The sequence below is a fragment of the Mesoplodon mirus genome (genome assembly GCF_964341445.2).
Source record: "Mesoplodon mirus genome assembly, chromosome: 1".
Taxonomy (NCBI): domain Eukaryota; kingdom Metazoa; phylum Chordata; class Mammalia; order Artiodactyla; family Ziphiidae; genus Mesoplodon; species Mesoplodon mirus.
The window spans coordinates 196,724,708-196,796,796 of record NC_138976.1 but is presented as its reverse complement, the minus strand read 5'-3'; the positions used below and the strand labels follow the sequence as shown (position 1 = coordinate 196,796,796).

At 37.6% G+C, this 72,089-nt stretch overlaps 1 long non-coding RNA gene across 1 annotated transcript; it reads right to left on the bottom strand.

The window, feature by feature from the left end:
- Window positions 1-27,261: 27,261 nt before the first annotated feature.
- On the bottom strand, window positions 27,262-49,694 carry LOC309802911. Its single transcript, XR_014293872.1, has 4 exons — window positions 49,573-49,694; window positions 32,896-33,117; window positions 31,291-31,379; window positions 27,262-27,696 (listed from the first exon to the last, which is right to left on the bottom strand). It is a non-coding gene; the product is annotated as an uncharacterized lncRNA (long non-coding RNA).
- Window positions 49,695-72,089: the final 22,395 nt, after the last annotated feature.

Genomic DNA, 72,089 nt, shown 5'->3' with positions numbered 1-72,089 from the left:
GAATCTGAAAAAATGATACAAATGAACTTAATTACAAAAGAGAATCAGACTCACAGACTTAAAAAACAAACTTCTGGTTACTAAAGGGAAAAGGTATGGGGAGGGATAAATTAGGAGTTTGGATTCACATATACACACTACTATATATAAAATAGATAATCAACAAGACCCTACTGTATAGCAAAGGGAACTCTACTCACTATTCTGTAATAACCTATATGGCAAAAGAATCTGAAAAAGACTGGATATATGTATATGTATAACTGAATCATTTTGCTGTACACCTGAAACTAATTCAACATTGTAAATCAACTATACTTCAATATAAAATAAAAATTAAATTAAAAAAAGAGATTAACAAAAGAAGTGTCTTCCAATGCAAGGATCAGATCAAAGAACATGAATGGAATATTCCTACTGGGACGATTAGGAGGATAACACATCCTTGGTAGGTGCAGAGCCTGTTCACTTATCCTCTGACTTTCCTTGTTCCCTTTCTCCACTACATCCTATTAAGCAGATAAAAACTTTGAGAAAGCTGCCTCTTCCTTCACCAATGCCAAGAAGGACAAACTCAAAGAGCCATTTTCTGTCTCTCTTCCTCTGATGTTGCTTCTTCATGTTTGAGCTATTGGGAGGAGAGAGAGGCAATAAATTCTCTTAATAAAAGCAAAAAATAAAAATAAAAAATAAGCCTATATGGTCAGTCACAATCCTTGCTATACTTATATAAATAAGACCAAGTTTATTGAATCTAGACTTATTTTGCAAACAAATTTGTCTTAATTTGGCTATCTTTGATAGAAATGAGGGTGATTTTAGAGAGAAAAATTATCTTTTGTTAGAAACCAAAATATGTAATGTGGATATTAGATTCTAGTGCTATTAATTTTCCTTGAAGTTTTGTTAATTACCTGAAAACTGGACTGTGTCCTGAATTTTTCTAGTTTCCTCCACTACCTGACTACAACTCTCCAAACTAGTGTTTCCAAATTTTCTCCCACCCTTTTAACTTGGAATCATTGAAACTAAAACTGCCTTTTTTTTCTGAAGTCCTGCATACTGAAGGTAGATATCTTAATATAAACTTCAGAGAAATCTCCACAGCAGCTCATGTTTAGACAGTCTTCTTCGTTCCTGTTGCTCTATGGACCACTCAGAAAGTTTACCTGAACATCTGATGGACATTCAAACTACAAAAGATGCTTTAACCCTGACATTTAGAGATCTTCTCAACTGTCTACCCTCAGAACTCAAAAACTGGTATGAAATTTGCCTCCATTATTAACCATTGTTTTTTTGTCTCCATAGCAATGCCTCTTATTCAATACCTGATTGCTTGTACAGTAAGCTTAACTTCTACTTGGAAATACTGCTTTAGAAGAGAAAATTAAGGTAAAATGATCATATGGATGGACTCTAATCCAATATGACTTGTATCTTTATAAGGGGGGAGTACTAGAACACAGACATGCACAGACTGAGGGGCAACCATGTGAGGACACAGCGAGAAGGTAGCCATCAAAGGAGAGAGACCTCAAAGAAACTAAACTTGATACTTTGATCTTGGACTTCTAGCCTCTAGAGCTGTGAGAAAATATATTTTTGTTGTTTAAGCCACCTAGTAGCCAGTATGGTATTTTGTTATGGCAGCCCTAGCAAACAAATACAATCACTATTAGGGAAAAAAAAGTCATGTGCTTTGTTATTCCAGTAGAATGATTTTAACACTGATTACTTCTTACCTTGAGATTATAAAAGACAGTGATAAACATTACTGTAGAGTATATATGAGTTGTGTCCTATGAAACAAAGGTAGTTAACAAACACCTCTCAGCTGTAGATGATGCCATGTGTTCATCTGATCAGCAAGAGGACATGAGTGGAAGGGAGAACCTTTTCTGCTTCAGACAAGCAACTTCCTGGGTTACCCTGAGTATGACAAAGAGGGCCATTGCTTGGGGACCAGGTCTCCAAGCAGTCACAACAGGCCTCAGGAACCCACAAGAAAATTGTGAAGGAAGAATATTACTAGCCAGGCCCATATGAATCTTTTCCTCCCATCACTGCTCTTTTGTGAAAAATTCTTCCAAATACACATTTTTGTCCCAAAATATCATGTTGGATGCTCGCTACTAGGAGCAAATTTTTCTAGCATCTCTGTTGGATGAATTTTCACACTTGCAAAATCACTCAGAAAAGAGTTCATCCTCCCAACACCTCCCCTGCACCAGTGTCCCCCTAAACAGCATCTGACCACAATATGAAGGAACTTACCTCCCAGGTAAACAGGTGCTTGAATGTGATTTAATTCTCTCTGCATCCTCTCCCTGGTCTCCCTGTGAAATCTAGTCACCTCTTTGCATTAAAGCATTTCTGTGGGAAGCCCTGTAAGGTGCTGGCTATTCTCAATTCTGTCCTGCTGGTTTCTCTGAAGTGCCTAGAAGCTGTCCTCTCCACACACAAACTGTTCTGACAAACTTCATTGGAATGATTTGGATTTTAATTCTCAAATTGCTTCTGTTCCTAAGCCTTAAGGCTTTTTTTTTTTTTTTTTTTACCAATTCAGAAAAAAGCATCATTAAAAAAAGACAAGGTTGGGCTTCCCTGGTGGCGCAGTGGTTGAGAGTCCGCCTGCCGATGCAGGGGACACGGGTTCGTGCCCCAGTCCGGGAAGATCCCACATGCCGCGGAGCGGCTGGGCCCGTGAGCCATGACCGCTGAGCCGGCGTGTCCGGAGCCTGTGCTCTGCAACAGGAGAGGCCACAACAGTGAGAGGCCTGCATACCAAAAAAAAATAAAAATAAAAAAAATAAAAAGACAAGGCTACTCGCAGATCTAACATGCTAAGCTTTAACTTAGTACGTTCTTAGGACTGATGTTTTCCAAGGAACAAACTTTCCTGTTTCCTGTGCAATAATAAAGGTTTGTTATAAAAGTTAAGTACAAAAAGTGAGAAAAAATAAAAATAGTGGTATCTTCACAGTTGAGTTCTTAACATATTTTCTGATATATGTAAAAAGAGAAAAATTGGCAAAATGAGTACCAACATTTTAAAAAATAATAATTAAGCCTAAATCCCTGGATTTACCAATTTTATAAAATAAGAAAGTAACATTTTATATAATACAATTTTATGAAATATGATTTTATAAAATTTGTTTAGCTAAGTAACAAATGATTTGCCCACAAAACAGATTTAGCAGGTGGAGTCCAGGGGGCACATCCTACAAAATAAATTTATCGACACTGTAAATGGTTACTAGCATAAAATTGTGGTGGGAATAAAAAGGGCAGTGACCTTCGTCCTGAAGTTTAGGAGTGATCCCTGAATTGAGAGATATCTGAGTTGAAGTGGTCACTGGAAACAAATGGTAGAGACAAATCACAGAGAGCAGACTGTATCAATTCCAGCTTCTGGACTCAGAGAAGGAAGGAAGAGCTTCAGATTTCATTGCAGAGAATGAGGCTGAGAAACTTTAAAATCAGATGCTTTTTCCCAGATCCAGGGGGCCAGCTAATGCACAAAAATGCTTAAAGCCACATAGGTATGTCACCTTTATTTCCTAGAGAAGATGTTAGCATTTTCTAAATCCTCATCTACCGTGCCTGGCATGCATTATTTTATAGCTTTCTGGAAGTTTCATCAGCACCACTTGTATATCTGTAGTACGATGTGTCTGTGGAGAGTAGAGAATGCAGGTCCGGGCTGGGGGCAACGGACTCTTCTAGCTACCACAGTGAGTGGTGCCCCTGCAAACCTGAGTAAGGAAGACAACTTGCCTTTGGGTGGGTAGTGTTACAATCTGCATGTCTAGGGGCACGAATGTAAAGACCGACCCTGTTCTGGGAATGATTATGATTCTGACTGACCTCAAAGGGGTAATTATGAAACCCCTGGATCATCAGGATCTGGATGTTCCCTACTTTTTCCATGGTGTGATCATGACAGAAAGTGTGGCTGTAGATATCTGGGAACATTTCCAGAAATGTCCTCCCGTAGGAGTTAATTATAAAGTAAATGTGTATAAAAGAGAAAATAATATTGACACTTATCAAGGGGAGTAGATCATAAGGGTTAATATTGTAGATGGACTACTTTGGAAAAAATATTTTTCCCTTAGAGTATTAAGAAGTCATCGCATAATTGCCATCTCTCCACATTTTGTTCTAGAGTGCCTGGTTTCTTGATATCAGTGTGAGACCTGTTTTAAATAAAAATCTATTTGTAAAAATCCAGATCTGTAATATGTTCTAAATATCATTATAGTGTCTTTTAACTATAGATTAAAAATCACTTCATTTTCAACAAAATATTTCGATGTAAACATCAAATGTTTTGAAAACAAAGGGGATCTGTTTTTGTTGTCTTCTCTTTTATCTAATTTTTGTATCCATTTTGTCTGGGCATATTAAATGGTAAAAATATTTATAAGATTTGCACTAGGTGAATCTTCTTAAAAAGAAAATACGGAAGGCCACAGAGTTTGGGAATATTAATATCTTTTTAATAGATTGATCCCCCTTGATTTCTTATTCTGGAGTAAAGGTACAAGTTTTCCCATGAAAATTAGACACACAAATCATCTGACACAATGTATGACAGATGGAAAATGGTTGATGGGAATTTTGCTTTAATGCACATTGTTCATTGTAATTTTGCCCAGCTTAATGAACTGTGAATTAATAATGAGGAGCAACACATTCAACGTATTATAGTAATAAAGTGCTTTTATGGACATTTTTCATGTTTCCAGACTTTCTTGGCCACCCTGAACAATTTTAACTCAAAGGATTAAAAAATAATCACTTATTTAACTGTGTTAAAATAGTCAACTTTGAAAAGGATATTTTCCTGTATGAACTTTTTCCTAATTGATTCCATTTTGTTCTGATCAGTAAACTTACCTGAGTAAGCTGCACTATTTATTTATTTTTATTTTTATTTTTTTATTTTTTATTTTTTTGCGGTACGCGGGCCTCTCACTGCTGTGGCCTCTCCCGTTGCAGAGCGCAGGCTCAGCGGCCATGGCTCACGGGCCCAGCCACTCTGCGGCATGTGGGATCTTCCTGGATCGGGGCACGAACCCGTGTCCCCTGCATCGGCAGGTGGACTCTCAAACACTGCACCACCAGGGAAGCCCAAGCTGCACTATTTAAAAAAAAAAGTGATCTGATAGAGTATTAGATGACATACATGACCATGGTCCATTGTTTTCTGATTCAATGACATAAAGGAGTAAAGGGAAAAATTAATAATTATACATTTTTTAATTAGGAGAATAGAAAAACTAAATTTCTTGTAGAAATAAGCCCAAAGAGTCCTTGTGTCAGCCCTGTTCCTCTTAAAAGACCGTGATGCTGTAATACCAATGGATAATCTGGGAGACAACCAGCTGTCATTAAGATAGATTTTACCAAGGCAAGGACAATAGGTTGCTTATTAGCAGTGAGAAATCAGTAGTCTTTTAGAAGTGTACCCTTTGGAAAGTGTGAGATATATAATAAATGAAAGCCTTTCATTATTCATTGTTATAAGCCAAATGTAGATTAAATGTACACTACCTTCAATTCAGATATTAAGATATCCTTCCCTCAGTAATTTTATGAGGTAACATGTAGAATGTCAAGCATAGGCTAAGTCATATATTTTATAATCTTTCAAAAATTTTTTAAGCAATGTGTTAACCCTATAATGAATATAAAGTGGATCCTAACTGCATGTCTTAGAAAATGTGCATTTCATAGAATTATTTAAGAATGAATCCTTAATAGCCCATCTTTTTAAGTATGTTAGCTGAACGTTATGATTGTGTAATATCATTTTAGGGCATTACCACATTTTAAGAAATAAAATAATATTCAGAAGCATAATTTTGCCAGAATGTAAAATTTAAAACCAGAAATTTGACTTGTGAAAAATCCTCACATGATTATTGGCCTGTTAAAAAGTAAAGCAAACCCCACAAACCTGATGCAAGCTGTTATGTGCAAAATAATGTGCTAGTTATACAGCCCTCTGGGAAGTGAATGTGAGTCCGGATGCTTCTTTCTTGGTTTATTTCATTCCTAGAGTACCTTTGTTGCAGGTTTTTCTTATGTTCCCAAAGGAAACAAGTAAGCCATCTCAAGTTTAAGTTCTGTCCTCAATAAAGTAAAAAATGTGCCAGATACCATTTGACTGGATGATAACTAAAACTGGACAAATATTTTCTCTCACTGGAGACTGACAGTGTTTTAGTTGTGCTTAAAATTTGTGATTCTCCTAAAAAAAGGGTACAAATGAAAACTTATGGTTACCAGGAGATAAGGGGGGAAGGATAAATTGGGAGATTGGGATTGACATATACACACGACTATATAAAAAATAGATAATAATAACCTACTGTATAGCATGGGGAGCTCTACTCAATACTCTGTAATGGCCTCTATGGGAAAAGAATCTTTAAAAAAAGTGGACATATGTATATGTATAACTGGCTCCCTTTGCTGTACACCTGAAACTAACACAAATTTGTAACTCAACTATACTCCACTAAAAATCTTTTAAAATAAAAATATAGAGTACTACATGCATTTCTAAGAAATAAACATTATTTTCTTTATTCTTCTAAAATAAATAAAAATAAAATATTGTAATATGTGATTTTCAAGCTAATGAACACCTAAGAAAGAAATTTGAAAATCTACATTTGGAATGTATAATTCTTTTGTTCAGAGGCAGTGACATTACAAAAGAACAAAACTTCTCAAACATGTCCCCATTTAGAGTAATGCTGACAGTGAGTGTCTGGTGGATCTCAGAGGGGCACAACTGATAATATATTTATCATGCTGCCAGTTTGCTAAGTGGTTTCATATTCACTAAGAAAGGCTTGTCAATGGATACTGAAGAATAGATGTGAGGTCTCTGTGAGGTCTTTGTGCCAAGTCTCTGTGTGTTGTCTCTGGGTGAGATCTCTGTGTGAAGTCTCTGTATGAGGTCCCTTTGGAAGGTATCTCTGGGAAATCTGTTAAATCTGTGCTAGGTTGCTGTCTGAGGGTCTGTGAAGCAACATGAGGTCCCTGTGTGAGGTCTCAGTATGTGATCTCTGAGAAAGGTGTTTGTGTGAGAAGTGTCTCTTGAGAGGTGTGTCTGTGAAGTCTTTGTGTATTGTCTCTGGGTCTCTCCATTTCTTTTTTTCTTTTGGTCTCTCAATTTCTTGTCTTACTGTACCTTATGGAAGACGGAGCAGCAAGAGAAAGGCAAAGGGACTTGATTCTTTCTGTTTTCTTGCTGTTCCATCAGCATCACCTGTCTGTGGCACTCTCCCAGCAGGAGCCAGGGGGGTCCAAGTCCAGCTTCCCCATATTCCCAGAACTCACTTCTGGGTGCCCCTGAGAGGACCCAGCAGCAGCCAGGCTCAGGTCCCAGCCCTGTCAACTCTTTCCTCTGGGTACCGACCCCTCCCACAAGTCCTGGCTCCACTCTCACTGCTCTGTCCATTCTGGAGGCTGCCTTGGGAATTGGGGCCCAGAGGTAGGGCCTGGCTCCAGGGAGAAACCAGGGGTGTGAGCAGTCCTGTGCTCACTCTGCCCCCTCCACCCCAGGTCACAGCATTTCCACGTGTTGAGGGGCCTGACAGGGATGGGGGATGGGGTCCATTTCTGTTGTCATCTGGATCAGGGGCATCAGCTGGAACAGAAATCTCCACAATGAGAAACATACCACCTGGAGCTGTGTCCACCATGCGCCCTGCACATGGCAGAAAGCACCAAATCACTCTAGAGAAATTCTTCCTCATCTCCCTGCTTTTCCATATGGATGGGGGTCAGGAGACAAGAAAAGCTGTGCTAGAAGCAGATCAGTGGAACACCCCTGGATTGCACCCTGCCCCATCCACTTTGCACAGGTCACCTCCACACCACCACAAATCCTGTCTGATTGCTTCTTCACCTGCCAGGCTCTGGGGTGATCAAGGACTGAGAGACAGGCAAGGCTTACTACACAATCACAGGCCAGTCCCCACCTCTCCCATGGAGCAGTCCTTGGGCCATGTGTTTATGTGAAGGTCACCAGACTAGGAGTCACATCCCAAGTTCCCTAGTCCTGGCTTTTACACCTATTGTTAAGTTATCCTTCCTAAAAGTCAAGAGGTGACGATGTGTAAGCTTATTAAATATAGTATTAAGAGATTAACCTTCCCTGATTTGCTTTACTTCTATAAGTTTGACCTTCTGTTTTGACCTAAAGGTGGTTTCTCTAGGTCTGTGATCTTAGAGTTGGAATAGGGTAGAGACCCTGGGGTGGGGTCATGATGAGCTACTGGACCCTTAAGTTTTCCTCCCCTTTAGGCCTTTAGATGGTGGTTGTATGTCAGGCGGCTGCTCTTTCACAACTGCGCATTTATGGGAATCTGGTACCACTTTGCCTCCTTCCTTGGATCCAGGGATTTTTCTACACCTACGTCCCACCCTAAGGTTCACAGTGTTTGACCATCAGATAGTTACTACCCACAGTCACACCCCTATTCCATTCATCCAAAACTCCTTCTCTGGGGTTAACATAGAGTGGAAGGTAGGTGACCCATGAACATAGCCATTCATTTATATGGGACTGGACTCAACACAGCCCTCAGCAGCCTCCCTGATACTCCCCCTACCTACACACACAGAGCTGGAAATGCCATCCTTGCTGCTGCTCTAAAGTCTAGGAGAAACAGAGGTGGGGGAGGGTGATGCTGTACATTTTATTATGCTTAAGCTAAAAGGGGTTCATAGGGCATATCTCAATCCCAGCCTTCATCAGAGAGAGAAGGGACTCTTAAGAGCAGATGTTGGATATTCCCTACCAAGAGATCCAGGGGCAAGATTTCTCCCGTTTCTGAACTCAGAGCCCATACTCTATTCCCCCAAAACTTCCATCAACTTGGCTCTGGCACTTCCTGGAGCCTGAATTGGAATGTCCGGCCCTATCGTGTAAACCTATCCACTACAGTTGCATAAAGTTCAAAGTAGCATAGAAGAAGGAGAAAGACTGGTTGAACCAGATCCTTGGGTGTGGGCTTCATAGGTTTTTCCCATCTCATTGTTAGAGTAATTTTGGTTTGTGTAATGACAGTATCATAAGGTGCAATGAAGGGACACGAGACAAGGAGCAAGCTTGTGATGCTACTGTCCACCTCCCTCCATGCCCCTCCCTTCTAGAAGACAAAGTGCACAGCACAGACAGCAGCCATTACACTATGCTTTTATTAGAAAAAAATATATATGTATATATATATATGTATTGGGGAACATTAAATATCTTGGATGTGCTAATGAGAAAATCATTTTCTCTACATGGACTGAATTTTTACTTGGAGACATGTTTTCCTACTAAAGGGAAGACTAAAGAAGGATTTTACTGTCGAGCAGGCAAGACACCTCCCCAAAGATGACAATGCCTTGGACAGTGTTGATGGCGGGCTGGGGCACCTGGAATCCTTGGCCCATACTGGCAGGTACTAACTGGAAACAAACTCTTCTTGGGGGGCAAGGATGGGAGGCACCTTAGGCCCAGCTGCTCATCGTCGAACCTTACACTTTTCAAACTATGTTGGTGTCTGACTTCCCTTTCCCTGATAGAACAACTCTGGCCCTTGGAGGTGGCTTTATGACTGCAGGCTGTAGAACCCATCATTCTCCCTTGCTCTGGGTAGGAGGTAAGCCTATGGTAGCCGAAACACCCACATACTGGGACTTGGAATTCCAGTTTGTGTTCATTTAACTTTGTGGCATGAAGTCCATGGTGAATTGCTCTTTTTTCTTCTGGGATCTGTCCAACAGCTGTCATGCGTGCCCGACCCTCAGCAGTCTCACTCTTCAAGGTTGATCTGCTTTTGACTGATCCGTGACTCTGGGCAGTGGCTGATATGGGCTTTTTTTTTTGCAGAGCATCTCGACCATTGACTTTTTTCTTGGGGGAAATCCACTTTAAAAATAGCCTCATCCTTTTTCTGAAGAGGCTTTCTGGAGGGCTATGTTTCTTCTCTGGCATGAGCTGGAGACATCTGCTCCCAATAGAGTCTGTTATTCCCCTGACCTGGGCAGGGCGGCTCATACTTCCAGCTTGAGAGGTCCCTAATTCTTTAAACCTTTCTTCATGCTCTCCTGGTTTATGCCTCCTACAGTCCTCTCTTTTGTAAGTAGGGGCAATCATCTTGCTCTGGCTCTTGCATGAGTCTGGGAGTTTTGAAGTTTTGGGCTCCTGCTGCCCTAGGTGGCTCCTTTGGCCTTCCATAAGGCCACTTGGCTCCTGGGAAGCTAACCTGTCTCTGGTGGGGACTCTCTGGGGATGGCACTGAGGCACCTGAGAAGCCAAGTTGTCTGCAGCAAGGAACCTGTGTTTGGGAAAGTCCTGAAGCTGGTTGTCTGACTGTACCTTTACTTTGGAGTTAAACTCACTAGCAACCTCCATGTTAAGGCATGGCTCACCTGGATGTTGGAAAACAGACAGTCTAGGTAGTAGAAAACTTCTACTGGCCCCTGGCACCTCTAAATTCCTCATATGTACATTTGTGGTTTGGGATTTTGTCAACACTTTGGTTTCCAAGGTAACACTAGACTGTGGTTGAAGAGCAGGAGACTCCTTGGCCTCCACAGCCTCCCTGGCCTCTTCACCTCTCAAAGATTGGGATCCTAAGTTCACCTCCATCACTGTTACCCTATGGCAGGGGTCTCGTGAGGCCTGACCACCACTCTCCTCTCTTGGCTCATTCCTGACCATTGCTGAACTTGGACCTGGCTCTAGGCTGTCCCTCTTGAACCATTCCACACTCTCACTCTTCCAGGTTCTGCCCACAAGGCTGAGTGTGAGGGACTGAGAAGGTGGCCTGCCCTCCTGTCTAGTCAGAGAAGCCTTTCAGGGCCCATGGTAGTCAACAGATGGAACCGCTCCCAGGGTACTCTGGATTTCCTTACACACAGTTGAGGGGACAAGGAGAGGCCTCTTCAGGGTAGGAACTGACTCTTCTGTTATCACCTTCTCTCCTGAATGAGCCCAAGGAGGTTTCTCCAGGAACTCAGCAAACTTGACGGTTGAGTGGGACCCAGACACACAGGTGGCTGAAGGGGAAGTGGCAAACTGCAGAACGGTGGAGGGTTGGAACTTTTTCGACTTAAAGAGATTTATGGGCTTGAGGACCTTGAGGGGTAGGGTCCACCTGTGCTTTACCCAAAACCTTTTAATATGTGCTTCCAGCACCTCTCGAGTGTCTGGATCAAGGAAGGAAACGCTACAGGAGGTGTTCATGCAGGGTTCCGAACCCTTCAAGCAGTATCTTCCACAGGCTCCAGCAGGCACTGCTTTGCACGTCTCACCAGGAGGGTCTTGACATGAGAGCTGATGAACGTTGCCCTTGCCAGGAAGCCTCCCCAGGCAGCTGTAGGAGAGCAGATGGGGCCAGGATGGCCGGACAGGACAGGCAGGGGTGGGCACCTGCAGCCCAAGAACCCTCCTCTGCCCCCACACTGACTTCATAATGCTCCTGCTCTCCCTCACCCTAGGGCCTTAGCCATGCCCTCCCATGGCTCCCCCTCCCAGGGCTTGGGCCACATTAGAGGCTCTGGGGAGAAGGACGACCCAGGAGAGAAGGGGAAAGGTTCTTTACCTTTGCAGAAGTGAAACCAGGTCGTGAGTCCCCTCCAGTTCTTCCAGGCAATCCCTGCAAGCTGGAAATCAGGAGACTGGGTCATGGTGGTGAAGGCAGAGGCCTAAGAGTCTTTCAGGAGGCTGAGTGCAATGGCCCTTTAAGGGAAATCTTTGGAGGATTAGACTCTGGAGCCCAAGTATCAGTGTCCAAGGCCACATGTCCCTGACAGTGATGGTAAGTCTCACTTGAAAAGGGTTTGTCCTTTGCAAAGTGCTTCCACGTTCATTAGGCTCTGTTAATTAGGCTCAGGCTCTGTTTCCTGAGGAATAAGCTCTGCCACTGGCATCCTCAGAGACCGTGAAGCTGGGCCCTCAGGACTAGGAGAGATGGAAGCTAACTCTCGGGTCACGCAGGGCTGAATGGCAAAGGCTTACCTTTCAAAGATCCACTTTTCTTCCTACTCCTGCTCCTCCCCTTCAGCTTTACTTGATGCTGAGAGATAAGAAAAAGTGAGGGGCTAACACCCAACTCTCACTGTCCTCTATCTAGGCAAGCTGTGTTCATGAACAACATGACTTTCTACATTTAACTAAAACTCTGTGGGTTTTTTTCCCCTTTTACTTATTTTTAAAGTGGATAAAAATATTTTCAGTTTTTCTTCTTTGAAGAGTGCAAATAATTTTTTTTGGGGGGGGTATGCGGGCCTCTCACTGTTGTGGCCTCTCCCGTTGCGGAGCACAGGCTCCGGACGCACAGGCCCAGCGGCCATGGCTCACAGGCCCTGCCACTCTGTGGCACATGGGATCATCCCGGACCGGGGCACGAACCTGCGTCCCCTGCATTGGCAGGGGGACTCTCAACCACTGCACCACCAGGGAAGCCCAAGTAGGATTTTTTAAGTTTTAATCACCATAGATTTCTTCTGTCACTCTTCCTCTGATCAAGAAACACACACATTCTCAGACCTAGATGCCCACGTGAGCTTTGTCAGATAGGATTCTGCTTCCCAAGGCCAGACCTCCACTCCAGCCTCTTCTCTCAGGCTCTCAGGGGCTCAGCCCCAACACAGAGGAAGGTCTCACTTGAGACACCCGCTGTGGGAAGGTGGCTGGTGAACCAGGGCTCAGGGGTCAGCCTTCCTGCAGAGATTGAACTCTTAGTAATCCAGTCCTTAACCATTAGTCACTGCATTTGGGACTTGCCCTGGAGCCCTCTACCATACCTGAACTCCTGGTCTAAGATCTTAGGCTAGAAATCCTCATGCCCACTCTAACCCCTCTCTGGCCTGGCTTTTCCCTAGAAGGATGATGTTCTATATTTTTCTGAGAGTTCCCATCTCAGGAGTCTCTCTACGTGGTTTAGAAAAGTGGAAATAAGAATAAGAAAAAAAGAGAGAATCTCTGCTGGGATTAAGCCAAAGGTTTCTTACCTTCCTGATGTTTCTATGTTTCCTAGGTGGTGCTAAGAATAGATTACTCTGGAAGCAGTGGAGTAACATTAGGAAGAGCCCCAGTCCACACAGGAACCCAAGGATGATATCAATCACCCAGGAAGTTGGGCTGCATCTCAGCCAGATAGCAACAATGTCTTTCAAAGAAAAGAGATTCTCCATCTTCTGAACTGCATTGCTGCCCTCAGGCAACAGAGCACTGGGAGTTCACTTGATGGCAGAACCCCAGGCCTGCATCACAGAGCTGTGGCCTTGTCACAAAGGGCTCCTGAGTGTGGGGGAGGGGCAATAAGAGAAATAGGCTGAATCACTGCCCCTCCTTCCCTTCCCATCCACACCCATAGACACCTGCACCCTCCTGAGGCTTCCAGATCCCTCCTTCCAACTACTCTCATCCTGTCAGAGAGACCTTAGCCAATTTTCTCTTCATTCCATCTGGAGCCTGGTTCCTTCATCCATTAGAGACCTTTACTTGAGGCCCACCAACTTGATAACTCTTGAACATCTTAAGCTGACCCTGGAAGACTGGCTGTTTCACAGACATTTTTACTCAGGATTTCCTTTGTCCTCAGCTCCAACTTTCCCACATCATGTTTGTGTCTTGTGTAAACCCAGGGATAGAACTTGAATTTCTTTTACACTTATTTAGTTTTGTGAATTTTGAATAGTGTATGTTTTGCCTCATTTTCTATCAGAGGGAACTACACACAAAAATTAAAATAATTTATTTTTCAAAATTCATAAGTATGAAAGAATTATAAAGAGTTATGTAATAGGGAAGAACAAATCTGCCTCCACATGAGATCTTTTTTACTTTAATCTTTATGCTTTGTTGCCTGAGCTAACTCTGTCCATCCCTGTGATCCAGGCTGGCTCTGCACTTTTTGTAAAACAATGTTGCCTAGAGCCTGAAATATACAGGATAGACTATTTCTAAGGCTCTGACTTTTAAGAGCCCATTCATGGAGATAAAAAGTTGCAGAACAGAGAATAATAATTGTTTTCTTGGAGGTTTACAGGAACACATGACCTGACCAGGATCTGACCCATCTGGCCAGCCTCTAGAACAAAGGATCCAACACCAAGATATTTGCAACAATTAGTCATGCCCCTCCCTCACCTTGCCTTTAAAAAGGCTTTGCTGAAAGCCTTCAGGGAGTTTGGGGTTTTTCCTGGGCATGAGCCACATGTCTTCTTGCATGGCACTGTGTAAACCTTTCTCTGCTTCAAACTCTGATGTTTCAGTATTTAGCCTCACTGTGCATCAGGCACACAGACTTGCATCTGGTAACAGTTAAACCTTCAAATGATGTTTTTGTAAGTTTGTAGTGTTTATAATTCTGGAGTTAGTAAATCTTTAAACTGCACAAAAACTTTTGGGACACACTGCAAACACGCACACACACACGTACTCATGTTCCTTAACCAATCTAGTACTTTCAACTCCAATAATCCATAATTTTCTACTTAAAAAAAATCTTTCATATGTTGTCTCAACCCAACTTCTTAATTTGCACTGATAAGACAGTCCCCACTCTCCAGATAAATTTTGAAATATGTGGTCTTAATCCATTAGGGCTGCTATAACAATATACCATAGACTGGGTAGATTAAAAACAACAGACATTTATTATCACAGTTCTGGAGGCTGGGAAGATCAAGATCAAGTCACCAGTATGGCCACCTCATAGTGAGAGCTCTCTTCCTGGTTCACAGCTGGAGCCTTCTCTCTGTATCCTCATATGATGGGAGGAGGCTAGAGATATCTCTGGAGTCTCTTTCATAAGGCACTAATCCCATTCATGAAAGCTCATAAGCACTTTTGCACGGCCCCGCCTCCTATCTTTAAGAGGTAGGATTTCAACATGTAAATTTTGAGAGAACATTAACATTCAGACATGTGCACTCATTCTATACCCGGAAGCTAGGAATGGGTTAGGGTGAGCCAAGGTCCTGACCCTAAAGGGCTGTAGGGTGAAGAGTAGGACTAGGGGTCAAACCCTTGGGGCTGAGCCAGGTCTTGAGCAGCCTCTTCAGATATTCCTAGTGTGTTATGGATGTATTCTCTTTTCTGAGTGTGCCTTGCCTTTCCTGCCCCATCCTCCCAGGCCCCTGAAGCTTCAAGTCCAGCCTGAACCATATAGAAAGGGAGCTTTGAGTCTTACACAAAATTCCCTTATGACATCCCTTAGCAGTAACACAAGATTCACTGAAGGATTCACATGGTAAATATGTCTTAATGCCCCATGAGGGCTTTAAAATAATGTGTATTCTCTGCTTGTTGGTCATAATTTTATACAGTTTTAGTGGGAACGTGAGCATGTGAGTTTATTTGGCTATATTGCCATGAATGTGCACTTTCACAAACATATCCCCTACATCTAGTATTTTTCCTAGTCTTTTCCTCCCATATGATATTCTCACCTTAATTCAACCTTTTATCAAAATTTAGACTTAGGTCTGTCACCATGTGGACATGCTTTGTAACAAAATAGCTTCAACCGAGGAGGTCAGTGGAAGGCCTGGACCAGCTATCTTGGTTCCATGATAGTAAGCAAAGGATCGCAAACTACCAGGTTAAGCTTAAGCACAAAGCAAAGTTGATTTAAGCATAGGTACACTCTCAGAGAGGGAGAGAGAGAAGGAGAGAGAAAGAGCAGGCTGTTTCTGAGAACAGGCTATTTCAGCGAAGTGAAGCAAGCCCAAAGCAAAGTATATCGAAGCAAAGGTACACTCTCGGGATGGGGGGGGATGGGTGTACTGTTTCTGCAAATTGAAAGCAGCATTCCTATAAAGGCTTACGAGCACTTTTTTTTTTTAAAGAAGATGTTGGGGGTAGGAGTTTTTATTAATTACTTTATTTATTTTTGCTGTGTTGCGTCTTCATTTCTGTGCGAGGGCTTTCTCTAGTTGTGGCAAGCAGGGGCCACTCTTCATCGCGGTGCGCGGGCCTCTCACTATCGCGGCCTCTTGTTGCGGAGCACAGGCTCCAGATGCGCAGGCTCAGTAGTCGTGGCTCACGGGCCTAGTTACTCCGCAGCATGTGGGATCCTCCCAGACCAGGGCTCGAACCCGTGTCCCCTGCATTAGCAGGCAGATTCTCAACCACTGCGCCACCAGGGAAGCCCCTTACGAGCGCTTTTAAGGAGCATTTGGCAGAGAGGCGGGGGTGAGTGACAAGGATCATTATTTGATTGACAGTCCTGAGCTATGGAACAAGTTTTCTGCTGCGCATGCTCTCATCCTTGAATCCCCAAGAAATGCCTACTGGGTGGGGGGAGGGGCAAAACCACATGTAATTTATTGTAATTATGGTATAATGAGTTTGGATTTACTATAGGTTATACGCCTGTCTGGTCTGGGCATGCACAGCCTGGAGAAGTCCCCTTGTGTTACTGTGCCTCTCTTTATCAGGATAAGCTGCCCACCACCAGACCATAGTTTCTCCCGTTCTGGGTGGAGTCAAGGGAGAGTCCCCAGATGGCTGCGTGTGACTCAATTTCTTCTTCTTGTCTTTCTCACCACTGTCACCTCCTTGCTGCTAATGTCTGACTAACTACATAACAGGTCTTCTTTGCATTCATATTTGCTCTCTAAATTTTCTCTATTACTTTATTTTCAATATGTTTTGTTTGATGGGGTTTTTTTTTGGGAATTTAAAAATCTTATGATAACATTTACCTTGATTTATTTAATTATTGTTCTACTGTTATTGATTTCTGCCATCTTATTTTATGCTTTATTTTCTACATTTTCTTTATTGTTTCTTTTTTTCCCTTCTTTGGCATCTTCCATTTTACAGGTCAAGGGTACTTATGTTTGTTTGACATTTGGGAATTTTTAATATTGTAATGGTTTTATATCTTGAATTATGTTAATTTTCTCCTCAATTTCTTACCCGTGGATGAAAAATGTTCCCTGCCCTATCAGTAGACAAAGGATGTTGCAGTCATCAAGTCAGATGTCAAAGCAGGAACCCTCAACTGTGCACCTTGAGGGGATTCGGGATGGAGAAAAACAGGGTACTGATTCTAGAGTTAAGGTGCACATCAAAGGAATGATTTCACGGAGCCCAGATTCTTTCATCTTCTCATACATAGAAAAGTGCTAAAGTCCTTAACTTGAGATGTCTAGTTTTCTTTAATTAATAGTAACCTTTTGATGTTCTGACTACCTGGTTTTGGTTGACTCCTCCCTTAGGTCTTCTGAGCAGTTCCTCAGAGTGATCTGACAGGCTGTGTTCTGGGCTTAAGTCCTCAGAAAATCTGCCAAATAAAACATAATTCTCCTTTTGGGTTGTGCATAGTTTTCAGTCAGCAGTCTTGGCAACCAATGAAGGGGCCCAGAGCAGACTTTTCTTCTTTGCCTGAACTCTATGAGGATCCAGAGTCCTGGCACCAGCAGAGGCTTCTTGGGCCTGTCCGCTTTCTCAGAGAGTCCAGACGAATTTGGGTGAGTATCTCCTGGTTCTTGGATCTCCAGTTTTGGTTGATGATCCTAAGTTTTATGCAGTGGTGTTCAACTCTTCTCCTGAGTAGTGGGTTATCCTTGAAACTTGGTTTCAAGAAGAAGTACTTGGGTCATCCTCAGTGAAAGACACTGGGAAGATTTTTACTCAGTTTAAACACTGAGGGCTTATCCTCAGTAGAAAAACACTGGGAAGACTTCTGCTCAAGTGGGTTAGCCTCACTTAAAAGACACTGGGAAGATCTTGCTCAGTGTAGACACTGTGTGGTTTATCCTCAGCTGAAAGACTGGGGAGACTTTGCTCAGGTGAAAGACACTAAGTAAAAGTTGGACTGGGTAATTAGGTGGAAGACTAACCTGTCTTCCTTGAATTGGCTACTTTAATAGAGTTTGTCAAAATAAAAGTGATCTTCACAAATTGAACTCAGAATGGGGAACTTAGCTTTCGATACAAAAGAAAAAGGAACAACAGATTTCCAGCCTCCAACGGATATCCTGGCCAGGTTTATGTCCATACAAAATTTACATTTACAAGTGCTTACTTACATGGGACTTAAAGAAAATCTTGCCCTAAATATGACTAAGATAGGACTCTTTTATTGCATATGCAGTTAAGTTAGAAAAAGCTGGCTCGATAAAAACATCTTTTCAGAAATCTGACTTCAAAAAAACAAAAGGCTTTCTAGGGGAAACTTGCATTTCTCTTCCCGGGTCTTTCAAATGTAAGTGTTCTGATATTCTTCTGTGTGTGTGTGTGTGTGTGTGTTTTGAGAAATTGGTCACTACCATCCAAAAGTACTTATATGGTGTACATTTGGCAGCCAGTCAAATAGACTGGGATTCTGAGCAGTCTTTTGTCTGACTGTACAACTCTCAGGGGCTTTTTGCCATCTTAACCTTCATTGTGTCAGCCTGTACAACAAAGACCATTACTTTCTTAAACTACTTTTGGGAGTAAACTTTCTGGATCTTATTTAGACAGCATCCTTTACACTCTTTTGTGGGGAAGCCACTTGCGTCTTACTGGTTTGAGTCACTATTAAGGTATACCTCATTTATGGCCAGATGATGGATCCTTCAAATTGGAGAAACTTCTAAATTGGTAAATTTTTAGAGAGCTCTCATTATAAACAGCTGTTTCATTGGCTCCTATGGGGGGGCGGAAATGCTGGAAATTAGTCATATAATGGTTAACCTAAAAACTCCTTTAGTTTCAAACAAACCCAAAAAATTGGTTTGGGAAACCTTATTTGTGGTCTCTGCTTCCCCTAAATGGGTCTTACAGATGCTAATAAAAACATTAGAATAATTATTGTTAATTAGGTTAAGTAACAGGGAAAAAAACTGAAGGAAAAGCCTAAAAACTTTTTCCCAACAAGGTGGAAATTTTAAAGGGACTTCTCCTAAATGAATAAGAAATCTTTAGATGGTTATTTTAAAGTGGGATAAATAAAACAGACATTAATGAGATAAATCAAAGATTGGATACAATACTGCCTAAGATTGGATGGGCCAAAGGGATCTCCTACTTGTCATCAACATTAAAGGGCCAGACCCAAACAAGTCTGCCCTATTTCCCCAGTTTAAAGTACGTATATTTTATTTCATGTAAATTTTATACACGTAAAATTACACCGAGATACCTGACCAACAATTACTTGGGGCAAAAGTTTGACCAATTAATCAAGTTAAAAGATTGACAAAAGTGCCTGAGTCCCTTGGTTCAACCACTCTCTGGGGACCCCAGAGTCTTTATAAAAATTGTTATGTTTAAATGGGCATTGTGCAAGATAATTACCTCTCTTTTGCCTAATTATATTGTGTGGGATAGACATGTTTCACTGGGGAATTCTTCCCCTGCCTGATATTATAAAACGGCATATGAAGGAAATATTAATTAAACATACTAAAGGAAACCAGTGGGATTACCTGAGCCTATACAATATAAAGTAAGAACTGACAGCTAATATTTAAGGGATAATAAAAATAAATAATGGAGACTTTACTCTGGGTCTAACCTGTGCACTCAGAAAGAGGGTCTTTGTTGAATGCCTTATGCAAGTTTAGAAGGTATGATCAATTAAACCATAAAGTTCTAGACTATAGAATTCTGAAATTTCAGTCTAGTTGGAAATCTTCTCACTGATACAGAAAAGCAAGTTAAAGAAAACGTAGTTGGGCAAATCAATCTTTTAATATTATTTAGGTGACAGGCCAGTTCTTTGGGGAATTAAAAGCAACTGTCTTTGTCTTGCAAATCGGTACAAATCAGAAATGTAAATACAGACCACAATGACCTGAGCCTAATTAGCTAAATTAGGTAGAACTTGAAACCAATGTTAAAAAAGGGGAAAAAGTGGCCTTTTAAAACTCAAACTGCTGATTAGTCAGTCAAGAAGACGGAGGAGTAGGAAGATGTGGAGTTCATATCTCCCCACAAATGCATCAAGAATACATCTACAAATGGAACAATTCTCCCAGAGCACCTGATAAACACTAGCAGAGGACCTCAGGCACCTAAAAGGACAAGAAAGATCCCCACATAAGCAGGTAGGACGAAAGAAAGAAGAAGGGAAAAGGAAGAGCAGATGAAGTGGGACGTGACCTGTGTCCCTGGGCGGGGGAGCGGAGCTGAAGGTGAGAAGAGGTTCCCCCATCTGGGGAAGCAGCGGGGAGAGAAGCTGGGGCAGAAGGAGAAATTTGGTGGCTCAGAGAACAGTGCAGCAACCAGTCTGTGGCAGGCAGGAGAGAGTGAGGCCTACACAAGTGGTCTGGCCACAGCTCTGCATGCCCCAGCCACTGAGGACCACTGGTGCACACGGGGGCTGAGTGTTGGAATGTGGGGTTTGAAGAGCAGACCCAGGAAGGGGAATGATGTTGGCCGTGAGGGGACAGCTCAAGGGGATAGGAGTGAGGAGCTCCACAACAAGGAATGCTCCTGGAGGAAGCCCAGACCAGCAGAGAAGCAAAGTGCCACTGCTGCATGATGCACAAAGGGCGGGGCCCCCATTGCAGCCTCTCTCCTCACGCACTGGCCCCTGCCTCCACAGGCACTAGGAAGGGCTCCTGCCAGAGTGGCTCACGGGCCCCCAGCCATCATCACCTCAGCACTCTCCTGCTTGGGTGGCCCATTTGCCCAGCTTGCCACCTTGACTCCCTCCTGCCTGACAGGCTCGTACATCCCATAGCCACCGAGCACCCTCTCACCTGGGCAGCCTGCCTGCCCTGATTGCCGCTTCTACATCCTCCTGCCTGACAAGCTCATGTGCTCCAGCAGCCTTGGGAGCAGACGCCAGTGGGTGGCCCACATGCAGAGATGGGGCTGAAACCACAGCTGAGTTCCAGGGGACATGCAACTAAGGAAGAAGAGCTGAAATCTCTCCTCATGGCTGTGCAAATCATGGCATTACACTTCCTCTGATGGCTTCCTAAATTCAGCACCTGGGAACATCCCAATGGACAAGTGCTCCTGCAGCTGAGACAGGTCTGGCTTTAGCAGCTGTAGGTTTTGTGGGCACATATACGCCGGGGTTTGGCCAGGCCAGAGTCTGAGCTGCCTCCGTATCTCACATAGTGGGTCCAGGTAAATAATTACTGCAGTCCTGGGACCTGACCTCAGTGGATCTGGGCCAGTGGCCTGGTGAAAATGATGCCTGAGTCACCAGGGCCAGTTGCCGCCATAACCATGGTTAAGGTGGGACTGAGAGCAGTACCAACAGCACTGTACTTTGTAAGCTACACAATGGGCGGAAAGGAGACAAAACAGAGCACACCCACAGGTGGACACCTCCAGAGGAGGAATACTCAACGGCTTCTATCCCAGTGGGGGTGCGCCAGTCCTCCCGACCTCACACCGCAGATCAGAAACACAGCTAAGAAACAGACCTGAGGGCCTCTGCTCCAACGACTAGGGATCAGAACCCAACCCTGACAAGGCAGTGACAGCCACAGAGGAAAGGGAACTTTCTGCTGAATAAAAATCAAAATTAAGAAAATCAACAGGAAAGATCAAACTTGGAAAATGTTTGCAATATCAATATCTGGCAAAGAACTTAGATACAGATGAAAGAATTTTTACACTTCAAAAATAAAAAGACAATCCAATGGGAGAAAATGGCAAAAATATATTTATGGATATGTTATATATATAAATGTAAAGTATATGTATCCATGAATATATGCCTATTGGCTATTTGCATGTCGTCCTTTTATTTTTAAGTGCCTAATTACATTATATATATATATATATATATATATATATATATATATATATATATATATACACACTATTACATATAAAATAGATAACTAATAAGAACCTACTGTATAGCACAGGGAACTGTATTCAGTACTCTGTAATGACCTATATGGGAATAGAAACTAAAAAAGAGTGGATATATGTATATGTATAACAGACTCACTTTGCTGTACAGCAGAAACTAACACAACATTGTAAATCAACTATACTCCAAAAAAATTAATTAAAATATTTACATATATTGTATACAACATATATATTAAGTATATATAATTTATATATATTTAGAGATTGCTCCATCAAAGACGTACAAATTATAATTATGATGAGATACCACTACATAACACTATAATGTCTAAAATTTAAAAAACTGTTAATATCAAGTTTTGGTGTGGACCTAGAGAATCATGAATACATTGTTAATGGGCTTGTAGCATGAAAGCTTTAAAGTTAAATATACATTTACATATGACCAAGCAATTACCTAATAGTTCATACTTATCCAAGAGATATGAAGTCTTAGGTCACACAAATTTGTTCACAAAAATGTGTAACACCATTATTCATAATAGGTAAAGCTGGATATGACCAAAATATCCAAGATTTTTTTTTAAACATCTTTATTGGAGTATAATTGCTTTACAGTGGTGTGTTAGTTTCTGCTTTATAACAAAGTGAATCAGTTATACATATACATATGTGCCCATATCTCATCCCTCTTGCGTCTCCCTCCCTCCCACCCTCCCTATCCCACCCCTCTAGGTGGTCACAAAGCACCGAGCTGATTTTCCTGTGCTATGCGGCTGCTTCCCACTAGCTATCTATTTAACGTTTGGTAGTGTATATATGTCCATGTCACTCTCTCACTTTGTCACAGCTTACCCTTCCCTCTCCCCATATCCTCAAGTCCATTCTCTAGTAGGTCTGTGTCTTTATTCCCGTGTTACCCCTAGGTTGTTCATGACCTTTTTTTCCCTTAGATTCCATATATATGTGTTAGCATACGGTATTTGTTTTTCTCTTTCTGACTTACTTCACTCTGTATGACAGACTCTAGGTCCATCCACCTCATTACAAATACATCAATTTTGTTTCTTTTTATGGCCGAGTAATATTCCATTGTATATATGTGCCACATCTTCTTTATCCATTCATCCGATGATGGACACTTAGGTTGCTTCCATGTCCTGGCTATTGTAAATAGAGCTGCAGTGAACATTTTGGTACATGACTCTTTTTGAATTATGGTTTTCTCAGGGTATAGGCCCAGTACTGGGATTGCGGGGTCGTATGGTAGTTCTATTTTTAGTTTTTCAAGGAACCTCCATACAGTTCTCCATGGTGGCTGTATCAATTTACATCCCCTCCAACAGTGCAATAGGGTTCCCTTTTCTCCACACCCTCTCCAGCATTTATATGATACTGGCACAAAAACAGAAATATAGATCAATGGAACAGGATAGAAAGCCCAGAGATAACCCCACACACATATGGTCACCTTATCTTTGATAAAGGAGGCAAGAATATACAGTGGAGAAAAGACAGCCTCTTCAATAAGTGGTGCTGGGAAAACTGGACAGGTACATGTAAAAGTATGCAATTAGAACACTCCCTGACACCATACACAAAAATAAACTCAAAATGGATTAAAGTCCTACATGTAAAGCCAGACACTATCAAACTCCTAGAGGAAAACATATGCAGAACACTCTATGACATAAATCACAGCAAGATCCTTTTGGGCCCACCTCCTAGAGAAATAAAAACAAAAATAAACAAATGGGACCTAATGAAACTTAAAAGCTTTTGCACAGCAAAGGAAACCATAAACAAGACGAAAAGACAATCCTCAGAATGGGAGAAAATATTTGCAAATGAAGCAACTGACAAAGGATTTATCTCCTAAATTTAGAAGCAGCTCATGCAGCTCCATATCAAAGAAACAAACAACCCAATCTAAAAATGGGCAAAAGACCTAAATAGACATTTCCCCAGAGAAGATATACAGATTGCCAGCAAACACATGAAAGGATGCTCAACATCACTAATCATTAGAGAAATGCAAATCAAAACTACGTTGAGGTATCACCTCACACCGGTCAGAATGGCCATCATCAGAAAATCTCCAACAAGATTTATATGGGTGAACCAGTTGTGGTATATCCATACAATGTCATATCATACAGCAGTAGAAGGATAGAATTATGAGGAATGCAACAAGGATGAATCTCAGAAACACTATGCTGAGAAAAAAGCTAGACACACAAGAGTATGTACTTTATGTTTCTGTTTATATGACTTTCTAGAAAAGGAAAAATGAATCTATGGCGACAGAAAACATATCAGCAGTTGCCTGTATCAAATATGGAGTAGAGAGTGACTGCAAAGAGGAAAGGGAAAACTGCAAAGGGGGGTAATAGGAAAATTGTCTACCTTGATGGAAACAGAGTTACAAAATATTTACATTTGTCAAAATTCATTAAAGTGGACATTCAAGTTAGTATATTTTTTATATTATACCACAATATATTTCTTTTAATAAAATAATTATGAAGAGTAGGTAAGTGGGCAAAGGACCTGAACGCCAGCTTTAGCTATGTTAGAGCTGTAAAATCAAAAAAAGATCAAGTTGCCCCTAATTTAAAAACCAAGAAAATGCATAGAAGTTGAGGAATAGAGATTTTAACTTATTTTAAGAGTGACTTTTCTAACAATTAGAGCTTCCTAAAAATGAAATAAACTTATTTTGAGTTGGCAATTTCTTTCTCAGTGAGGACATTCAAGTACAAGAGGACGATCATTTTTCAGGTATGTTGTAGAAGTGCCTTAGAGATTGAAATTTGCATTAACCAATATTTAAGATGATTCAATAACATCAGAAAATATGCTATATTTATATATGCTCTTTTATGGTAGAGTTCTGTCTATAATGTTTTCTAAAATATCCTTTGAATTAATATTTCAATAGTAGTCTCCAGTGCTGCAAATGTAGGCCAGAAAGTTAGATCTGTGCACAGTCTATTTTTTAAGAAGCTTGTAATCTGGAAGAGAAGATAGACAAAAATGTTGTAGCAAAATGCAGTAAGTTTCATAATAGAGATATCCTCATGCTCTTATATGACATGGAAGCAGTGTCACATTCTTAATATGTCATCTTTTTCTGAAATACTTCAGTATTAATTTCTAACAATGATAATAATTAATTAAGGCATGAATTATTTACGGAGAGATACTAGTTATTCCTAAAATATCTGGAGACTGTTTTAACATGAAGGTATTTCTTAGAATTCCTCCAGTAAAGTTCCAAAACGTGTCTTTCAAAGCCTAAATGTGTTTGTACAATCCTGAAAACCTCAAGGAAAAATGTGAATGTTGCTGATTATCCACCATTTAAAGTTTTCTAGGCTTTGGCATTTTTCTGTAAGTATAAATAATTGACTATGAACTATGCAGAGAGTTGTTTTACCTGAATTTCTTTGAGATCCATCAGATGTGGCCATTAAAATGAGCCAATCTCCTCCATTACAACTACTCACTGTGCAGGCTTCTAGTCAAGCATTGGTGGAGATAGCGCAGCTCAATTTAAATGTAAAATTCAAGGTAATGTAACTAAACAAGTTAGTCCTATCCTTTTCCCCTTACTTTCCCTTAGAGAGTTTTTGAAGTTAGGGATTTGTAAAATGAAAATATTAAACCAAATTTAATAGCAAAATGTCATTGATATCATTAGTGAAACCAAGCCCAGTTTCCATTTACCCCAAAGTATAAATTGCCATCTGAGAAGCAGTTCAAATTTAAGTCATGTCAGATTGGTGGTCTTTCTGAGTTTCAGTTTGGAACTCTTATTTGAAGTCATTGTTTCATTCAAGAGCATCTCAATATCAATAGCAGGTTTTCTACTTCAGCAAAAGCCTTGATGTACATCAGTGTCATTGGGTCCAGAGGGTAGCCTCTTTGTACGTTTTTTTCTCCCAGTCTCACTGCAATGTTAAAGTCACTGATATCACAGAGCACATTTCTAATCCTAACTATATGCCCTAATTTTGGCAGAAATCCACTCCTCCACTTTTATGCAATGTATTAACAACCAGAAATTTAATTGTATTTGTTGAGACTGTAATATCAACGTGAAGCATTCCTTTTTTGAAGCTCAAATTCTTAACACTTGCTTTCCCCTTTGCAAGAAATACTTACTCCTTTACTCCCTTGTCCCCTTAGGCTACCTACGTCATACTTCAGTTAAGAAGACATTTCACAAGGGATGCCTTTCCTCATCCTTCCAGGTGAGAAAGGCTCCCTGTCCCATGGCCCATAGTACCCTGTCTATATTTACTACAATTAGTAATTATTCTTTAGACTGCAGGCTCTAAGAAATATGGACAATGCTTGCTTTTCCACACCTTGTATTACCAGCACCTAATGCAGTGCCTGGGACATAGTAGAAGTTCTATAAATATGTAATGATTGCTGAATGAATGAATGAATGAATGTGTTAGTAACAAGATAAATGCATAAATCGTATTTGTAAAGCACAATACAAAGTAATTTCATTAATATTCACCCACTTATTTGTACCTTTATACCCTTCTCTTCATTTATATATCTTAGAATTACTTTTAATTTTATCAGCAGGGATACAGGATTTAATGATGAAATGTTGATGAAATGTATTAGAAATATTTGTGAGTGAGTAAGCACTATGCCATGGTGAGAGAGAGAAAAAAAATAAAAGCTATTGCTATATTCTTGACTCAAGTCATACTCAATATTATTTGTTACATAGTATATTACACACACAAATGCATTCTCACTGGCATGGTATCACCTACATTATTATAATTTCCATTTCCTTCTCAATCCCTTTAAAGCCCATATCTGACCCTTACACTTATTACATTGCATTGTTTTTTGTTTTTTTGTTTTTTTTTTTTTTTTTTGCATTACACGGGCCTCTCACTGTTGTGGCCTCTCCCGTTGCGGAGCACAGGCTCTGGACGCGCAGGCCCAGCGGCCATGGCTCACGGGCACAGCCGCTCCGCGGCATGTGGGATCCCCCCGGTCAGGGGCACGAACCCACGTCCCCTGCATCAGCAGGCGGACTCTCAACCACTGCGCCACCAGGGAAGCCCCAAATTGCATTGTTTTAAACCACTTCTCCAATTTGTCAAGGTCATATTACGGTCATTTTGAATTTTGATCTTGACAAAGTATTAATCAGTCTTATCAACTAAAGAGAACTGTAAATGACTAAATCCACATGCTTTTCTATCATCCTAGACTTGATGAAAATATTAAATAGCCTCTGGCCCAGGATTGACCTCTACATATATAACTTCTGTCCACTTTGGTTGAGGAGGAACTATAAATGAGTTTCATTGTTCTACCTACTTTGTTTCCAATAAATAGGTCTCTGGTGCTGATCTATTTTTATAAATTTGTGAATAAATTCGATTTGTAACGTTTTTATAATATTAATATTTAATGTCTGATTTCAAGTCGTGGATGAAAAAATGCTAACATCAATGAAAACTACTACTTGCCCAAATAGATTAATAATAGTAAGAACAGTTAAAGTAGATTTTAAATCTACTGTCATGTTTATTTACTTTCCTGAATTGTTCCCACTGTGCCACTTCCTTACTTTCTGAATATGACAGGCTCATGCATGACGTCCTCCTCTAGATGCTGTGCCATTAAGAAATCTCACTGATTATAATAGGTGATCATCTATGATGGATAATAAATATGCTTGTGCATTTTCAATCACAAATCCATGTCTTGCACACTGAAATGATTTTACTTGTTGCTTGATCACGGGGACTTCTTCCTCTGAATAAATAAGACTTGACTTTGCCTCTTTATGCAGTCATCTGCTCACAGTTCTGCCTCTCTCCAGTAGACTGTGTCTCCTTAAAGACAAATGAATATTCATTCATCTTTGATCCCCTTTGCTTAGCATGCATAGTAAGTGTTCAACAAATATTTGTTTAATAAGTTAAACACCAGTATGCCGTGAAGTAGGAAAATCTGGAGATGTGAGTGGTCAAGATGGGGGGTGTGATTAAAAGACCCCTCTGAATTCTAAGAACAACATACTTAGGAGGGAATGCATGAATAATCAACGGGGCTGACTACTTGACAACTAGTATGTATTCAACTTTCAAATTCTATATTATAAGCATCCCTGAGTGTAAGTTGAAATGGATAGACAGGAATTTTTATCTTATTTTTTCTAATGAGGAAGCAGTGTAGGTCTCTATTCTCATGGCCTCTGTTGCTTCCTATGAATATTTCTCCAATATCTTGACATAATCATTTTCAGGAAGCCAAGAGAGTCCAAAAGAAAATGACAAACAACAGAAATTGCTTTCATTTTCTAGTGTTTGGAAAAACATAAAAATAGGTTTAAGTTTTTCAAACATACTTAGATTTCATGAGATTTTACTTGGTTTATAATCAATATGATAAGATGCATATATATGTATATAGAATCATCATTCATTTTAAATTGGAAATAATGTGTATCCCCAGTTTGCTGATTTGCAAACTGTCAACAATAAGAACCAAGCTTATGTCCTCCTAAGTCTTTTGTAGCCTCATTTTAACACATTTTCTGAAAGTTATTTCACTTCAACCACTCTAGATACTTTCTAAAAAAAACAATAGATGACTTTTTAAAATTTTCCTTTCAAAATGAAAATATTAAAATATGCTACAAATTGGTGCAATAATGGAAGCTACAACTTACCACGTAAGTTTGTTTGTAATTGAGCAAAATATGTTCCAATAATTTTTGCATTGTATTTGCCTTTCTCTCTGTAATTACTAACCCTTTTTCTTTCACTATGGAATGTGAATTTTGATTTCTCATCTTCATATTTGCCTTTAAATACATTTCTACCCTTATTTTTCTTCCATCTGGAAGCTAAGTTTTCAAGAGAAAATTTGTTGCCACAAATAATGAATGACTTCATATTAGGAATAATTCTAATGCAACTACTTTGTATTTGGAAATGTGCCACTGTGTTTAGGAAGTCTAAACACATACTTTTGGGTAAGTTCAAAAAAGATTACTCCAATGATTCAACCAAATATATTTCAAGCATATTGATAAGAAATTTCAAACTAATTGTGTGTGATAGCCATCAATTAAAGACATAAAATGAATGCCTGCTATTTTAAAACATAGTTAAGCCAAGGAAAAGCTGTGCATAACTAGCATGTTCTGTAAAGATAATTGGCTCACTAACTAAATTCTAACAGCCCATTCACATTTCTAGATTTTAATTGAAGAATGGATGGAAATAGTAAGGTGAGCTCATTGTCCAATACACATAAGCATGTGACAATTTTAATTTCTGCAGAGATGCCCATATTGTATGAAATCTTATTAATATCGTGATGGAATAGAGTGAATCATGCTGTGAAAGAAGCACATATTTGTTGTACATGTGTTCACACACACACACACAAACACACAGATACACACACATTTCTTTTCTCTCCTCTCTATTCTCATTTCAGTCCCATTTTTCCTCTTCTTAGATAACTGGTATCATGAATTGAATATAAATACTTTGAATCCATGCTTGAACTTTTTACTATATGCAAATGAATCCATGAAAAACACATGACTGCTTTGAGTTTTAAAAATTTATATACATGTCATCATGCCAAATATGTAATCTTAAAAATCATTTATCATGTATATAATTAATTACTTCGAGTGAAGTATTGCATTGCATCTTAAAAATAGTTTATATATGTCTTTTGTAAGCAGCATAAAATGGAATTTTAAAATTTATTTTTATTATCTCTGTGATCAAATGTATTGTGATTATTGATCTATTTCTCCTTTATTTTTCCATGTTTTATCCCTCCCGGTACTAACTTCGTTTAAACACATTTTTCATTCTCTTTTTATGGTCTACCTTTTTATGAATCATATATGAAGTCTTCATTTTTAGTGTTTTCTGAAAAATTTGACATATATGTCTAACTTGAAAAAGTCTAAAACTAATTATCTCATCTTCCTCCTAAGCGGTTCATGGACCCCTCAAATTTTAAATCTGATCTCCAGTATTTCAGTATATTATCTAGTGTTTTAGTTTTACTTTGTACACACCCCCATTGGCTATTATTTTTTACACTCAACCGTTATTCAGATTCATTCCAACATTACAAATTTCTTTGCTGGTCACTGTTCAGTGCACCTTCCTACTTCTTTATATGCTTATTTTCTTTCTTACTGAAGAACATTCTTTGTACAATGGTCTCCAATCTTGCCTAAAACACATGAGAATTATGTGAGAACTTTTTAAAGCTCCCATTATTGAAACACCGCCTAGATCACTTTGGTTAAAAAAAAAAAAATCTCCAAGTATTGGCTTCAGGCATCAGAATATTTTTTAATGCCTTCAGACAATTCCAATAGCTGCTGCTACTGCTTTAGTCATTTGTTGTTGTTGTTGTTACAGTTTGTGGGTGGTAATTCCTCTTTGTCTATGAATCAAAATTTCTTTACGTCTTGTTCTTGAGTAGTTTTTTAAAATGAGGTGTAGAATTTTAATTTGGACAGCTATATGTGCTCAGTACTTTGAAGATATTATTCTATTGTTTTCCAGCATCTACCTGTTTTCTGATAAGACAACAGCATCTACCTGTTTTCTGATAAGACAACAGATATTTAAAGCCAGCCCTCAAAAACAAGGCTTATTATTTCCAGGGCCCCCTTGAATTTCTTGGTTTCAACTCCTCCTCACTATTCTAATGTTGAATTTGTTTTTTCTCCTTAAATCCTGAGACTGGGGATACCCCATTTTTTGTAAGCTTGTTCATTTTCTTTTTATGTGTTGCTACATGTAAAAGCAACATATAAAAGAAAACAAAAGTATAACAAACTGTGTGTTCAGGTTGGAAGAAAGGATTCTCAATATCAGTTCAGCCTATCCTATTGACTGAAAGCATTTACCTTGTTTCTTTTACAACTAACTTGAATATTATGAGTCTTACATCTAATATACAGTACTCTTCACCCTTCTTGGAACGTCTATGCTCAATAAGGACATTAGTTGATTTGTCACTAATATTGCTTTCCCTACATGTGAGTGCATTCAGAGTTCTATCCTGTCCCATATACATAGCATAATCTTATATTTAGTATCTAACTGGCATCAGTTTTCCTTTTTTTTTTCGATTTACTTTTAAGGTTTACTTTTAGCAGGACTGTACTGAAACACTCTTACACCTTAATAGATCTAATTGTCTGAACTTAAAATAATAGATTTCTCTATCACAGGGGCATTTGTCTGTACAGATACTGATTTCTGTTCTCTGCACATGTTTTCATGTTATATGCCCAGTGTAATATGAAGCGAGTTAATTTATTGTGTTGCATATAGTAAAGAATCCAGCAGAATAATGTTATTTAGGGTTTTTTTTCCATTATTTCTATGAATAACAACAACATCAACAATAATAGTAATAGAAAAGATAATTTCTACCTATAGCAAGTCTCAGTTTTTTCTTAAATGCAGTAGAAGGCCCTTCACACTCTATTTGTCAGCTTGGCTTCAGGTTTTCATATTGTTGGCTAGAAGACAGACAAAGGGGATTATGGACAGAACTGAGCCTGGTTTCTGCTAATCTCCAACTTGAATTCTTTCAAGGGTTGCAAAATATGATTCAAGTATTTCACAGGCCTTTATAACCTTTGTCATCTGTCTGGTATATGTGCCATCACGGGTGGATTTGGAACTGACATTTTATATCTCTGATCTCAACTGTATAAATATTTGTTTAGACTGACTATCAACATAGAACACAGACATTCTCTTCTGATGTATGGATGATAGAATAGTCCTTAACTGGGCCCCTAAGGATGGGGCAGGCACAAACTAACAGAGGGCAATGAGGCAAATTTTCAATGAACTCAGATTTTATATTTTCCTTTAGGTAAAAGAGTGGTTGCTTCTATACCAAAAAACTATTTCTTATAATTTGGGTTACATTAAAAATATCTCATATATACAACCATTTATCGGAATCTATAATAGTGACTTGGTTTTCTCAAATACATTATATATGGAGTCCTTTAGACTGGAATTAAATTAATCATGGTTGTATTTTTTTTTCTATAGACTTCCCAGCTATTTTCCCCTAGGAAAACTCTCTTAAATAATCAAGAGAAATAGTTTAGGCAACATTAGGTAAATCATCACCCTTATTAGATGAATTAATATTCTTGAAGTTATAGCTCATTTCATGGAAATCAGATTAACCTGATGTTATGGGCATTGTCATTTATCAGTAAGTTATTTGTTAATATGCTCAGTATGTGACATAAAATATGTAACTTTAATAAGAGAATGGATCACCTCAAATAATTTAGCAAATCTTGAAAATGATAAGGATTAAAATTGTGGATGTATAAAGGACACAGAAGCTTGGAGAACTTTAAAACCATCTATTTCTCTCCTGTTTCCCTCACACAAGGAAATGAAGGCTGACACTTTAGCATGGTTTGGAAATCCTTCTAAAAAGTATCTGACTTTCTCTTAGAATTAACAAGTAATTTAAAGTTTTAAGAACTGCAGAACTGATCACATGAATTACCGTAATTTAGTCAAGAATTTTTTTGAATATCCACTTTTGACAAACATTGTACATATATATACCAGGTTGTAGAGATGAATAAAATCTTCCTTAGTCTCAAATAACTGAAAGAAAAATCCCCCAATATTAGTGAATACTGAGGAATTAAGGATGATGCTATGAGAAAATTTTTATAATGTGAAATTTATTAAGTTAAATAAAATATTGTGCTTTTGAGATTAGAATGACTTGGTTTTGTTCTAATGATACTGATGATAGAGAGTGGTTGTATTTTGCAGAAGTTTTATGGGAGCAAAATAAAAACTTGATAATGTGATATAAATTTGGTCCCCCAAGGCGATTTTTATTGTTATTTCTATTGGTGTTGTTAATGAGAGAAATTTCTGTGAGCTATTAGAAAAAAAAATGTGGATATCAATATCTAATCAAAAAGAAGGACAAAATAATGGATAATTAGAGAATATATATAACCAGTAAATTAAAAATATACTCACATGCTAAGGAAGCACAGTGGTGGAAGTTTTACTCATCATAAAGCTTTAACAGTGAGTAGAAGGTATCTTGGTGTCTTGGGTGTGGGAAGATATGCTAACAACCAGTGATAGATCCGTTGTAAAATTTGGAACTGTTTCTTTGGTATTAAATTTCACTTAAGAACTGTGCTTCTGGACAGGATGGAGTAATAGGAACTGGATTTACTCTCCTGGCTTAAACTGCTAAAAGTAAATATATATATATATATATATATATATATATATATATATATATATATATATATATATATATATATATATATATATATATTAAACAATACTTTTAGACATTGAACAACAAACAGCACAAGACAACGGTTGTATAAAGCTTTAATTATAATGATAACCCATAAAAAACAGTGGCATAATGTTTTGTGTAATACAGTTAAATGTTGGTGTTTGAACAAGTCCCTGGTCACCTGTGAAAAATAAAGGTGGATTCTCTTTTCATATTTATTAACAAAATGAATTTCATAGGGATGCAGTATTTAAATATGTTAAAATACTACAATTAATAGAAGAAAACATTTTTGTTTTATTTAATAAAAGTTAATTTTTATTTTTTTATATTTTTATGTGTTGCATTTATTGCTTTAAGATTATACAAATATGTTTTGATATAATTGAATACATGCAGCATCAACTAGAGTATTCAATACACAGAGTATTCAATGGGTATAGGCTTAGTAGTGGGACCAAATTAGCCCTAGACTAAATTGTTTCACTTGCAGCCTAATAAGGCTTACAAGGAAGCCTCAAAATGATCAAACTATTTCTTAACTACCTCTTTGAGCAAAGTTACAAATATTTTTAAAAAATACAAATACGCTCTGCAACCAGTAAAGTAAAATTCACAATATCTGACATGCAATCTAGAATTACTAGGGATGCAAAGATGAAGGAAAATATAACCCATAACAAGGAGAAAAATTAATTAATGAAAACAGACTGAAAAATGGTACAATCAGTAAACAAAGACATTCAAACAGTTATTATAACTAATTTTCATAGGTTCAAAAAGTTTAAAGGAAAGCATCAACATCTTAAATAGACATATAGAGGATATAAAAATAACCCAAATTGAGTTCCTAGAGATGAAAAATATAGTTTCTGAGATGAAAAATAAACTAGATGGGATTAAAAGAGATGAGGCAATGCAGAAGCAAAGATTGACCTCCCTGCAAAAGCAAAATTTTGTTATTATAATCTGTCCCACTGAGTAGTCCAAATATAAAGTCTGAAATGCAAAATGTCAGCTTGGTCATCTTTTTCCATTTCAAGTTTGCTTTACCCTTTCTGGTTTGTGCTTCCAAAAATAATTAAAGTATAAAATTATGAAAATTGTATTCAATGGTATTAAAATGAAGCATCTATCCATTTTATGGATTGCCCTGCATAATGCAAATATCTAAAATCTAAATATTATGTGTATATATACATATATGTATACATACATATATGTATATATATCTCACTAGCAGAATGAAAAGAAAATATGAAAGTACAACACAAGTTGTGGAGGAATAGAGTAAAGGAAAGTAAAATGATAGTATTTTTGTTTTTAGATATAGTTGCCCTACGCAGTGGAAAAATGATATATGGATTAGCATATTTTATTTTCTGAGAAGCATGAATCAATTTAAAAGATGAAAGGGCAGATGAATTTAAAGAATCATTAATTTAAATACATAATCAGTCTTCAATTTTTTTGTTACTGACAACATCCCCTTTAAGATTTTCAAAATGCTGAAAGGTGGGATTCCAAGATTTTTAGTTGCTATAGAAGCAATTATTAGCAAATCCTTTCTTCTAATCTCATTACAGAAAATAGTGCCCTTTGTGCCCAGAGAACTCCCATTAGAACAGATAGCTAGTGGGAAGCAGCCACATAGCACAGGGAGATCAGCTGGGTGCTTTGTGACCACCTAGAGGGGTGGGATAGGGAGGGTGGGAGGGAGGGAGACGCAAGAGGGAAGTGATATGGGAACATGTGTATATGTATAACTGATTCACTTTGTTATAAAGCAGAAACTAACACACCATTGTAAAGCAAGTATACTCCAATAAAGATGTTAAAAAAAAAAAAAGCAACTGCATTTTGGAGCAGCTCAGAACATAGGGTGTACCACTCTGGAGCTATCCTACATTTCCTGTGTCTGATTAAATATTGTGTATATATGCTATGTATTTATATCTCCATCTAAATATACATCTATATCTCCTAAAATACTCTCTCACATATAATGAAGTCACAGTTTCCAGATAGTTGTTCTGGTAGTCATTAGACAAAATATAGTCTCATTTATTTAAAAAATGTGAAATGAGAGAAATGTATGAAAAACTTGATCCATCTTCTGACTGAATTTGTGGTATTGGTACCTTCAGAAGAGGAAATAATTAATTTATTGTAAATTATTTTATTCCTCATTTATTAGAGAGGAAATTTATAAACTGAAACTGTTAGGGCTTAAAGGGTTTTTTTCCAGAAGATAATATCTGAGGTTCTCACCTTACACTGAGCAGTATATCACTAGTAAACAATCAGACAAATATGTACATTATTAAGTTATTTTCTTTTCACCTGGCTTTTTAATACTATCATCTGATATACATCATATTAATTGACACTGCAATTTCTTCCTTGATTTGTATATTTTTTTCTATAAACACTTTGCATTCCAACTTCCACGTATCTGATTTACTCATCCCTGTGATGGTCTTCATCTTCAGACATCTTGCTGTCTGGGCTGTTCAACCCTGTGACAGTAAAAGCACACTCACTAGGGACTAGGAGTTTGAGAAGGACTTAGAAAATTGTTTGGAACCTGAAAAAAATGGCTCCAGAATATGAAAACAAATCTGCAAAATTGAGATGAAAACTTGTGTAATTAATATTTTCAACAAATATTACTACAACAGCAATGTTACTCAGCTTTCATATAGTTATCTATAAATTATATTGGATATGTGACTTGGGCACATTTTAATGCATTTGATAACATTTAGGGTAAAGCTTCTAAAAGGGCAATTGCCTAGGACTGAGGAAGGTTTAAAAATGGCCCTGCACAGAATGAAATAGAAGTGACTTCAATGGGAGGCTGAGGCAGAGATGCTGGACCCGGAGAGTGACAGAGCAGGCGTACATTGGAGAGAGCTTTCCTATATAGGAGAGCCAAGAATTTGTTACTTATTCAGGGGGGAGCATGAAGGTAGTGGACCCTATAAGAGAATCCTAGGATTGCTCCTAGATTTCTAACTTGGATAAATGACAGGACGGTACTCTTTGGTGAATACTAAAGGAACAGCAACAGCAGCAAAAGTCTAAGAATGGAACTTTAACATATCACAATGCCACCTTTAAAGTAAATTTGGTATTCTTGTCCTTTTTGAGTGAATGAAAATAAATTAATTAAAGACACACACGGGCTTCCCTGGTGGCACAGTGGTTGAGAGTCCGCCTGCCAATGCAGGGGACACGGGTTCGTGCCCCGGTTTGGGAAGATCCCACATGCCGCGGAGCAGCTGGGTCCGTGCGCCATGGCCGCTGAGCCTGCGCATCCGGAGCCTGTGCTCCGCAAAGGGAGAGGCCACAGCAGTGAGAAGCCCGTGTACCACACACACACACACACACACACAAAAAAAGACACACACATTCACACACCTGCTAATATCTGCTCTTCTGCAATCATGTGTTTTCTGTATAGTGTCTAAATATCTATTCCAGTTGAAGTAGTGCTTAAACACTTCAATATGCCTCTTTTCAGCCAAAAAGAAAAACTGTCTATGACTGTTTCAACATATTTTAAATATATGTATAATCATTGCCAACTTGTCTGCTTTGCAGATTCTAGTTTCCTGTACAATATTTAATATCTCCCTTTATTGAAAATGTCATTGCTCAGTATTATGATTGTTTTTCATTTTTATTATATGTCTGAATATTAGAATTATTGATTAATCTCTTTATTAATGGAATAATCTCAGCACAATATTAAATACACTTCTTCTCTCTCATTATTATATGTTATTTTAAAGATTTTCCATACAGTTACTTTAAATGGGATTTTCAGATTTTTCAGGCTTTTTGAAGTCAGTAGGATAGGCTCCAGTGAGTAAAAGAAATGCTGAAGAACAACAATGTGAATTAAACAAATTTAGGTAGTTAAGAAAGCACTAATCTAGTCATTGAGAAATGTATACTAATATTTACATAGTATGTATATATAAATCAATAGTTTCTAAATGAGATAATCTACTGAACAAAATATCTTAAAATATGAATGAAAAGATGTTGTAAAATCTCTATATGATTAAAGTACAAACATTTTTATAAGCTTGGAATATAAATAATAAGCGCATTTTTGCCTGGGAGACAAGTTGTTATCTGGGAAACCTCAAGACATTTTGTAGATTATCGAAATCACTTTACTATCAATCTTGAGCATTTCTCCTATCAACTCTATAATTAGTATTGGAAATTACCATGATGACTCTATTTCACTATCAGGAACATTGAAGAAACTATTTAAAGTGCTAAACATTGGTTTTAACAAATAAAAAACAATTCATCTGAAGAAGATGTTACAATGAGCTGAGGAATTAAAAGATCTCAAAGTAGAGAAATTTCACTGACTGCAGTATAAACAACTTGAGTGTAGAGAGTGTCTGTTTTTCCTGTTTGCCCTCCAAATTTGGGAACAATTTTATATGCACGGTGCAGGGTAATAAGCAAATGTTTAACAAATGAAAAGTACTGAATTCATTACCTTGTGGTACAAATGAGGATTTCTTTTGTACTGTAACTAGAAGATTTTAACTTCAGCATTATGAATTATTAATGTCTTTATCTGATTCCCAGTTCTGTGTCAACCAAACTTATTTGAGTGATAATTAGAGGACTTCATGTTTATCCTATCTTCTAGGATTTCACTTTTGCATATCTGTTAATTCATAATTTTGACATTTTTATAGCACAACCAAAGACTATAAAAACACATAGAGCAAGCACTTGCCAAAGAACTCTAAATAAAACACATCTCAGATATGAAATTAGATCCATGCTTGGTTATACTTCTAAGTGCTTCATCTAAAGAGAGACGTGCAACACTGCTGCATGAATTAATCACCTAGGATGACTTTTAAACCTACCAACAGCTGGCCCCTCTATCATATCTGATTTTATTCAATAGTCTAAGTGATAATAATTTTTGGATCAAGAACTTTATTTTACTGGTTGTAAAGGTGGGCACATGCACACGCACACAATCCCCAGTGCTTTTAAAAATTGTGGGACAGAATTAATCATAACTATTGAGTTTAAATGTCATTTATCAAGTTATTAAAGTGCAAGCATGCAGGGAAAATAAGCTAAAGACAAGACTTTCGTTTTTCAATTTATTTTTTAAAAGTCTTGTAGAAATCTTTATGAAATTAACACAAAATGGTGGTACCAAAAATCTTTTTGCTTTGTTTATTCCCTAGTCTGTGGCAATGTAGAGTGGAAGTTAACCCGGAATTTAAGTTAAGGAAAGCTATATTGTATAAAGTTTAGCCAAAATTCTCTAACTTGCCATATTTTTTCAAATAAATAAACTTTCTATTCTCTTCCCTCTCTCCTCATCTCCCTTAAGGTATGTCAACTCTAACCCCGCCCCCCATACACACACCTTGTTGCCTCTGATATTATCTCCTCTACTAGAGGCGCTTTTGTACTTATTGCTACACAATAGTTCAACAATAAAATGTGATAAATACAGGCAAAGGTGTTTCAAGAAAGAAGGTAAATGTCCTTACACATTTTCAACATAGAAACAAAAAGTTTACAAAACAGCAAAATTAAAAAAAATAGTTATAGATAATGTTTGCAGATAATGTCATCCCTTAAAGAAGAGGGATAAGGCACAGAAGAAATGTAGTGTTGAGGACAATGAAAATCAGCCGTTATTGCAATCTATTTATGCTGCATTCAATGGATTTAGAAGACAGAGGCTTGAGTGCTGTCGTTATTACTTGTTTGCCTTTTGATGGTGGGCAAAATATTTAATTTCATTGGGTTTCTCTTTCTATGCCTCTAAACTGTGATTCCCAGGCTAAGAAAATATTTCAAATCTTTTCTAGGTCTAAAAGTCACAGACCTTAGTGTACCCTTTATAAAGGCCACATTTTCACAAAAGATAGCATTCTTGTAGAACACCTTTATAGAAAGAAAAATCTATATTTAGAAAGCCCACTCAGTGTCCAGGGTTTTCTGAAGTCGTACTGCTGTTTGTAACCAGGTGTAGGCCAGTAGGACAACACATTTGCTTTAATAACTGTCCAGATTTCTTGGAGTTAAAGATAAGTTTTTCATTATTCTAAGTGTTGACCTAAGAAATAATTGAAAATAAGAATTGTTCTAATTTACTTCTTGAATTGCCCAGTTCTTACATGGCCTGACATGAAAGGCGATTTAAAAGATTGCATTTAAGTTTGGACATATAGCCTTCATCCTGCTGTTTCATCACAGACCTCTTACAAGATAAACACGTGCAACCATTTTGAGTTTCTGAATGGGAGTGCTCCTTAGAGTATTTTCCCCTTATAAATTTCTTGCCAACTTACTCCAATTTGAATGCAGGTAGAAATTTATAAATTTCTCCAAGAACTTATTTTTATTTTTATGAATCTTACTGATTTTGTTTTAATACCGAGGACTTTGTCAAATTCATAGACATTTGATAGAATAAAAAGCAAAAGCATAATTCAGAAAAATCCAAAAACCTCAAATAGAAAATAAGATGCTATGTTGTTAGTAACAGAAATTAGCACAAATAGACTGAAAAACTGACCACCATTGTAAACTGAGCTTTTAACTATGGCAGTCGCCAGGAAAAGGAGGGTTACTCCTCTTTTTTTGCCTTCTTTTAACAATCTCGAAAATTAAAGAAAGATTGAAATGACAATAAAAATAATTTATTTCCCAAACCATTTGAGAGTAGTTGCTAACACAATGCAATGTCTCCCCCAAATCCTCTAGTATTTCCTACAAACATATATCCAAATATAATCATGAAAATAAGGAAATTAACACTGACACATGACCACAGAGCTACTAATCCTCAGACCCCTTCTTTCAAGTTTTGTCAATTATCCCCATCATGTCCTTCATAATAAAAGGATCAGCCCAGTGTCACATGTTGCATCTAGCTGTCCTGTCTCTTTAGTTTTTTAATCTGGTAAATTTTCTCAGGCTTCCCTTGAATCTCATGAACTAGAAAGTTTTAAAGAATATGGATCAGTTATTTTGTAGGATTTAGCTGTTTGTATTTGTCTCATGATTATTCAGGATATGTGTAATTGGCAGGAATAACACAGTGGTGAAGCTCTGTTCTTCTCACTGCTTCCTATCAAACAATCTTGGCAAACTTTTAACTTGTAACCTTACTGGAATATCATGTTACTCATTTGATTAAGGTGTATCACCCAGTCTTCTCCATTGTAAAGTTATTTTTTTCTCCTTCATTATTAATAAATTTTGTGGTAAGGCACTTTGTAATTATGTAAATATCCTGTTCCTCATCAAACATAATTTACTCAGTTTAATTATTTAAATCAGTATGAACCCATAGACTCCTATTTTATTCAATTGACTATAATACATTTCTGCCATTATTTATTTTGAGGCTGAGATTGTTCAAGATTTGTCCAGTGGAAACCCCTTCAGTTTGGCTTCTATATCCTTTGATGTTTCCCATTTATTGTGTGATATCTCCCTTCTTTTTTTTAACATCTTTATTGGAGTATACTTGTTTTACAATGGTGTGTTAGTTTCTGCTTTATAACAAAGTGAATCAGTTATACACGTATCCTCATATCTCTTCCCTCTTGCATCGTTCTCCTTCCCACCCTCCCAATCCCACCCCTCTAGGTCACAAAGCACCGAACTGATCTCCCTGTGCTATGCGGCTGCTTCCCACTAGCTATTTATTTTACGTTTGCTAGTGTATATATGTCCATGCCACTCTCTCACTTTGTCACAGCTTATCCTTCCCCCTCCCCATATCCTTAAGTCCATTCTCTAGTAGGTCTGTGTCTTTATTCCCATCTTACCCCTAGGTTCTTCATGACATTTTTTTTTTTTTAGATTCCATATATATGTGTTAGCATACGGTATTTGTCTTTCTCTTTCTGACTTACTTCACTCTGTATGACAGACTCTAGGTCCATCCACCTCACTACAAATAACTCAATTTCGCTTCTTTTTATGGCTGATCCCTTACTTCTTGAAACAATAATATGTTCTAGGGTCATCTTATATTTTCCCTGTAGTGGTTCTAGAATCAGCCATTTCTCCAAAGAGCTTTAGTTCCTTCAGTTGGAGAGCTGTATTTAGAAACCAAGATCTGGACACTAGGTGTATTCATTGCTCTTGGGAAGCAGTGGTCCCAGGTACTCTCAATAGGCAGAGCTAGGGGATTTATGTACATATATACATACACACATATGAAAACACATATTCATAACCATTTACACATATTCACAAACACATTCATTAACATATGCATACATATATTCTATGTTTTTTTCTATAATGTCTCTATATTGAAAATCATGTGCTCACATTAACATCCTCCATTCCCTTTCAACACCCTTTCATTCTAGTTTTTGCCCTTTTCATATTTTAACTCCCTCCACAGATATTAAAATAACACTGATTACCATATTCTTAATATCCTTAATTATTTGATCAATCTTCCTGTATTTAAGTAAATTCTTGTAGCTGCCACTTTCCCATCCACACATTTTCTCCACCTGGCACGGGTTAGGACAATCTGTACAGAGTGGTTGCCAAGGCCACTTCCTCATGTGGATGCCCTTTCACACGAATCAGACTTCAGCAGTCAACTCCAGGCTCCCTTATGCAGACATCCTCTCCCTTTTCTCAGACTCTGAGACCCAATGCCAAGTCATGTGGTTCCTTGAATGCCCACCTCCCCCATGCTGACAAAGTGTTATTTTACCTCACTTAATGGACTAATTTGTTCAAGAAGGGAAGGGATCACAACACTATAAAGCAGTTATACTCCAATAAAGATATAAAAAAAAAGAAGGGAAGGGACAAGAGCGGGGATGAAGAAAGGGAGGTGGACAGGGATGAACAGGTATCTTTCCTTTCTAAACTATATTTGAAGAGGTCCTTCATTTAGAAGTTGCAAAGACATTATGAAGTATCAGCTGAAGAACTGAAACAACGACATATATTTACACATCTGTATCCCTACATCTATGACACACAATGTACACCTAATTTTATAGCAACCAAAATATAATTTAACAAAACTTATGATGCTTAGCCATACACTTTAATACTCAGCAACTTAAAAAAATGTGCAGTGCCATTTGGCTGTTAACTATCATCCATTTATATGAATGGATTTGTAAAACTCCTAGCCAAGAGTGCTTGGGATAGCATCTCTACTGCTCCTTACTGGATCCTCTTCTTCTTTTGTCAGTCTTTTCAGTCATTTGTTGATTCTCGATTGTATCTCATTGGTGACTTGCATAACCATTGGTAATCATATCTGGGCAAATACCCCAGCTTGGTGTCTCTCAAAGGGCTGACTGAAAACCACCTGCAACAGAATCAACTGTGGTACTAGATAAAATTCAGGTCCACAGGCCCTGTTCTTATTTCCTGCTCAGAAGCTCTTTAGAGAGTAATGAGTATTTGGAAAATACCTTAGCTAATTCTCACACATTAACACTGAAACCATGGTGGAGTTTGCATGTCTACAATTCCTCAAAGTTCACGGTTTAAAACACATAGGTCTCACCAACTACAGTTCTTTTATTTTAGTTTCATCAATTCACATTTGTTATTTAACCAACTTGGAAATTGCCAGATGTGTGAATAGCTGCCAAAGTAAAATGTATCTATCGTTTGCAAAAATGTCTTCTACCAAATGTCTCTACAAAATGAAATGTAAATACTTTCTAAGATCTTGCTTGGAGGAATCTTACAGATTTTTTAAATCTTCCAGGTTTTAGGGAATAGCAAGTGCAAAGGCCCTGACGTTGGGAAAGCCACTGCAGAAAGAAAATCTGGATGTGTGTGTGAGAGAATAGTAGTAGTAAACGAGCTTGGAGAGTAGGGCAGAAGAAATACTGAATAAAGCATGTGGGACAGGTAAAAAGTTTAATTTTTATTCTAAAGTGATGGGAACAGGTTTTGGAAAATAATGTGATATGATTCATGTTTTTTGTGATTATTCTGGTTATTGTATTGGTTATAGACTCTAAGGATTGTGGCAAGAGGGGAGGAAGCAAGGAGGTTGTGGAAGAGGCTGCCTATTGCATTAGATGAGGCAAGCAATGATGGCTTGGAGTAAGTAAAGACGGCAAGAGTAAGGTGAGAGGTAGGTGCATTCAGGATGTATTTTCAAGTTAGACTGGCAAGAATTTCTGATGGACTGGACACAGGAATTGTGGGAAAGTGAGAGTTTAAGGATGAATCTAACATTTTTGGCCTGAGCAACTGGATGAGTTATGGAGCCAGGAAAAACGGGAGTGCAATGGATGGATCAAAGCAAAATATTTAGTTTTATTTGCTAAGTTTGAAATGTCTATTATGCATAGATTGGAGATATTTAGTGGGAAAGTGGAATTAGGAGTCTGGAGGTTAGGTGAGTGCTTAGGGCTAGAAGTACGAATTGGGGAATCATAAGTCATCTTCCCATTAAAGTAATGGGACTAGATTAAAACTCATGAGTAGTTAAGGTAGATGGAGAGTGAAGGGGGCCAGGAATGAGCCTTAGGGCATTCTAAAAGACGTTGAGGGATGGGAGGCATCACCAAGGGAGACTGCCAAGGAATGGTGGGTGAGGAGGGGAGAAATCTAGGAGAGGATGGTGTCCTGGTAGCCAGTGAAACAAAATATTCATTCTGGAAATTATGAGGTTCATTTCCCAAAGTTTCTTGAATTGATGATCATTTGAAACTTGGTATTTTAAAAAGAGCTTTAGCAAACAGAAAAGAGAATAATTTTCTATCATGAGTGATTGATTGCAGTAGCATGGGGAATGGAAACGTTGTGAAAAGGGCATCAAGAATCTATGTAAAAGACAATTTTAAACAAAAGTATTCATTTAAAACACAAGTACACAATATTTAGACATTATATTTTGTCTTTGTGTCAACAGAAGCTACAGCATGCTGTAAGTGAAAGATGAAGGATTACAGTTTAATATCAAATCAGGGAAAAAGGTGAAATAGTTGAATTCTTTGTAGATTTTTAATAGATTTCAAAGCTCTATTGGTTTTGAATAATGTCATATTTCAAACATAATTTTCTAAATAATCAGAACAATTTTAGAATCAGGATAAACCTTATATAACCTTACATAAAACTTATTTAAATGCACATATAGTTCATTTTTACAGGTAAAACTAGGACTCTGGTCTTCTGATTACCAGTACTATTTTTTATTGCAACCCACTGTTTAAATGTATAGATGATTGAAAAAAAGAGCATACCAGTGATCTCTTAAATGTTTTACAAAATATTAAGTAATTAAAATTAGGGGAAATAAAGCTCATGAGGATTAAATTACAGGAAGAGTTTATAAGAGGGCAAACAAGTAAGAGATGTTTTTCCACACAGATAAGTAAGAGGTTTTAGTAGAAAATGACCAAAACTGCATTTATAAGGGCATGATTCTAGCTAAATGATATAAAGACAACCATCATGTGAATAACATATAATTTTGAAGGTGAATTTTGAATATGGAGACTGATACAGATTAACATCTGATTATAATAAAAATCAGATCGGCAGGGTAACAAGGTCTTCTTCATCCCATCACAGCTTATCAGGAATAAGGGAACCTCTTGATACTTTGGTATGTGCCATTTTAGGACAATGAACTTGCTACAAAGTGAACACTTGATATAAGAAATAGTTTAGAAACATAAATATGATTCAAGAAATCCATGGATGGTGAAAGCTATGTTGGATTATTTCAAAAAGTTAGGGATGACTAGGTTAAGTAACTTCTCTTTTTAATAACAGAATAACTGTCACATGAAAGATCTCACTATGCCATTGACAAAGATAAAATCCCGGGACGCCATGGCTTCACAGTCTAATAGTCTAGAGATACAATGTCCAGTATAGTGTCCATTAGTCACAAGTGGCTATTAAATACTTGAAATGTGGGCAAGTTTGACTTAGGAACTGAAATTTTAATTTTATTGAACTTACATTTAAAAATTTAAAAACACATGTGACTAATGGCTGTAGTTTTTGACAGCACTAAGAACATTTCCATTATCATGGAAAGTTCTATTGACCAGAGCTGACCCATAACCTTTTTACTTGATTTTACATTTATTCCTCTTTGCTAAGAAAATCCTCTCTCTTCCTAAAAAACAATATTAGCAAGATGGCTAAATATAAGCTCAAGATGCAAAAATCTATTGGATTTCTATAATCCAGGAACAAAGAGAGAGCTTAAAAATTATTTAAAATGGAAAAAAAAACTACCTAGGAATAAATCTACATAAAAATGTGTAAGACATTTATGGAGAAAATGAAACCTTATTGAAAGATATTAAAGAAGTCTTAAATAAATGGAGAGGTACATCTTGTTTATGGATTGAAAAGACTCATCATATTGGTGTAAGTTTTCCCCAACTTAATTTATATAGTCAATACAATTACAATAAAAATACTTAATAGAGGTTTTACAGGATTGCCAATTCTGAAAATTATATGAATGGTCAAGAACAGCTCAGACACACCTTAAAAATCCATTCATTCCAAAATGGTCCTGGAAAACTTAATTATTCATAAGAAAACAAAGAAATTGGATAATACAGACAACTCGATTGTAAGTGCATTAATGGCTTGAATATAAAACAAAGATACACTAGAACTTTCAGAAGAAAATATACTATATCTGGGTAGCATTAAACTAGGGAAGGACATTTTAAGTAGAACAAAAAGACACTAAGCTAAAAGATAAATTTGATTTCATTAAAAGTGAGAGCCACTATTTATCAAAAGACAACATTAAAAAAGTTAGAAGGTATGAAATAACTTATTTGTGTCATATATAGCTGACCAAAGATTATTTGCTTGTATTTAAAAAACAATACAAATAAGTAAGAAAAAGATAAACAGTAGAAAAATGGACAAAAGATATTCTCTGGACTTCACAGAATAGGAAACATAGGCAACTGTTAAACAAATGAAAGGATTCTCAGCCTATCAGTAATTAGAGAAATACAAATTAAAATTGTTATGGACTGAATTGTGTTCCCTAAAATTCGTATGTTGATGCCCCATCTCCCAATGTGGCTGTTTGGAGACAGGGACTTTAAAAACATAATTATGGTTAAATGAGGTCATAATGGTGGGGCCCTAACTGATATGACTGGTGTCCTTATAAGAAGAGAAAGAGATAAGAGGGATGTATACACGCAGAGAAAAGGCCATGTGAGGACATAGCAAGGAAGCAGTGGTCATCTGCAAGTCAAGGACAGAGGCTTCAGGAGGACCCAAAACTGCCAACATCCTGAGCCTGGACTTCCAGCCTCCAGAACTGTGAGAAGATAAATCTCTTGTTTTATAAGCCACTGAATTTGAGGTATTTTTCTAGGACAACCTGAGCAGACTAATACAAGGAACAAAAGACTAGAATGGCCATTCTAACTGGTGAAGCTATAGAGCAAAAGGGCTGAAAATTTATTCCATAACTTTGGAAAATATTTTGACATGAATTTTTAAAGTTGAATATTTGAATTCCCGACACCTCAGCAATTCTACTCTTAGTATGTCTACTCTTTTACTTATGTTAAATCTTGCACATGTGTACCAGGAAACATTAAAATAAATGTTCATGGAAGTACTGTCCGTAATAGGCCCCAAACAACCCAAATATCATTAATAGCATAAACACATTTTCTTGTATTTATACAATCAAATATTATACAGTAGTACAAATGAATGAACACTAGTTAAAGTAAAGTGGATGAACCTTAGAAACATAATGTTGAGTAAAAAAAGCAAGCACAGAAGACTAAAGTATGATATCAATTTTATAAATCTCAATAATAAGCAAAATCAGATAAAAATTATGTGGTTGTTGAACATAAAGCCAAGATCAGAGTGATTTCTTTGGTGAAAGCAGGAAGGTGGGATCAGGGTAGAGAACAGAGAAAAGACTCAGCAGTTTTGATTCTAGTTCTTAGTTTTGGTGGTGTGTTTGCAGGAGTTTTTATTATTTCTCATAACTTACATACAATTAAATATATTCTTTTGTATATTATCTAATAATATTTAAAAAATCAAAATCCATTATATACCAAAGATAACCCCTAGACATTAATTATAGAGAGTCCACTTTGAAACAACCTACATAGTTACTCATAAATCTTCTGTAGTTGAAAGCTTTTAGCTATGAAATTTTTCCCCCTTCATATGAGGACTTTATGTTCCATAATGAAGGAAAATTGTTCCTACTTTGGGACAATTTGCCTTCTTTATTTAAGTGATACTAGTTCTTTGGCTGCCTAGAAATTTTAAAAACAACTGATAACTACATCTACTGCCTGCAAGAGAATAAAGGAAAAGGAGCATAGGAGGCAATCTCATACATTATTGATAAACACATACAAAGACAATATTGGTACAAAGCTATTTCTCCATATAAAAACTCTGAATTTTATTAATAAACACACACACATATATATATATCAATCATTAATAAAAGAATAAAATCCAATATGAGTACATTTGCTCTTTTTTTGCAATTAGTTCCAGGATTCTATTTTAGATTATTACTTCATATCTGCGAGAGTTGGGTGTGTGTTTGGTTTTATGGAAGTTGCATTGTGCTAAATTTTACATTTCTTTCTAGAATTAAATGGCTTTTGTTATCCCTTGGGAATACTGAAGATAGCAACAACAGATTACTACCTACCGGTGGAAAAGTATAAATAGCAATTTTAGCTGCTAGTGATTCTGAAATTGCCCTTAACTTTGTCCTTCTAAAAATGCTCCAAGAATTACGTTTTGCAAATCCACAGATTTACTATCCATATTCAAGTCATTTACGTGGACAAAGAATGTAGCCTGCGGTATCAGTACAAAGGATGTTATAGCCATCAAGCCATCAGCCACTGAAGCCACCCCCAATGTTCCACCCTGAGGGGATTCAGGATGGAGAAAACAGGATACTGGCGCTAGATAATTAAAGTGCATTTCAAGGGAATGATTTCCATGAGACCAGATTCTTGCATCTCACCATATATAGAAAATTGCTAAATTTATTAAATTAAGATGTCTAGTTTCTTTAATTAACAGTAATCTTTTGATGTTCCAACTACCTGGGTTTTTTTTTGCAAGAACCCCTAAATATCCTGTGCTCTCCCTTACCTCTTCGGAACAGGCCCTCAGAGTTATCTGAGAGGCTGTCTCCTGATTTAGGTCCTCAGTATGTCCTCCAAATAAAACATAATTCTCAACTTTTAGGTTGTGCATTTTTTCTCAGTCAACATTTAATTGTATGACTCACGTAGGTACTATGCTTAGATGTAATGGGATGAGCTGTAAATTATTAAAACTACATAAATTCTGTCAGCTCTACCACTAGCTGAGATCAGGCTTTCATCTCTGGATACTTCTGTCATAGACTTGGTAGATATGGGGTCTGTGTTGGTCTTAAAATTATTCTTAGAATTGTGGGGACTCATTCATTCTTTCAGCAAATTTTATTGCTTATATTCTATGTGTCAGTTACAGTGCTGGGTCTTGAAATATAGAAGTCAGCACACGAAAATACAAGGATAAAACACATTTTCTACCATATTAACTTTTTTCATTCATTAATTCATCCCTAAATCATTCAACAGGCAGCTTCTTATTGAATACTGATGAGGGGTCAAATGCTATGCTAAACACTGAGTATATAACTGCAAATGAGATGGGTAGGCCCTGATTTTGATGTCACTACTATCTTTTGTCCTGCCATATAATGGGACAGCTTCATTATTCCCTTTACCCTAAGTTTTTATCACAAATTGCTAATGAAAATAAAACTGTTAGTGGAGTTTCAACATGCATAGGTAAATGAGAACACAGAACTCCCCTTTCGCATGCCCCATTCTTCTCCTTCTAACTCCCTATGTGAACCCACTTTGTGCCAAGACCAAGAATTTGTGCCCCAATAAGAACCAAGCTGATTTCCTCACTGACTGGGGCTATTGCTCACTTAGAAGACTTGATGCTTAATTTTGATAAGCAACTAGAAGACCATGGAGACAACCTATAAAAATGATTTGTCTTGGGAGAAAATACTAAAAAGGGTTAATGTGCTGTTCCACATGTCTAACCTCCTGGGATTAAACCACAGGCACCAAGATCACCAAGTGTACTTGGCAACAATGAGCTAAAAATGAAAACAAAAAGCATCATACTGTTATTGTATTCATTTCCCCCAAGGCACTCTCTGATAAACACCACAACCTCTAAGGGAACTGAGAACAGCTTCCTTGTGGGGTAGGTTAGATATGCATCTTTTTCCAAGCAGTTATATCATATCCAGCTATCAGCACACCTTACTTAAGGTGATTGTAATGTATGAGATTAAATGTTCCTACCTGATTGGAAACCTTCTTGTCCTCAATTCATTGGCTATACTGGATTATTTTTCTCGGGTCAGACCTCCAGAATTCTACCAGAAATCGTTCCTTTGGGGAAACCAGGCCTTCCCAGAAACTCAGGAAACTGAAATGGAGACAGCAAGAGAGAAGGAAATTATTTGGACATATAGACCTCAATTGTTTGGTTTTAAGTAAACGTCCCAGCAAACATCTTCTAAATGGTATAATAACTTTTGGAAATTCACAGTTTATAAGTTTGTGTACTCATAAACTGAACATATTATGATAAATGTACAGGTTGCATTTTGTGTCTTCAACTCAAGCAAAGACTTCAAAAAAGGCCCAGTTATACTTTGTTCATTAAGACAAAAAGAGAGGGCAAAAAGTGCAAGTTTCTAAGTCTTTTTCTTTAAAATTTACTTCCTTTCTTCAGCCTTCATCAAGATCTTCAGGAAATTAACTTTACTAAAGTTAATTATTCATAAAATAAACATACGAACCTGCAGAAAACTATTTCACAGAGACCTGGAAAGTACAATATCCATCGCATACATGCACCATGAGCTTGTCTTTTCTAGCACTGGCATACACAAAACTCTGTGTGTGTGTGTGTGTGTGCACATGTGTGTCTTTTTTTTGTTATGGAGCCATAGGGAGAAAATAAATCTATTGGCTGCAATTCAGTGATGTAGAAAGATTTAAGGGTAAAGGAAAAGGCTACATCAAGTGAAGCAATAAAGTCATGAGGTTGTGCTTCCATAATAATAACAATAGCAGTCTTCTGTAACCAAGGGAGCAGGCTCCTCAAATTATAGTCACACCTGTTAGACCATCTGCCCATAAATTTCACCCAATCATTAATGGAAAACAAATGGCACTGTCTCTCCTTCACTTTATCCATTGGCTATTCTCGTATAAATGATTTTTCTCTTCAAGGTCGTGCTCTTTCCTATCTGTTTAAAAATATTAGGATTTAGGAGGGGTGATACATAATGTGCCATGCCTTGGTACTTGTACCAGTGATGGCTCTGTAAGGAGCACTGGATTGTTAGGAGGCTATAAATTGAATTCCCCTAGAAGCAGAACCTGAGGCAATAATTTGAATGCAAACTGTTCATCTGGGAGGTGCTTCCAGAACACTCAGAAGTGGAGTGGGAATTGAGAATGGTGGCATGGAAGGAAGCCAACAGTGGTGCATTGCTGAATCTATTACTCCTGCAGGGAACTGCTGCCAGTACTTCAGGGGAGTTCTGTGAAACTCTATAGAACATGTCTCAGAGTTATCCCAAGAATTGGTGAGAAACTTGAAGTACTTATCTTCCAGTCCCCTCTGTCCTTGGTTGAAAGCTACACCCAGATACATTAACTCCTGTACATTTCTGGCCTGCCCTAAGGTGGATAATTGCAGGTGGTAGCATGAGTCTATCAGCATATACTGGAATGGTGAGTGCTGGGGAGATATGAGTGGAGCATTGAAACCATCTAATACAGTGGGGGCAGGAGATATTAATTATTGGCTTGCAAGTCCAAATGGGTAACCTTAAATTCCTGGGTTAATGGTTTTACTTTGAGCTATTTAAGCATGATGTATGAGTAAAAATTTCCTCTATTAAATCAAGTTGAAGATCCTAAGTCCCTAATCTTCTGGAAAACTGTGGGGATCTTTTTAACAGATTTTTGAAAAGTAACATGATTAAGATTTCAAACTGACCATTCATTCATTCATTCATTCATTCAACAAACATTTATTGAACACCTAAAGTATGCCATGGGTTAAACTAGGCACCAGTGTTACTGTTACTAAAATCATTATCGTGCCATCTAGAAGTCAATGTATTGTGACACTCAAATAAGAAAATCCATAGTTACCGTAAAAATTATTACAGAGTGCTATAAGAAGACACGGTAAGACCTTAATTCATGCCATGGACAGTAGTATATGGGGGATATCAGTAGGGCTTCCTGTAGAAGGCAATTGAAATGGATACATAACATGAAGGAAGGGTGAATTTTTGAGGAAAAGAGAAGATAAATTCATGTTTGCCAGAAAATGAATGGTTAAGGATCAGTCCAGAAAGGAGTTGCATTCATAATCAGTATAAGAAATGTCACTGGGGCTACCCTGGTGGTGCAGTGGTTGAGAGTCCGCCTGCCGATGCTGGGGACAAGGGTTCATGCCCCGGTACGGGAAGATCCCACATGCCACGGAGCAGCTGGGCCCGTGAGCCATGGCTGCTGAGCCTGCGCATCCGGAGCCTGTGCTCCGCAACGGGAGAGGCCACAACAGGGAGAGGCCTGCGTACCGCAAAAAAAAAAAAAAAAAAGAAATGCTCACTGGAGTGTAAGAAAAGAAGACAATGGAGAGGGTGGTAGAAGCCAGACCATGAATGGTCCATGTATATATACTAAGTGCTATGGTGTAGTCTTTGTGTTCCCCTCCAAATTTATACGTTGAAATCTTAATTTGCAGAGGTGATAGTAGTAGTAGTTGGGGCCTTTGGGAAATGATTATGGTATTAGTGCTCTTATAAAAGAGACGCCACAGAGCTCCTGAAGCTCTTCTGCCATGTGAGGTTACAATGAGAAGTCTGTGACTCAAAAGAGGGCCCTCATCTCACCATACTGCCACCCTATTCTTGCACTTGCAGCCTCCAGAACTGTGAGAAAAAAATGCCTGTTGTTTATGAGCCACCCAACCTGCAGTATAATCTTACAGCAGCCCAAAACGACAAAGAGAGTTTGGATGTGAGATTTTACTCCAAGAAAGATGGGAATCCATTGAAGGATTTTAACTGGTAACTTAGAAGAGAGAAAAGTTTCGTAACACAATCAGGTATTTTTATAAGAAAAATTTGTTTCATTTTCAGGAAGATCACTCTGGAAATACTGTGACTAGATTTTTGGAGAAGGGTGATGGCAGTCCCAGATATAAAGAGATGAGTTAGTAGTCCATTAATGTAAGTCAAACAAGAAAGTGGATATAAAACGTGTGAATTTGTGGCTGAGAGTTCTTTTCTTAGCACTTGAAAAATGTTATGTCAATGCTTCTGACTCCAGAGTTTTAGACAAGAAATATGCTGTCATTGGAACTGGTGTTTCTCAATAAGTAATGCATCGTTTCTTCCTGTCCACTTTCGAGATTTTTTTTGGTCTCTACTTTTCAGAAGTTTAGTTATGACGCGTCTTGGCAAGGATATCTTTGCATTTTTCCTCTTTGGGTTTATTCAGATTCTTGAATTTGTGTTTATGTCTTCTAAAAATTTGGGAACTTTTTAGCCATGATTTCTTTGAATACTTTGTCAGTCCTCTGTTCTTGCTCTCTGTTTTCATTCTGGAACTTTGATGATATGAATGTTAGTGTTTTTGTTACTGTTTACAGGTTCTTGAGATCCTGTTCTTTCTCCCATCTTTACCCCTCAGTCTATTCTTCTCTGTACATTTGGTACATTGTATTCATCTCTTATAAGTTCATGTTTCTATGCTTTGTAATCTCCACTCTACTCTTGAGCGAAGTTTTTTGATTGTTGTAGTTTTCAGTTCTACTGTTCTCATTTGTTTTTATTGTTATAGCTTGTAGTTCTTTGTTTACATTTTCTGTTTTTCCCATTTCTGTCAAGGAACACATAATTGCTAATTGAAGCATTTATGTGACAGCTTATTTAAAATCCTTGTCTGATCATTTCAATAGATGTTTTATCTCAGTGTTGGTGTATGTTTATTGTCTTTTCTCATTTATTCTGTGATTTCCTGGTTCTTGGTGTCATAAGTATTTTTCCATTGTATTCTAAACATTGTGAGTTATTATATGACTCTGTAACCCATTTAATTTTATTATTACTTTTTAGAAGGAAGTCATCCTATTTGAGGCGTAGTATGAGGACTGGGAGGTTACGTACAGATTTCCATTGTGCCCTACTGACAATACCCCAGCAAAAGTGGGCACTTACATTGTCTCACTGAAGACAGATCAAGTAGAAGTTCAGCTATCCTATTGGCCCTTCTGACACCTTCCCCCCAAAAGTGGGAACATTAATATCATTGTGTTGCCTTTTAGTAGGAGTGGAAGTTCATCTCCCCAGTAGATTTCTTGACACAGGGGAAGGGAGAAGTGAAGTTTTTGCTGTCCTTCCTCCCACTTCATTCCTTCTTGTTGATGCCGGGTGTGGGTAGAGGGTCAGCTATGTGCTGGCCCCATTGACACCAGGGTAAGAGGAAGAGAACTGACAACTAGCCCTGCTTGTGCCATCTCATTCTGTCTTATTGCCTCAGGATGGTTATGGGGATTCCGCATCCCATTGGGTCTCACTGACATCATGTTTTGGGGGTTAGTGGGGTGCCTACTCCCTCCAACCTGTAACATCCTATTCTTATTGATGTCAGGGAGAGATGGGTGCTATGTCCCACCATTGGACCCCACGACTGTGTGAGGGCAGCCCAGTGTTAACAAGCCTGTCAGGCACCACCTTTATTTTTTTAATAAGTAAATTTATTTATTTATTTGGCTGTGTTGGGTCTTCATTTCTGTGCAAGGGCTTTCTCTAGTTGCTGCGAGCGGGTGCCACTCTTTATCGTGGTGCACGGGCCTCTCACTGTTGCGGCCTCTCTTGTTGCGGAGCGCAGGGTCAGTAGCTGTGGCTCACGGGCCCAGCTGCTCCGCGGCATGTGGGATCTTCCCAGACCAGGGCTCGAACCTGTGTCCTCTGCATTGGCAGGCAGATTCTCAACCACTGCGCCAAAAGGGAAGCCCAGGCACCACCTTTTAAAGTCTGTTTGCTAATGGAAAGGGGTGGAGGCTCAGCTCACCAGTGGACCACACTGAAAGAACCCTGGTGGGGAATCAGAGTGCTGGCTCTTCTGGAGGGCAGGAGTGGGGTGGTGTGGAAGATCAAATCCTACCTTGGCCTAACTGAAACGACAGGACATAGGGGATGGGTGCAATATTACACTGGCACTTGGCTCAAATAGTGTGTATATTCCACTGGCACTTGGCTCGAGCAGTGTGTATATTAATGCCCAAATGGTCTTCTGTCTTTAGCAACCCCTTTCCTCATACTTTGGCTAGGGGGAACAGGGTTTTGTGTTTTTTTCTGAAGCTTTTTTGTCTCTTGTTCTGTTGGTGGTTATTGATTGGGGGTTCCTGTAATACCCTCCCCAGGATGTATGGGAAGCAACAGGAAACACAGGGGACTCATCACCATGTTATTCCTCAAGTCCCAAAGTCCCTAGTTAAGTCTGCCTTCTCATTTCCACCTTTCAGCGTCTTCCTATGTTTGTTTGTTGTTATGTTCAGGGTTTTAGTTTTAAGTGGGAGAACCTGGGAGAAATGGGCTACTTCATCTTCTTTAAGCAGAGGTCTGGAGGCCTACTGATGTTAAAAAGTACTGCTGATTGTAAATTAAAATTTGATGATAAACACCTTGCCCTTTAAGAATTATTCTGCTAGATGATGTGGCTTCCCAAAGTTGCTACAATTTGATTTTCATACTTCTAAAAGCCAAATGTTTTGCTGGAGTTGAAATTTAAAGATAAGCAAGAGATGAGGCTAAGATGATCTATGTGGTAACAGATTAAAGTTGGAAACATCAATATACATTCATGTTTAGCTTAATATTGCTTCATATTACCTTAATACACATGGTTATGTAGAGAGATACTTATAGATATGTGCGTATACATGGGTCATGTACACACATATTATCTCTTTGCTCTGTCAGCTGAGAAGATCTAGAAGCAATGACATCCGAGCAGCAATTAGCACACCCCATACCCAGATCCTGCTGTCTAATACCGTTCTCCACCAAAAAGATCTAGTTATCCATGAAGAAATAGCTGATTCTAGGACTAGGGCAGTAAATAAACAAGATTTATAGAAAAGACCATCTTATAGTGTCAGAAAGTAAGGAAGTTCCAAAAAAAAAATACAGGATGGGGATACCTCAGAGTGGCACAAGAGCCAACTGAAAAGAGTTCACAAGGGTCAGGACTAGAGCAATTTGAGGAACAAAGTAACTAAAGTAGAATTAGATTATAACCCAAAGTATAAAATAAAAATCCATGAGTTCTTCTGATATAAATAAATAATTGGATACATAAATAAATGCAGGAGAATAGATAAATCTCCAGTGCAAAGGAATTCCAAATAGTTTATGTAGTACTCCATCTTAAGCATAACTCCCTATTCCTTAGTTGTGGGCTGAACATATTGACTTCCTTCCAAAAAGTACAGTATGAAAATGGGAAAACAGTAATCGTATGATGGAGAAACCTGAAAATCACTACCTCAGCCTGGTGATCAAAGTCGACCTCAGCATTCATAATGCATATTCATACTTTGTACACTTGATGTGATCTGACAGAATAACCCTTCTACTCTGTGGTCTTCCTCCCCAAAACACATAATCCCAATATGATCATGAAAAATGCATCAAACAAATTCTAGTAGTGGGCATCCTACAAAAAACTAACTACTCAAAATTGTCAAGGTCATCCAAGGAAAATCTGAGAAGCTATCAGACCCAAGAGGAGCCTCAGGAAACATGGCAACTAAAGGTAATGTGATGTTTTGGATGAAATCCTGGAATAGAAAAAGGACATTAGGTAAAAACTAAGGAACTGGACTAATGTATGGACTATAGTAAATGATAATGTATCAATATTTGTTAATTGATTGTAACAATGTAACATACTAATATAAGTGGATCATCATAGAGGGAAATGGGTATAGTGTATATGAAACACTTTATACTATCTTCTCAATTTTTCTGTAAAATTAAAACACTTCTAAAAAATAAAGTCTATAAAAACGCTGTTTTCTTTTTTTATGATTATGTGCCTGTATTTCCTAATGAATATGTCAATTTGCTTTAACTTCCTTGATACTGATATTAAAGAAAATACTATGTAACTCTGAAAGAATTTGTAACTCCAATTCAACAAGCAATAATTCTTGTATTAAATTTTTGGAAGAACCCACTGAATATATCAAAGCAAATTGTCTTTAAAGACTGAATTTCTTTTTTTTTTTTTTTTTTTTTTTTTTTTTTTTTTTGCGGTATGCGGGCCTCTCACTGATGTGGCCTCTCCCGTTGCGGAGCACAGGCTCCGGATGCGCAGGCCCAGCGGCCATGGCTCACGGGCCCAGCCGCTCCACGGCATATGGGATCCTCCCAGACCGGGGCACGAACCCGTATCCCCTGCATCGGCAGGCGGACTCTCAACCACTGCGCCACCAGGGAGGCCCCTGAATTTCTTTTCAGTGTTTAATCTTTTATATTATTAATGCATACCACAAGCAAGATTCTGTTTCAAAGGGCAGAAAACATTGATTGTAGGGAATGTCTAAAGTACAGTGAAATATTAATGCATGATGCTATAACAACTTTAATGTATTTAATGTTTTTAAAATGATGAATTGTTATTTCAGTCAATAAAGTATTCACTTTTATACATTTCCTACCCATCTTTTCCCAAGACACCCACAAGGAAATGATACTATCATCTGATATTAGGTTCATCAATTTAAATTGGAGTTTTTGGTAGCTGTGGTTGCCAATGGTCCTGGAATGTGTGATACTTTTACAAATCCTCTCCATGGCAAAATCTGATCCTCACAAGGTAAATCACAATAGGTGCCTAAAACCAAATGACATATTGCTTTGTAGCTATACTACCAAGCATTTTACTTAGAGGCACAATAGAATGTAGAAAAGGCCATTTCTCTTTCTGTCTTTTTCTGCTCAAAGGTCACTCACCACCTTACTTTTTATCAGCCATCTCAGAAGTTTTCCATAAATATAGACCATATAATGTCACTTAATATGAATGTAGCTCAACCTTCTGTTTTAGTACAGCTAATCTCACATTATTTTATTGGTGCTAAATATGTAAATCATCAGCAAGTTTTTGTATGTAACTTTTTTTTTGTTGTTGTGGACCACTTTTTAAACTCTTTATTGAATTTGTTACAATACTGCTTCTGTTTTATGCTTTGGTTTCTTGGCTGTGAGGCATGTGGGACCATAGCTCCCTGACTAGGGATTGAACCCACACCCCCTGCATTGGAAGGTGAAGTCTTAACCACTGGACCGCCAGGGAAGTCCCTGTACTTAACTTTTTTTTTTTTTTTTTTTTTTTTTTTTTGCGGTACGCGGGCCTCTCACTGTTGTGGCTTCTCCCATTGCGGAGCACAGGCTCCGGACGTGCAGGCTCAGCCGCCATGGCTCACGGGCCCAGCCACTCTGCGGCATGTGGGATCTTCCCGGACCGGGGCACAAACCCGTTTTCCCTGCATCGGCAGGCGGACTCTCAATCACTGTGCCACCAGGGAAGCCCCCTGTACTTAACTTTTAAAAATAATTAAAATAAGCTATTCAACACTTTTTTCCTTAAAAAAAAAAAAAGCAATTCTCCTTAGGCTGGCCCTGGGCACATATGTGACTTTGCCCTTTTTTCCATGGACTATTGTCTTATCTGTTTTACGGTGTCACATTTGTTCTACCTTCTCAAAAAGAAGCATTTAAAAATTCATCTACATGTTCATGCATTCATATATTTATTAAATAAATCTATTGAACACCTACAGATGGCACAGAAAAAAAGGCAGAAAACTAATCTGGGTTGCACAGAAAGTAATGAACTCAGTTAAAATTTTTGGTGAAAATAGGTATTACTCAATCTACTGGAAATTACATTTCATTATGGGGACTCACAGACTCCAGGAAAACCAAGACCTAAATAATAATAAAATAATAAAAGGACTAGCCATTTACTGAGTGCCTGCTTGTACCTGACTCTGAAACTCTAAAATCATTACGGATGTTCTGATGATTGTCTGATATAATTGTAATCTCCATTTTACAGATGAAAATAACAAGGTTCAGAGACATTAGGTTACTTGCTTAAAGTGAAGTGGCCCAGAAACTACAGAACTGGAAATTGAACCTTAGACTTCATAACGCCAAAGTCTGTGCTTTTAATCATAATGTGTGTTTGTGAGAGAGAGATAGATAGATAGATAGAGAGAGAGAGAGAGAGAGTGAAAGAGAGAGAATGTGTTTAATAGAGAACCTCTGAGAAATGGCAAGAAAACTGCCAGGTATCCATAAAACAATAATTTAGGAGCTTCTTACTATACAAGTAATTGTTAATCATATGGCTGGATTAAGCATCTCTCACTTTTGAACTAAGACATGAAAAGCTTCCAGAAGTTGAGTCTAAATTTTACACTTATATAGGATACTTCATACAGAAAGCTAAAGTATAATAACTAAAGAGCTCTGAAAATACTGGAAGCATTCATATAAGTATGATTTCATAATGTGGATAATAGAGGATTTAAGAAATTGGCAGAATCAACTGCAGACTCATTTGTTATCATTTCTGTGAAGGGCAAGATAAATGAATAAAATGCGAAAAATGAAAAAAGAATGGCTAGCAATTTTAGGTAGTTTGCTGAATCTCCATACTAGGAAAGACTAAGCAAAAAAAAAAAAAAAATGCTTGAAATATTATTTTGAAAGCACCTACAAGTGTATATGGTCTTTTTATACCAAATAACTTGGAGTTATGAACTGTCAAATAAGTCTAATCTTCTCTGATGATAAAATTGCTGACTTTACTTGAAACTATGGAATGAAAAATGAGGTAATAATCAGAAATTCTTAAGAAAAGGAGTAGAAAAAACAAAATTATAAGAGTTATGTTAAAAAATATTTTGAAACAAACATAAAATCCCCATTACTGGTACAGAGCTTTTAAAACTTTATTTTGGTTTTAAGTTTTAATAAATATTTATATGTTTACATAATTACTGTCATAAGGAAGAGACAATTGTAGGTCAACTTTCTTCATTCTTTCTTTATTAAGCATTATTCTATTTTGCTCCATCATCTTGTAATTATACTATAGTAACTGTGTAACTTTCTACTAAGTGGATATTTCCTAAACTGTTTTCCTATTGTTAACAATTAAAGGTGTTTCCAATTTTTTGTTATTACAAATGACATGACAATGAGCATCTTTATATAATAATTTTCTGGATTATAAATTATTTATTGGCATAACCTTCCAGAATTAGGGTTAATGTGTAAAAAGCTCTTAACATTTTTATCTTGCTAGACATTGCCAAATTACTTGTCAAAAGATGGAACCAAACTATATTGCAAAAATCTTTGCCAACAGAAGACATTATATATAATTTTTGATTTTGCTAAATTAATAATTTGGAAACCTATGTTGCATTTCTTTGAATTCTTTGATAACAGAGTGCTGCTGGAGGCTGGGAAGGCAGCCATGTCCGTGAAGGCTTCCCAGAGTTGGAGCGGGGAAGTGGAAAAAGGTAAAAAAAAACTACTAATTGTATTTAACCTCCATTGTTATCTCTCACTCTCTTCTGCCTCTGTGTAACTTGTATCCAGGTAGCTGGAGAAAAATCATGTGGCAGGGCAAATTGGTATTCCAATAAATTAATAATCACCAACTTCAAATGGATTTTCAAGACTGGAAATATTGCTCTGACTTACAGTAAGCTCTTTCTAATTCTCCTTAAGGACTATTTTCTTAGAAGCTTTACTTAACCTCCATCCTCTCTACTTCCTTCACTCTGAGCCGGTGAGGTGCTTCATAACTCATTAAGAACACATAAGTCTGTAAATAGTCCACTGCCAAATCCATTAATTCATTAGCATTTGCGTTGATCTTTGTGTTCCCTTTTATTACAGGAGTGAAAGTTAAAAGGCCATGTGCACTACAGATAGCATTTCATTCTCCCTCATCTTCTCAAGTACTTCACAGCAGTGCATTTTCTACAGCCCATCTACTCCTTATGAATGATTCTTGCCAAAATTCAACCTCATTCTAGACTAGTAACTCCAACTTAAAATGTTAAAACTATACGTGTAACATGAAAGCCTCCCTCCTCCCCTAATCCCTGCATATCTTTTTTAGCCAATTCATGTCTGAACTTTTCAAAATTGTTATCTTCATATATTGTTTCCATTTCCTCACGTCCCATTTACTCTATAATTTACATCCATCTGAATTCTCTCTCCGTAATCTCACTGCCCACTGATCTGAAATTTTACTTATGAAGGTCACCAGTGATCCCCATGTCAGTATAGCCAACGAAGAGTTTTTGTCCTATTTCTAGGCTTTTTCCTTCTTTAAAAAAGAAAAACAAAAACAAAAACCGTTTTTTTTTCTTCTATGCTTTTACACTCTCATCATCTTCTGTCTTGGTATATTTTACTGGCTTTCTGTGTTTAATCTGATTTCTAACGTTCTATTAGTTTCCTTTATCTTCAGTGGAATAAACCAGTATATGAAGGATTATTCTCAACAGTTAGTTCTCATAATAACAGTACTAGTAGCAGCAGTCAATACTCTGTGATGCTTATCATGTGCCAGACACTATTCTAAGACACTGTTTAAATCCATATATATACACACACACACATATATATATATGAGGTTTTCCTCATAGGCCTATGAAATAAGCCTATTATTATATCCGTGTTACAAATGAGAAAACTGAGGCAATGAGAGGCCAAGGTCACATGATCAGTACTTGGTGAAGCCCCGCCTAAGTTAATGCTGAGTTAATGCTGGACAAGTTAAATAATGTCTCACAGATTAGCCTTAAAAGTGTGCAACATTTAATTAATGACTTGTGAAGTATCAGAAAAAAATGGAACATTTTAAATTGAATGGGAACTACTAAGTCATGTATCAGTAACTAAGAATGACTCTTATTGAATGAAATTATTTTTCATGATTCTTTTGAAAGAAGAATATTCTTGTGTTAGTGTTTCACAGTTTTTTTCATTCGCATATTTATTCATTTATTAGCCACACATTTCCTACACACCTTCTATGTGCCAGTGTCTGCTGCAAGCCTTGGAAGATTCAGCGGTGAGCAAAAAATTACAAAGTCCTTGCTCTTAAGCAAATGTCCAGTGGTGGAGGAAGACAGAGTAAACATGTAAATAAATTTTGTACAGCGACAGAAATACGACTGTACAATGGGACGGAGAGGCACTAAGGAGGCAGGTCTCTTTGGTCAAGATAGTAGTGGTGTGGGCCTCCCTGGTGGCACAGTGGTTGAGAGTCCGCCTGCCGATGCAGGGGATACGGGTTCGTGCCCCGGTCTGGGAGGATCCCATATGCCACGGAGCGGATGGGCCCGTGAGCCATGGCCGCTGGGCCTGCACATCCGGAGCCTGTGCTCCGCAATGGGAGAGGCCACAACAGTGAGAGGCCTGCATACGGCAAAAAAAAAAAAAAGGAAAAAAAAAAAGATAGTAGTGGTGGCGTTTGAACCGAGACCTTAATGATCAGAGGGAAATTGGTCTGGGTAGAAGGATTAGCCAATCTAAAGCCGGGAGAGCAAGAAGTAGAGCTTGTTGCATCTGAAGGACTGAAAAAGACAACTGTGCCTCGAACCCCATGAAGGTCAGGGAAAGATGTAGTAAGTGACCAGAGCACATGGTCCCTGTGAGCCTGGCTAAGTAGTTGAAAATTTAATCTCTTTACAATAGATAGCCTTTAGAGGTTAGAAGCAGTGCAATAATAGCATCTGATTTGTGCTTTTTGAAAGACTACTTTGACTGCTGAGTGTCCTACAAAAGCAAAATACTTGTGTCTCTATGAAGTGCAGATAGTAAAATTTAAAAAGCCCAATGAGCTCATAAGCAGTTGGTTTACTAAGTGTAATCATTTATCTTAACTAGACTTCATTAATATAAGCTTGGTGACCTTGGGGCCCTGGGACATATTAGATTAGGGAAACCCAACCATTTTCAAATAGTGTGATTTGAAAAATTCTCGAAATTGTTGGGGTTCAGGAAGATTATTTTATTGCTGGGCCTGGATGGGAAGTTTAGAATAAGAAAAGAAAGTATGATGGCTGGCTTCCATCTATTCTCCCTTCCTGTGGGAGAAATGATGGTGGGGTGACTACATTGCTATTGACCCAATGCTTACATTTCAGAGCTAGTTCAATCCAGTAAATATTTGCTGAACAACTATTATATGTTAGGCACCTTGCTGAAACTGGGAATATAGAGAATAATTAATAATAAAAGCAGGTATTACTAACAAGAGACAGGCACTGTTCTAATGCTAAACATGCACCATCTCAAGTTACATTAATTTACACACTAACCATATAGGGTAGATGCATTTATGGTACCATTTTCTGGGTGAGAAATCTAATCCCTTTAAGGGGCATAAGTTACTTCTCCAAGGTTACACAGCTAGTTAGGGGCATAGGCAGTATTTGGACTCAGGTCTGGTATCAGCACCAATTCTCTTAGCCATTATGCTCTATAAGGACCTTACTTGAGAAGTTCAGGATTATACATATATGGGTACAACCAACCCTAAGACCATCTGGCAAAACTGGCTGCTTGAGAAGTCCTGGATTTATGTAAGATGCTCTTGGAATGGAGAAGATCGTGAAGGAGGGTCCCCAAAACACACTCTCTATACTAAGGGGTAAAAAGAGAGAAAGAATTAGCCTACAGCAGTATGATATTGAGGACCAAGAAACAGTGTTTCTCTCTTTTGTGAATAGTTATTAAATTGTTTCTACTTCAAAATATCGGAAAGAAATCACAGTACTATGGACAGTTTGTGGAGCCACCCTATCTTCGCGTGAATCCTGGCAGGTGTAGAGTTCATAGTATGACCCTGGCACCTAAGTGTAGTTAAGTAAGCTTTCATTTTTCTTTAGGTTGAAATCAAAGTAGCTTTCTGATAGGTATAGTTTAGGAAAGTCTTCAAAGACAATATTTAAAGTCCACTATCTCAGAGAAAAGCAATTTTGCAAAAGATCTGTCAGCAAAAGCAAGGCCAAACACACCAATTATTTAGTGAGACTTGTATTGTTATATCATTGCTCATGTTGTTTCTTTATGCATTTACCTGGAAGAAGGCTTTTAATGTTCAACAATTCTCAAAGAGATAAAGACCCACAATGACGTGTCAGAAAGAGCTGTGCCCTGGAATTAGATCAGTTTAGGTTTGACAACTTACTAGAATTAGGTAACATTCTTAACCTTTCTGAGCCTGTTTCCTATCTGCAAATAGGGATAACACTATCTATTACAGAGGGATGTGGTTAAATTAAATGATACATGTAAATGAAATATATCCTTCCAGACTGAGAACATACCTAGTAAATGTTAAGTGATCTGCAAATATTCTGCTTTCTTGAAATGGATGAAACCTGTTATCATGTTCTTAACCAATGGTGTAAATATCAAGACAATATTTAGTTAAAAGTTATATTTGTTCTTTCACTGTCCATCTGCATTTTAACATATCCTAACATATTCTCCTTGATCAATTGTGTCAATATTAGTAACATTTGTCATTTAAGCTATTATTGTTCATATGTTTAAAATATTTCAATGTGACAAAAGTCATTACTCAAAGGGATGCCTAGCTGGCTTTGTCAAAGATTTATTTTAAGTAATAATAAAAGACACATTTTTCATTTTCACCAAGTTTTATTGAACAGTGTATTCATTAACTGTATGAACTTTCTGGCCAGCTCAATACAGTAGCCAAGACATGAAAACAACCTCAGTGATTTTTGTGGATGAATGGATGAAGAAAATGGGGTGCATACAACCTACAATTATTCAGCCATGATAAAGAAGGAAATCTGGCTATTTGTGACCACATGGGTGGATTTGGGGGGCATTATGCTAAATGAAATGTCAGACAGAGAAAGATAAATACTTTAGGATCTCATATGTGAAATCTAAACTACTGAACTCATGATAGAAAGAATGGAATGATGGTTGCCAGAGCTGGGGGTTGGAGGTGAGGAAAATGAGTGAAGATGATCAAAAGATAAAAACTTCTAGTTATAAGATAAGTGAGTAATGGTGATGTCATGTACAGCTTGGTCGCTACAGTTAACAATACCGTATTTTATATTTGAAAGTTGCTAAGAGAGTAGATTTTGAAAGTTCTCATCACAGAAATAAAATTTGTAATTATGTGAATTAAGGTTAACTAAACTTATTGTGGTAGTCATTTCACACTATATATATATATATATATATATATATATATATATATATATTTATATATATATATAATCACATTGTACACCTTGGACAGATACAATATTATATATCAATTCAATCTCAATAAAACTGGAAAAATCTCATTTATATTTTAGCATAAATATATCAAATTGGGTTTCTTGACAAGATTAATAATAACTATAGATAAAAGGAAATAAGATATTGTTGTTGCTGTTGTTTGCTTTTCCAGAGTGCAAAACACTAAAAAGGGGGGAGGTGAGTATGGGCTTGCAAATGCTGCTCCATGGTCCCTAATGCTGTGATACAGACATTTAGTCCAGATCTGAAAGAGAACTTGAGTCATTTCAACAAATCTGCAGAACAGTCGTGTTCAAACGTGAAGAGATGAATAGATATCAGTAAATTCTCTTTCACACTGCAAGAAATCTGCCTTCAGCTTTTAGCAAAACCTCAGTTTTCTGGTTATGAGGGTAACAGTTCTTAAGCAAGCAGTACAATGCTTCCACCAGTACTTTCTCCCTACGATGAATAAGTTTTCAGTCTCCCCACCAGTGTTCATCCCTTCTCCCCTTAATGTCTTGGCCAAAATTCAACCATCAGCCCAGAAAACTCTTTCCCAGTTTCATTGCCTGTACATGACCACGTTATTTCAATCACCTTGGCACATTTGTATTACCTACTTCCTAAGTTAGGTATTATATATATGAGATTTTATGTAAAAGAATGCCTGTAAAGTACTTAATGCTCAACTCCTAGAACAATATGAATATTCTGTAACTGCTGACTAGCATTATTATTATATCATTTACATTAAAACTAATCTGTACTTTCTTTGACCCACCCATGTTCTTTGTCCCCAACTGGGGTAAAGGAAATAAATGAACATTTATTGATTATCTACAGTGAGAGTATAGAATGCAGTGTAGGCTATAGAAATAGTGGTGTTTGTAAGGTCGGATCTTAACAAAGGGCATCATGAAACAGAGGAAAGCTTCAAGTGAGCTTTATTAGGGGGTGCTCCCAGGCGAGGTTCACCGGTCCGAGAGAAAGCGGCCAGAGAAGTCGCACCCGGTCGAGGGTTGGGCAAGATTTCATAGGGGAAGAAGGGAAAGTGGTGTGGTGAATCTGGGAGAGCTCAGGGTATTCCTTATTTGGTGGTCTCTTCGGGTATCGTGGCAATATCTGGTGCCGGTTACATCAGTCTTGGGACCGCTAGTCCCGCCCCTCGAAAGGCAGGAAGGCTGGGATGGGAGGAAAGCCCCCTGGTCAGTTCCTGGAACTGGGTGGTCCGGAATGTCTCCAGGTCAGTTTCTGGAACTGGGGGTTCCGGAGAGTTTTGGTCTGATGCAACCTTTGAATCTGATGCGTTCCCCTGCCTCAGGCCAGTTGGCCTTACAGTGTTCAAGACTGAAACTGACCTGGATTTGAATTCCAGACTTCTCACTTACTTACACTTTACTACGCCTCAGTTCCCTTACTAATAATTAGAGATAATAGACATTTCAGGGACCACAGTAAGGATTAAATATATTATAATGTTTGGATCCAGAAAGGGCATTCATTACCTCATTTAATGTAAACTCTTAGATAATCTGATTGAGTTTTGAGTATCTGATAACGGCTCTGCATCCTTTTGCTAAAAATAATTAGATAGGTAGATAACTATTCATAGCATTTTGCATAGAATTCCAGGGCTTTCCTAATATGAAAATCAATAAAAGGCTTTAGTTGGCACAAAGAACTCAGAGAAATTGTTATGGGGCAAGAATTAGAATTCTTCTTGAAATACAGACTATCATCCTGGAGAAGAAAGAACAACATTTTAATGTGGTCACATTTGGGTCAAAACTATGCACTTCCATAATGGTGTTTCTACCAGGTCTTGATCTGACTGGGATTGAAATTTCTGACATTACTGTCCCCATCACAGACTTGAAAACCTGGCAGACAATCAAGTGCAACCTACAGTTAAAGGTCGCTCATCTAAAAAAAAAAATGGGTATGTTACTACCATTCTGACAAGAGCGTTATGAAGATTAAGAAAAAGCACAAATAAACTCTCCTAACACCTGACAGCCAAGTAGTGCATCTTTCAGCTCTTTCATTTCTTTTTCCTTCTTACCTTACTTATTTCCTTCCCTGCTCTGAGTTCTCACTGTGTTTCATGCCCCACAATGCTGAAGTCATTGTAATGCTTTTACTCAGAATTCTCATTTAACATTTAGCATAGTAAATAAGAAAGCCTAAGAAGTGACTGAAGTAAACTGCCATTATTGAATCATTCTGATAACCTGATTTGTCCAGAAATGTAACTATGTGATTCTCCTTTACTTCTAGTTGCTCACCATTCATGGGCACAAATTGAGTGTATATCAGATATATCAAATTCCTGCAAAATTCTCTGTGGTGTGATTTGGGGTTCTATTTGTGTACTACAACTTTCCTAAAACTAAACTATTATCATTTCTACCCCTCTTCGGTCTGAAAATCCTCAAAATATAATTTCTAACTTATAGTTATACTAATTGGCATTATAATCATTCTTTTTTGCTTTTTCTCTGATTATAAGTATCTTCTGACTCTTAAGTCAATCAAATGGGTTCTCTACATATGAGGAAGTTCAAAGGGGAAAATAGGATGAGTAGGGTAAGAAGACATTCACAAATAGAATTAGTGGAATCCTTACCAGTAACAAAACTAATGAAATTAGAGCTCATTAATTAGGAGTCAGGAAAATTTCATCATGTGTTGTCATTAATTGGTCAACTAGGGTAATTAGGCTTACAAACAATAGAAAGCAAAGAGTGGAAAATCTATTGTTTCTGCCAGCTTCTCCTGCTTGTTATCAGCACAATTTTCTCCTAGTTTATGAAACAATAGCAGTTTGGTATTAGGATTTAAATGACATCAATATAAGATATGGAGATATGTGAAGCCTACTACACTTTCTTCATAAACTAGTACTATAGCATCATAAATGATGCTACAGTAGAATGATTCAGTTGAAAGATAAAATTCATGCAGAGTACACTATTTGTTTAAACTTCAAAAAATCAAAAAGGATTGCTATATCTTGGCACACTCTTCTTTGTAGAATGTTAGAGCCAGCCTTTTTTTGATTAAGAGCTACTGTTCTGTAGAGAACACTTTTTTCATGTTCATAATCATCAGGCAAATCAAGGATCTGACTTCCTTACAATCAGTGTTTTTTTCCTCACTTCTTAACAAAGAACAGAACAGCTGATAAGAAAACAAAAACACCTCTTTTTTATTGATGTATGGATGATTTATGATATTATATTAATTTCAGGTGTACAACATAGTGAGTCAATATTTTTATACATTATACTACATTTAATTATTATAAAATGATGGCTCTATTTCCCTGTGCTGAACAATAAAATCCCTCTTTTATTAAAAAAATAGCAAATGATGGAATGTTAGAAAATTAATTTATTTCCCATGAATAATGATCAATAACTATGGGACACTGGCCCATGTAAGTTAAGAGGCTTCTTTTTCCATGTGATTCTGAATACAAAATATATCCATATTCAGGAATCGTTTTCAAAGTGAATTTTTTTGGTAACTTAATAATCATAATGGGTAGTAAGATCAATTTGTTTTAACACTTATGTAGATAAGTGTTAAGTATAAAATGATAAAATGTACGGTCTTTTCACTTTTTAATTTTAAATCTGTATATGAGACAGAGAAAACTAACTGCTTTCTATCACACTGTAGTTTTTGCTCAACTCCTGCGACCAAAATTCTTGAAAGAGAGAATTACCTGTTTGTGTCCTTTGAGAACAAACCCCTTGCATACCAGGGCCATAAAAAAATCAATAGCCTTGAGAGACCTTTCAAGGAAATCATTGTTATTGATTCATCCCTCAAATAGGACCCAATTGAGCAACAAAATGATGCTGAAGTTTATCGTCTCTTCTCAGTGAATTAATAACTCTGGAAGATTTAAACGTCTTTTCCTAGATGACAGAGGTGGCTTCTATACACATACACGATGGACACATACACACAAATAACATCCTGATATCCATTTTACATCTGTAATTCCACTCTGAATTCTCCCTGCCATTAACCAACTCAAATGCCAAATTATTCAACTCCTTTCCCTTGCTGGTTGGATTGGATTCAGGAAACAGGGAGCAATTTTAATGTCCTCTTTAGTAAACCTACACCCTATTTATGAACTAAGAAGAAATAGTTTTGGTTTCTATTTTCTGATATCTTGAGCCTTTCATATGATTGCATCTCTCCAACTATATAGCTTGCAGAATTAGTATTATGACTAGAGATGCAGAAAAGTTTTGCTGCCTAAAAATGTCTTCTCATCTACTAACTGATGTTTGGCATTCAACTCTCATCCCTTTATCTCGGAATCTCATCCCTTTAGCTTAAATCTTTTTTTCCCATTAAAATTCAAATACTGGTTGTGCTTTAAGATCGTAGTCATTTTTACCTCAGCCTGAATGATCCAAAAGCAAGTTTTGATGATGTGCAAGAGGGAAGAGAACTTGAGGGCATAAGTGTTCTGCAGAGGGTATTAGGGAATAGAGAAGACAGAGCAATAAATAGACTCACAGGGGAAACTCAGAAAGTGGAGCTTGATGAAACAAGCAGACATCACGGTTTTGCTAAGGTCTATTCTAATTAGTTATTATTTGTGTGTAAAAGTTTGCCTAAAAAGTGTAACCTATGAGTGATTTGTGCCCCTGCATATTACGGATGTATAATATAATTCAAACAGTGCAAGGAACACACAGATTACCACATGGCCTCAGCCATGCTCCATTTTGTAGTCTGCCCACTTTGAGCATCAGAAAATGGATTGTAGAAATCTGGTTCATCTTATTTTAAACTTCTCATTCCCCAACTTTGAAATAGTATTTATTTAAAAACTAGGCTCTTTATAAAGATCACAAAAACACTATAAAGTATTCATTGAAAAGAACCTAACATTTACTACTGTAGTACATTATGTACAATTTATTGACTATTTCTACTGAATATACATTTATGTATTACATAATCTAACATTTATATTAAGTATAACTATAATATGATTCTTGTGTCAACCTTGACAAAGCTGGTGAAATCCTTTGCTACAAAAATATGTCTCTGCCTTATATTTTTGTTTCAGTATTAGTTTCCACATTTGCCAGCAAGATACTTTTCATCCTACTAAACTAATAGGCCACTTAGTTGAATACTGGATAAAATACAAATTGCAGAGAATTCTCCATTTCTGTTAATAATTTTTAAAATTTCAACTAAAAGTGCAAAGCTTTTATCAATTTCTGTAGCTTGCTCCCTTCCTAAACCTACTTGCTTCTTCCATCAATATTTAAGTTTCTGGTTTTAAATAACTGTGACTCTCCTTTAATGTGTTCTCTGTTAAAGGCTTTCTCTCCCTTTAGAATTGTTAGTAGGAGAAGTGGTATTTTTGTGGGAAGAAAACTGCATCTTCTCTACTACTCAGCTGCCAGGACTATAGAGCTACATCCTCAGTTGTATAATCAAAAACCTGGCCTGGCATCAACTAGTGAGATTAAAAACCAGTTTTTCAATTCCTTGCAATTAAAGTATTTACATCAACTTCTCTTGGTTTTAACCATAGCATATAGAACCCAGTGTGGGTGTGGCTCATGATTCTGCTTCTCTGACTCATGATCTTAGATGTCTTGCTTCCAACTTCCTAATGAATGTGCCCTTTAGCAATTGCTGGGGGCCAGGTTTGTTTACTGCTACTCCTTTCCAACAGTTCAAGGCCATGAGGCATCTCTTGAATGTATTTCTTTGCTACAAAGTATTTCTCTCCACTGCCCTCACCCCACTCTCAGGTTCTGTTGCTTATTTAAGATTTGCATCTGTAAAGAGTCCTTTGGGTTTGTTTCCTTGGTGGACTGGCTGTCTTCCAAGATTTTGTTGTTAATCTTGTCTGACATTTTAAAGATGACCTTTTCGTGTTGTTATAAAACTTCTCAAGAAAAGGAAAACAGAAGTGCTCATCTAACCCTCTTCTAAAGACTATGCAAAAAAGCCATTTGTTTTAAAACATTATGGCTGGTGATATAAATGGCTGCAGCACATTATATCTACACCTGCATGTTTTTAACCTCCAGAAACGAAAAATCAGCTCTGCAACATGCAATCAGCCGTGAAGAAAGAAAGAAAGAAAGAAAAACCCAGTATTGAAAATTTTCTGCCTGATACGTGAATGTATTTGAGAACAAGCCTGCTACTTCTAGTATTTACATAAAGACAGTAGTCAAATAACCAATGCACTAAAACAAACAATTCTTCTGTGAGAAAAAAGAATGATGCTACTTAGAGTTGATGGACATGAACTTTAGGAATTTTAGAGCTGAAAATAAACTTGGAGACCTCCTTTTAGAGATGAGGAATATGAGGTCTATGGTGGTTAAGTGAATTCTCCAAGCCAGAGATGGGACTAGGGTCAAAGTTGAGGTCTTCTGCCAGGATGTTGAGCTTACTCTTTGAACTTGCTGGGTGTTTACATATTGCATCAACAGAGCCCATATGTACTGGATTTTCTTCCATTTACTAATAGAAGCAAGTTAGTGCCTTTACAGGTATTGTAGTATAAAATCAGCCCATTCAGTCAAACTACTCAAAAATTAGTCAATCTAGGAGTCCCAAAGAGACAATGCTTTGCAGGCTTTTTCTTTTCTTTTCTTTTCGACTGGAAATGGGTTTTAGATAGATAATGCATGTTTCTGTGTATGTATGTATACATATATATATATATACTTATAACTTGTTCAAATTTAAAAGAATACAATTTTTTATAGTCTAATTACGTATGACATAAAAATAGAATGTCATTAATCAAATATATATGCAGTATTTATTTTTATAAGTAACTTCCTTTCTTTATATATCTATACAGTTTTAAAGATAATGGGGGGCTTCCCTTGTGGCGCAGTGGTTGAGAGTCCGCCTGCCGATGCAGGGGACACGGGTTCATGCCCTGGTCCGGGAAGATCCCACATGCCGCAGACGAACGCAGTATATTCAAATCCAAAAATTAAGCATGTCCTCATTTTCTCTAAATCGTTTGTATATTGTCTTGACCACATTTCTTCTCACTCTGCCCCAAATAGACAGTCTCCATTCTCCAGAGTTTAGAAACATGTGTGGAACACCCAGAAGTCAGAAATGGGTCAGGTGAGCTTAGGTTCTAATCTTTAGAGTAGGCACTGGGACTGGAGGACCAAAGCCTGGGTTAAAGTCATCTACAGCAGCCTTTTCTGATATCCCTAGTGTGTTCTACACATATTCTCTTTTTCAGAATACACCTTGCCTTCCCCCTCCTACCCTACCCCCTCCAGACCCTGGAGCTTCGAGTCTTGCCTGTACCTTCTAGACAGGGCACTTTGAGTCTTATAGGAAATGCCCTATGACATCATTGGACAT